This window comes from Miscanthus floridulus, chromosome 17 (assembly GCF_019320115.1).
Source record: "Miscanthus floridulus cultivar M001 chromosome 17, ASM1932011v1, whole genome shotgun sequence".
NCBI lineage: Eukaryota > Viridiplantae > Streptophyta > Magnoliopsida > Poales > Poaceae > Miscanthus > Miscanthus floridulus.
This window is the reverse complement of record NC_089596.1, coordinates 41,295,043-41,367,131: the sequence shown is the minus strand read 5'-3', so window position 1 is coordinate 41,367,131 and position 72,089 is coordinate 41,295,043. Positions and strand designations below refer to the sequence as shown.

Genomic DNA, 72,089 nt, shown 5'->3' with positions numbered 1-72,089 from the left:
GCTTGGTGTGTGGCTTCCACCAGAACTGCAAAGGCCCAAATGATAATTTTGGATCTTAATTTCTTATGCATTTGCTGCCAGCATATCATAATAATCTTCCTTGAGTTATTCTTAATATGACAAACTTTTGAAAATGAAGCATCAAACATGTTAGTTCCAAATTATAGTTCACTTTGGTTTTGTCCTAAGTCAAACTTTTCTAGCTTTGACCAGATGTTAGTTCTAAATTATAGTTCACTTTGGTTTTGTCCTAAGTCAAACTTTTCTATCTTTGACCAAATGTTTTGAAAATATATTAACATATATGCATTCAAATAATGCTCTATCCAAATGTATTTCATGAAGAATCTAAAGAAACTAATTTGATGTTCTAGATGTTGGTACATTTTTCTTTAAACTTGGTCAAACATAAACAATTTTGACTTGAACTATAATTTGGAACAAAGGGAGTACAACTAGAGTTAGCACAAACAAACAGTCAATCATATGGTTAGAAAAGGTGGGTCTTGGTCTGTCCTGCTGCAAATATGCCAAAACAGATGGTCAATCAATTAATTTTGCCATTTGCATTGGGCTCTCATCAGTTGATCATGAATCCAGCTCTCTGATTTGTGATATTAATATCTTTCTCTGGAGTTTCCTTTTGGTCACGTGAAACCTTTTACACCCTTTGGCCTTTGGGCGCTTTGTAACTAAGGGAATTTCATTGTGGTCTACCATTGTCCATGTAAACATTTTCATGGGTGTATATCCTTACGACACCCATTCTGTGCCTTTTTTTAATCAAAGTTCAATGAAAGAATTACCTTACTCAACAAGCTTGTTATGGTTTATAATCGTGTAATGATTTACAAGCTTTCATGGCTGTACTGTATGCTTAAACTCACATATGCAAGCAGTTATATGTTGATTCATCCATAAAATGATATTAATAGCATGCAGATATGAGTTTATCTTGCCTATTTTGGACATGTTTATCTTGATTTGCAATGAAATTTACATGAAAGTTGTTTTCATCACCTGCAGTCGGCAATTAGGTTCTGAAAATTCTGCTTTCATCTTGCGATGCCAGTCAACCAAACTGATGGTAAAGCCAAAACAATTTGTATTTATGGTGATAGGAGGGTGCATATAACTGTACAAATTCTATAACCGTAGTATAAACTATCACAACAACTCATGCTTTGTATAAACTATGATTTTGTTAAGTGCTACAGAAATTATGAACATGGCCGCTCACTGCCAATAATGGTATGGTGCGCCAGAACTCTGTACATGGCTCTTCAGCTAAACGTGACTACGTGAGCCAGCTTGCTTGTTACCAGTATTCTCTGCATGAGCATTCCCCATCCTTCATCCTGTGGAATCTGTTGCTATCTCTCAATATTATCTCCCTACCAGTAGCCTTAGAGACATACTTGAGTGCTGAATGACAATCAGCGCATACACGGAGGTTCTTAAAGATCCTTATTGGCTTTGTTGCTGATGTACAACTGATCAAACCGAATGCAACAGCAATCTTCTCGCTGTGCTGAAGCAGACACAGCTCCTTAAGCTCATCCGACATGTCATGGAGCACTATGCTGGTGTCTGGTACATAGCCCATGACTTTGATTTCTCTTATCAGTGTATCCAACTTCGTATAGATCTCTGCTTGTGGATGGTTGGTATCACCAGCTCGAAACTCGTGAATGGTGTTCTCAACATGCATCCAGCTCAACCCTTTTTCTTTCATCAGATTTTTATCCCTCATTAGACTCCTTACCCTAGCTACTTGATCCCACAAACCAGCATCTGCATACAAGTTGGAGAGCAAGACATAGGGGGCTGGATCTAGTGGTTCGAGCTGTATGACGTGGTTAGCAGCAATCGCACCGATATCCATGTTGTTGTGGGTCTTACAGGCACCAAGGAGTGTCTTCCAGGCCAATGCGTCTGCTTGACAAGGCATTTCGTTGATGAAATCTAGTGCTTCTTCAACAAGGCCTGATCGCCCAAGCAGATCAACCATGCAAGCATAATGTTCCATCCTTGGTATGAGTCCATGATCCTTCTGCATCATTGTAAAGCGTTCCTTCCCTTCTTTAACTAGACCGGCATGACTACATGCAGATAAAACAGCAATGTATGTGACATCATTTGGTTTCACCCCAGCTGCGATCATATCATGAAACAATTCCAGAGCTCTCGCTGCATACCCATGTTTCGCCAAACCACTAATCATTGAAGTCCATGAGATCACATTATGGTCATTCATTTCATCAAAGGCTTGGCAAGCATCTACTAGGTATCCACATCTAGAATACATAGACACAAGAGAGTTGCCTATGGCTCTATCTGACACAAATCCAGCCTTCAGTGAGAGGGCATGCAGCTGTTGACCTCTGGTTAGTAACCCTACACTAGCGGCGGCACTGATCAGACTAGCAAATGTGAAAGTGTTGTTTCCTAACTCCATTCTTTCAATCTGATAATCTTGATAAGTGTTGCTCCTCCCAACTCCGTCTAAATTGCAGCTGAAGGGTACCATGTTCTTTTCATACAGCTGGTCAAACGCATGTCTAGCTTCCTCCATGGAACCAGATTCAGCATACATGCTTACTAGAGCATTCCCAACAACGTTAAGTCAGCTAGGCTGGATTTGACGCAGTGGGTATGAATTTGCCTGCCTGAATCTTGATCACCAAGGTTAGCACACGCCTTAAGCATACTAGAATATGTGATATGGTTTGGTCTGATGCCTTCATTTAACATCTCGCAAAACAGTACCATCACCTGGTTGTCCTGCGATCCACGATGCACATACCCTGACAAAAGTGCTGTCCATGACATCACATTATGCTTTGGCATCCGATTGAAGACTTTCCTCGCATTGTGCAAGGACTGTCCATTGTGAGACTTTGCATACATGTCCACAAGTCCACAGCTCACGCAACTGTCTGATTCCAGTCCAAGCCTGAGCGCTAGAGAGTGCAGTTGCTGCCCCAACCTGAATGATCCCAACTCTGCACAAGCCGATAACATACTGCTCATGGTGTACTGATCCGGCTGAAATCCATTCTCCAACATGTCAGGAAACAATTCTGAAGCCTCGTCAGAATAGCCACTTTGCGCATACCGTGTAATCAGCAATGTCCAGACGACAACCGTCCTCTCGAACAATCCATCAAACACCCTGCGCGCCGCCACCAAATCCCCATTCTTCGCGAACATGTCAATCAGAGCGCAACCCACCGAGACGTCAGTGCCCCAGAAACCCAACTCGAACACCAAACCAAGAACCGCGCCACCAGCCGAGCGGAAGAGCTCGGTGACGAAGCAGGCCTGGGCCGCGGCGCACAGCGTGAACGCGTTCGGCAGGAGACCCTCCTCGAGCGTCTCGCCGAACAGGCGGAGCGCCTCCGCCTCCGCGCCGTTTCGCGAGAGGCAGGACGCCATGGCCGTCCAGGAGACGAGGTCCCGCAGGCCGACGGGCATTCCGTCGAACACGCTGCGCGCGGCGGCCACGGCGCCGCACTTGGAGTAGAGCGTGAGGAGCGAGTTGGCGACGACGGCGTCGGACTCGAGGAGTGACCCGGTGCGGAGGAGGCGGGCGTGGAGAGCGCGGCCCAGGCGGAAGTGGTTTCGAGATTGGACCTGCAGTTACAGGTGCAAGGGTGGTCGGTGCATAACAGATCTGCACCGGTTCGAGAAGCTCTCCAACTTCGTCGGCGTTGATGACCCACGTGATGGATCCGACCGTGAAGATCTGGCCGGGCTGCGGGAGGGACAAAGAGCCTACGGAAAAAACCATCTTGTTCGACAAGGAAACAGCACGCACACCTCTACCTAGCGCGTCAACTGTCGATAGAATATCGTCGGCAGTCCACCGAGGGGTATCCCGCGATGGTAGATTGATCGACAGAGGAGCGTGTGATCAAGAACAAGAAGGCAACAGAGACACACGAGTTATACAGGTTCAGGCCGTCAGTACGACGTAACACCTTACTCCTGTGGTCTGTTGGTTTGTATTAGCTATCGTATGATTTGCCGTGAATTTGTAGGGAGTCCATGCCCGCCTTATATAGTCTGGGGGGCTAGGTTACAAGTCGGTTAGATCTAAGAGATAACCGGAAAGTAATAACAGATTACAAGAAACATGGGATCGTACGTATCCTATCAGATCTCGTAACATCTTCAGGATATCCTCTCCGTGCCTTGCGGGGTTCGCCGAGCAGAACCGTGTCCCGCAAGGCTCCTTCTTGCGGGCTAGGCCGCCCCTGGAGGCATAGCCCATGTGTCCTGCCGTGGGTATCCGGGGTCGTACCCCCCACAGCTAGTCCCCGAGCGTCTTATACCCGTTGTGCAACGCCGTCTTGAGACTTTCCGAGCAGGTGCGAACCAAAACCGAGCTGTCCAAATCATGATCTGACCACCATAAGGAGTCGCCGAGCAGTTGTGAGCAGCTGCCGAGCAGCGTACAACATCGCCGAGCAGTGTGCTCTGAGCACGGCTTGTCATAAGGGTGTAAGGAGCTCAAGTCCAAAATTAAAAATTTCTGCATGGTAAAGGGAAGTGTGCCCACTTAGAATCCGAAAACGAAGGTAAAGATACCTGGTTTTATCTTTTAGAGGCTCGGAGTCTTTCAGAAAAACAAACACATTCACCGCAAGGTGAAGTGTGCCCTCTTAGTCCCCGAGCCTGATAGTAGGTGACGTAGTCACGTGATGCCAGGCTCAGAAATTAGCAAACCGTCCGAGCAGGCAGCCAGTCCCCGAGCGTAGCCTCCAGACAAAAAACAAACACATTCACCGCAAGGTGAAGTGTGCCCACTCAGTCCCCGAGCCTGACAGTAGATGATGTAGTCACGTGGTGCCAGGCTCAGAAATTAGCAAACCGTCCGAGCAGGCAGCCAGTCCCCGAGCGTAGCCTCTAGACAAAAAACAAACACATTCACCGCAAGGTGAAGTGTGTCCACTCAGTCCCCGAGCCTGACAGTAGGTGACGTAGTCACGTGGTGCCAGGCTCAGAAATTAGCAAACCGTTCGAGCAGGTAGCCAGTCCCCGTGTTTCTGGCGTAGATATCGGATAAATCAAACCGCGGTGAGAAATTCAGAGTAATGGGTGTACAGTATCAGTTACTAAGCCTCATTAAAATGCGGAGAATTCGGAGAATAAGTGGCGGCGATAAATGAGCGGCGTGGGCTACTGTGACACGATAGCCCAAGTTGCGGCCCATTAAACCCTTTTGGAGGAATCGAAGTAGCGCTGATCGCGGGAACTGTTTCCCAAAAACCCTCAGAGTCAAGGGAGAGTGGGGAAAGTGCTTTATAACCGCACCGCCACACACATCGCCTCCTACCTCTGTCAAGCCACCCTACTTTCTACCTTCGCAATCCCTGTGCTTCACATTCCACACCAATCGCGAGCATTCGCCTCCAACCCTAGGACCAATCCATAGGAAATGGTGCTGAAAAAAAGGAGCCGCAAAGCCAAAGAAAGTGGCCACCGGAGTCAGCCGCGACGAGGAGTGGGTGTCGTCGAAGACGTCGGCGGTGGATCTCGATAAGATGGTGGCGGCGGGCGTTCTCCCAGACCGTCTCACTGCTGGATGGAGGCCAGCTAGTGGTGAGCCCTTCCCGACACCACATACTGATGAGGCTGTAGTATTTGAGGATTATTTCTGGCGAGGATTAGGGTTTCCTGTCCACCCCTTTCTGAGGGATCTTATGGAGTTTTGGGCGATTAGCCTCTGTAATCTGCACCCCAACACTATTCTGCATGTTTCTATCTTTATCCATTTCTGCGAGGCATTTCTCGGTGTTCTTCCGCACTTCAACCTCTTCAGGCACCTATTTTGTCTGAAGAAGGGGGGTAGCGGTTCCAAGGTGGTCAGTGGCGTTTACCTACAACTCAGGATGGGATGGCCAGCGAATACATCAGCGTTCCCCTAAATACCTCCCTCAAAGGTTGGAATGCCAGATGGTTCTATATCAAACAAAGTGACCCAATGATTCGATGCGACATCCACCACATTCCGGTTAATCATATTAACTGGTCGGAGAAACCCAACAATGCTGAGATGGAGCAGGTAATGGAACTGCTGGACTTGATTAAGGGCGTTGAGCTTCGGGGTGAACTGGTGGTGGCTAGCTTTATAGTGCGGCGCCTTCAGCCCTGCAAAGAGAGGGCCCACCCGGCATTTGATTTTAAAGGTGACAATGACGGTACCCGGGAAAACACAGATCGTCTGACAAAGAAGGAAGTGATGGACCGTGCCATGGATCTATTTACTTCAAATGTCTCATTCAGCTGGCCAAAAGGAACGAAAGCTTTCAACTGTACCAATCCACCTCCTTAGGTAACCATTTCGCTTCGCGTCTATCAAGCATTAATTACCGAGCATAGGACTAACGTACTTATGAAAAGATCCATTCGCAGGATAGGGCAATATACTTTTCAAACATGCCGAGAGCCGATTGGCCGAAAGGAGTAGATCCTCAGCGTCCACTGCAGCCCGAAGAAGATGAGCCGAGCTCCCCGTCGGATAGTCCATCCCCAGTGTCAGACAAGGTCCGTGGGAAAAGACCGGCATCTCTCATGCAGACAAACTAGGCGGCATCTCTCTTGGAGAGGACCGAGCAGTTCGGCCACGACGAACGGCTATGCTGGAGTGGTTGGATGATGATGAGGACCAGTCAGCGCTTCCACCAAGCACGACGGAGGCACCGGCGGATGCTGACGCTCCCAAGCATCGATCACAGGAAAGTAATGATCAGGCAACGGCGGACGTCCCGGTGATACAAACTACCGAAGTCCCCGAACAACGCACAGAAGGGGGGGCCCTGGGCACCAAGAAGAGTGGTAGCCCGCTGCAGAGGCGCAGGAGTCCTCCCATAAAGCCGACCAAGAAGCCGTGCCTAGGGGGTCAGGCAGGCATCGCCGATTCAAGAAAATCAATCGGAAGACCAAACCGTAAGTATATTTGCCTTGGAGTAATAATTTTGTTCCTTGATTTCTCCTTGTTACTGAGAAGCCGATATTACGCAGTGCGACGCCAAGGCCCGTGACCTCAGAAGAAAAAACGACGACTGCTCCCGTCCGGGAGTCCCCTAGTGCTCGACGAACAGAAGACGGGCCAGTCGCCGCTCCCAGCATACCTGGCGATGGTGAATCATTGACGCACACAACCGGCGCGTCGGCGACCGCAACCTCGGCTACGACCAAAAAAGCCGTTACCTTGGAAGCAGAAACTGCGGCTGTTGTTGATGCGCCGGAGGCTACAGATGCAACTCCGTCAACGGCTGAGGAGCAAACGTCGTCACCCGCAGGGATGCCAGGAGTGGTCGGAGCGGCGGTCCGACCATGGAGCCCCCCGGTGGTGCCTCAATCGACTGCGGAGGAAGACGAGGTCGTGGAGATCGAGCGTGCCGTACCTGAGCCCCAGTCCGTCTGGATTCTCCGTAAACGCGGTGAAGAGGTGGTAGTCGTCGAGGAAGAAAACACCACCAGGGAGATAAAGAGGCTGAAATCCGCCGTCGCTGGAGTTATGACTCAAATCGAGGTGAGTGCCGCGCCAATAACACCGATATATGTTGTTTGAAGATCAAGCTTTATCCCTCTCATTGTTAATCCGCAGGGGATAGCTCGGATAGCCGATCAACGGCACCAACTGATAAAGAGGATGGAGCCCCTCGCCGAGGAAAATAAGATACTCCGGGAGGCTTTAATTCTTTCGGAAAAAAGTATTCAGAGGGCCCAGCGCGAGCGGGACCTTGCGGAGTCGAACTCGCGGGACCTTGAACATCAGAATGGGGTTCTGTCCGAGCGACTAACAGCTTCGTCTGAGCAGCTAAAGAAGACATCCGAGGAGCTGGCGATTGTATCCGAGGAACTTAAGAAAATGTCCGAGCAGTTGATGAAGAAAAACGGAGAACTCGATAGTAAAACTGAGCAGCTCGACCGGAAGTGCCAGCAGTTGGAGGATGTATCCAAGCTAAAATCCGGTATTCCTTTTCACATAATGTGCTTTGCAGTAAGTGGCCGTATATTTTCTCCGTTTCTTATCTTTTGTGCTTGCAGAGCAAGATGCAGAACTCAACCAGCTTCGCCAGAGCGTCGAACAAATCCAACAAGAGAAAACAAAGGAATCGGAGTGAGCCAACAAACTGGCCGAGGAATTGAAAGGTAAGTTTCCCCTGACCGGAAGTGACATCGTAATACTTTTTTGCCGTGATGAACCATTGTAATTCTTGCAGATTATCGACATAAAACCAAGGCACAGTTCGATGTGCTGGTGCAGGAAGCCAAAGTCCAGAAGGACAACTTCAACACTATAGTTGCCGTGATAAAACCAGTGCTCGACTGCGTCGACGTTGAACCGGCACCCGTCCTGATAGTAGGCAGCAAGGACCGGACACCATCGTTCAGAGATGCAAGGCAGCATGGGAGAACTTCAAAAACTTCAACCGCGATGCCGTTTTGACTGCCGCTACTCATGCCCTTGCAGTGGTTCGGTCCCATTATCCGTCCGTCGACATCCAGTTGATAGGCGGTGGGTTTGCCAATGGGCTGAGCGACGCGCAAACCCAGCAGCTGGAGGATGACGTTGAGGATGTGGCGAAGGTGCTTGTCGGCGATATAGACCTGTTTGGCGAAACAGAAACTATTGGCGATGCTTAACGAACTATCCGGATATGACCGCCTGTGATACTTGATTTATTTGATTCCTTAGTTAGGTCATGATCCGTAACGCATAACGTGGAGCCCATGCGTGTGTTGGAGAAACAGGCGTTGTCATAAGACCGTGGCCTACTGCCCAACACGCAGAGCACCAAGCTCATAGTACGTTTGGTGGGACGTTAGAGCCTTGGTGTCCTCCGGAGTTACTATTGCGAAAAACGTGCTGCCCAGCAGCCAACTTGGGTAACGTGGCGAGAGAAATGGCTAAAGCAGCATCCGAGTGTTTAGTTCACGCCTGAAATCTAGGCCTTGACTAGCCCATAGTCCATAACGTCGAGCGCAGAGGCGCTGACACGTGTAGGACGAATAGGCATGGCTAGGGAACCGCAGCCGACCAACCATAACGTAGAGGGCGGAGCCCCTAAGTGCGTGTAGGATGTAGTTAGAGACTGGGTCGTTTCCATGGAGAACAGAAGGAAAAAAGGTGTGCTGCTTGACGATCGGCGGGCTATGTTGCGAAAATTGGAACGCAAGACCATCGTTGGTTTTGTAGAAAACCTATGCGACCTGGAGGAAGCATAGTAGGCGATTTTTGGAAAAATCGTGTTTGGTGATTGGGAGTTAACGTGTTGGCGAGTTGGAGAAGTCATGCTCAGCGATTTGGAGATATCGTGCTCGGCGATTTGGAGGAATCGTGCTTGGCGATTTGGAGAAATCATGCTCGGCAATTTGGAGAAATCGTGCTCGGCGATTTGGAGGAATCGTGCTTGGCGATTTGGAGAAATCATGCTCGGCGATTTGGAGAAATTGTGCTCGGCAATTTGGAGGAATCGTGCTTGGCGATTTGGAGTTACCGTGCTCGGCGATTTGGAGTTACCGTGCTCGGCGATTTGGAGTTACCGTGCTCGGCGATTTGGAGAAATCGTGCTCGGCGATTTGGAGTTACCGTGCTCGGCGATTTGGAGAAATCGTGCTCGGTGATTTGGGCGTACTTGTCGAGCATATTGGAGGCCGTCGCGGAGTGGCTTATATCCCGCTAACGGTAAGTGAAGCTTATGATGAAGGAAAAAATGTAGAGAAATTATGGAGACCAGAACTTTATTAATATTAAAGTAAAGAATACATATCTATGTTGTTTCAAGGGTAGAAACGTATAAGGTGCTCTATGTGCCAAGAGTTGGGAACATCGAGTCCATCTAAGTCGCATAAGCGATAAGACCCTAGTCGAGTAACATCTTTTACGATGTAAGGACCCTCCCACGGTGAAGATATCTTGTGAAGCCCTTCGGTTTTTTGTTTCCGACGTAAGACGAGGTCCCCGATCGTGAACGAACGACCTTTGACGTTATGGTTGTAATACCTCCACAGACCTTCGAGATACTTGGATGCGCGGACGCAAGTAATCAGACGTTGTTCCTCAGCCCGATCAATGTCTTCTGTCCGAACAGCTGCAGCTTGGTCTTCATCATAGTTTTCTACTCTAGGTGCTCGGAATGCAATATCCGCTGGAAGTATGGCCTCTGAGCTGTAGACCATAAAATATGGAGATACGCCGGTACTGCGACTGGCTTGAGTGCGCAGTCCCCAGACCACAGCTGGTAGTTCTTTGAGCCATCTGCCCGGGTGCTTTTCTTGTCTTTGATAGAGTCTTTTCTTGAGGGCGTCGAGGATCATACCGTTAGCTCGCTCGACCTGACCGTTAGCTCTAGGATGAGCAACGGAAACATATTTAATAGAGATGCATCTGTCCTCGCAGAAGTCCCAAAAATGATGGCCGGTAAAAGTTGTCCCGAGGTCGGTGATGATGCTGTTCGGAAGACCGAATCTATGTACGATGTCTTCAAAGAGCTCGACTGCTTTCTTAGCAGTAGCTGCGACGAGTGGTTTGTACTCGATCCACTTGGAGAACTTATCGATGGTGACGTACACGTACCGAAAACCTCCTGGCGCAGGTTTGAAAGGCCCGATCATATCCAGTCCCCAGCATGCGAATGGCCAGGAGGCTGGAATGGTTTGTAATTCTTGTGCCGGCACATGTATTTGCTTGGCGAAAAATTGACATCCCTCACATCGTCGAACGAGATCTTCTACATCGGTAATGGCCGTGGGCCAGTAGAAACCTGCTCAGAAAGCTTTACCAACCAGTGTTCTCGAAGCCACATGATTGCCACAGGAGCCAGAGTGAATTTCAGATAGTAGCTTCACACCGTCGTCTTGGATGATGCATTTCTGCAGTATCCCTTCCTTGGCACTTTTCCTCATCAAGCTACCGTCCACCAACACGTAGTGCTTACTTCGGCAAATTAGTCGTTCGGTTTCAATTTTGTCGGCGGGTACTTCGCCGTTGGAGAGGTATTTGATGAATTGTTCCCTCCAATCGGCGACCTACGAAGGTATCGTGAGCACCAACTGCTCGGCAGGGGGTACTTCTACAACTTCCTTGTCTTCCTTAATGGATGGTGTCAAGAGGTCCTGAACGAAGATCCCCGCCGGAGCCATGGTGCGAGAAGATCCTATCTTCGATAGTTGGTCGGCTATTTGGTTTTGATCCCGTACCACGTGGTGGTACTCGATGCCGTAGAATTTCCCTTCAAGCTTCCTGATTTTGGCGCAGTAAGCGTCCATCTTATCTCTGGAACAGGACCAATCTTTATTGAGTTGATTGATAACCAGCGCGGAATCCCCGTATACCATAAGGCGTTTGACGCCGAGCTCGACGGCTATACGGAGGCCGTGGAGACATGCTTCGTATTCTGCGGCGTTGTTAGAGACCGGGAAATGTATGTGAAGAACGTATCAGAGTTTATCCTTCGTCGGTGTGATGAACAGAATGCCCGCACCGGCCCCATTAATATTAAGGGCACCGTCGAAGTACATCACCCAGTGCTCGGGGCAAGTGGCGGCAATGGGTTCTTGGATTTCGGTCCACTCAGCGATGAAATCGGCGAGCGCCTACGACTTTACGGTTGGCCTGCTTCTAAAGTCAATGGAGTAGGTGTCGAGCTCAACAGCCCACTTGATGATACGACCATTGGCCTCTTTATTGCGGAGAATGTCCCCCAGAGGGAACTCAGTGACCACGGCGATCTTGTAGTATTCGAAGTAATGTCGGAGCTTGTGTGAGGTTATTAGAATTGCATATAACAGCTTTTGCACCTGAGGATAATGAGTTTTGGGCTCATTAAGTACCTCGCTGATGAAATAGACCGGACGCTGTACCTTGTAGGCTGTCCAGTTTCCTCGCGCTCGACGACAATAGCTGTACTGACAACTCGAGAAGTGGCAGCGATGTAAACCAGCAGAGTTTCATCTGGTCGTGGCGCTGTCATGATTGGAGGTTTTGGTAAAAACAATTTGAGCTGCTCGAAAGCTGTGTCTGCCTCCTCCGACCAAGAAAAGAGCTCGGAGGCCTTGAGGAGCTTGAAGAAAGGTAGCCCTTTTTCACCGAGGCGCGAGATAAATCGGCTTAGCGCAGCCATGCAGCCTGTAAGCTTCTGTATATCCTTGACACATGTCGGCCGTTTCATGTTGGTGATGGCGGAGACTTTGTCAGGGTTTGGTTCGATGCCCCGAGTGCTGACGATGTAGCCAAGTAGGATACCGGATGGAACTCCAAAGATGCACTTTGAAGGGTTCAACTTCCATCGGTATTTGCTTAGGTTGGAGAAAGTTTCTTCAAGGTCGGTGATAAGATTGTCGGTGGTTCTAGTCTTTACGACCATGTCGTCGATGTAGGCTTCGACGTTGCGGCCGATCTGTTGGTCGAGGCACGTCTGGATAGCCCTTTGGTAAGTCGCGCCGGCGTTCTTTAGTCCGAAGGACATAGTGGTGTAGCAGTATGCACCAAAAGGTGTGATGAACGACGTTTTAACCTGGTCTTCCTCCTTGAGGGAGATCTAATGGTAGCCTGAGTAACAGTCGAGAAAGGAAAGCAACTCGCAGCCAACGGTGGAGTCTACAACCTTGTCTATCCGAGGCAGGCCGAAGGGGTCTTTAGGGCAGTGTTTGTTAAGATCAGTATAATCAACACACATTCTCCATTCTTTATTCTTTTTCTTAACAAGAACATGATTAGCTAGCCAATCTGGATGATACACTTCTTTTATAAATCCGGCAGCTAAGAGCCGTTTTATTTCTACCCTAATAGCTTCCTTTTTGTCCGGCGCGAATCGGCGAAGTTTCTGCTTGATCGGTTTAGCGATCGGCGAGACATTCAAGGAGTGCTCGATCTTCTCCCGTGGTACCCCCGGCATGTCTACAGGTTTCCAAGCAAACACATCGGCGTTGGCACGTAGGAAGGAGACGAGCGTGCTTTCCTATTTGGGGTCAAGGTGAGCCCCAATTTTCACCATCTTGGAAATGTCGTCGAGGCCGAGGCCGATCTCCTTGACTTCCTTGGACTTGGCGGAGGCCCGGGGAGGCTCTGGGATCTCCATGTTGTCGGCAGATGCGGTCTTGGCTTCGGCGACCATGCTAGCCATCTGGATGGAGAGGTCGGTGGCTTCGGCAAGAGCGAGACTTTCCATCTCGTAGGCGTAGGCGACGAAGAGGTTTGCCCGCAGAGATAGGACTCCTGTAGGCGAAGGCATCTTCAACACCAAATACGCATAGTGCGGAACGGCCATGAACTTGGTCAGAGCCGGACGCCCTAGTATGGCGTGGTAGGCGGTGTCGAAGTCGGCGACATAAAAGTTGATATGCTCCACTCTGTAGTTGGTTGCCGTGCCGAACTGTACTGGTAGGGTAATTTCCCCAAGTGGTCTGGATGCCCTGCCGGGCACCATGCCCCAAAAGGAGGAGTCTGAGGGCGTGAGGTCTGTTGTCTTGAGTCCGAGCTCCATTAGGGCCCCAACGAAGAGTAGATTCAAAGCGCTCCCACCGTCGACGAGGACTTTTCTGAAGAGCACCTTCTGAACAGTCGCGTCAAGGACAAGGGGAAAATGCCCTGTGTAGGGTATGTCTACCCACTGGTCGGCCCTGCTAAAGGTGATGGAGATTTCAGACCACGGGCGATAGCTGGGGTTGGCGGTAGTTTCTTCTGAAGCTACGGCGAGCACTCGTCGGGCGGCGAGCTTCCGTTCCCTTCTGCTTTTGTTGGAGGCGAGACCCCCGAAGATGGTGGCGACCACCTTGTCGTGGTCCTGGAAGGCATTATTATTATCTCCTGGTGGTCGGCGTCCTCCGTTCCCACCATTGTCGTCGTTGTACTTTTTCTCCTGGAACTCCTTAGCCAAACCAAGGCAATCTTTCATCTTGTGTTTGGCGTTCTTATGCAGGGGGCACGGACCGTCGAGGATCTTCTTGTACTGCTCATCGTAGTTACGCTTTGCGCGTGGCTCATTGACGTTGGCAACAAAGTGATCTGGTCGGCGGCGGCGATTCTGACTAGGTTTGAATCCATCTGGCCGATCATGTCCGCTGTCCTGGTGGAAACTACGATCGTCGTAGCGGCGATCGTTGTACTGTCGGTTGTCATTGTGGTCGTCATGGCGGCGAACGTTGTGCTGTCGGTCGTCGTTGCGGTCGTCGTGGCGGCGAGACGGACGATTAGTGCATGTGTCTTCGTTAAAACGCACCTCCGCTTCCTCGGCGTCGGCGTACTGGTTGGCGGTTGTGATCATCTCACCGATGCCGGTAGGTGGCTTTCTATTGAACTTAGAACGGAGTTCTCGGTGATGAAGTCCTCGGACGAAGGCGGTGATGACTTCGGCCTCCGTGATGTTGGGAATAGAATTCCTCATCTTGGAGAAGCGTCTGATGTAGCTGCGGAGTAGTTCGGACGGCTTTTGGTTGATGCGGTTGAGATCGTGCTTGGTGCCCGGCCGCCTACATGTGGCCATGTAGTTGTCGATGAAGACTCTCTTCAGATCTTCCCAAGAGCCGATGGAGTCCGGGGCGAGGCTTGTGAACCAGCTCATGGCGGCTGGCGTGAGCATGACAGGGAGATAGTTTGCCATGACGTTGGTGTCTCCTCCGGCGGCTCAGACGGCGGTGGCGTAAGCCTACAACCACTGAGTTGGGTTCATCCTTCCTTCATAGGGCTCAACTCCGGTGATTTTGAAACCACGGGGCCACTAGAGCGTTCGGAGTGCCCTAGTGAACGCAGGGGGCCCTTCCGGGCTATCGAGGCCGACATCGGCAGTATTGCCAGCGACGATCGGCTCTAGAGCTGAGTCCGGGTCACCATACTCTTGCTCGTACCCCCGGTGACATCGTACTTCATCTTCATGGCGCCCGAAACATCGTTGATCGATACGCCGTCGTGCATCCCGAAGGTTGCTGAGGTGCACTCGGGTGTCCTGTTCGACCTCTTGGTCGTGCTGGCGATGATGCTTGGCGTGGTGGCCTCCAACTCCCCCCTGGGGAGGTGGTGACTGGTCGGCGAAATGGCTTTGACTGGGGCGGCGATTAGATCTAGGATCAGCTGATCGGCGGATCACGCTTGTGGAGCATGAAGGTCTCTGAACTTCTCGGATCTCGTTAACTTGACAGTGTGCCGCTTTAAGCATAGCGGCGACCTTGGCGAGCTCGGGCGTCTGCGGGAGGTGAGCAAGTTCGTTAGCGGCCACAGCCAGATTAGCGCTCAGAGTCTTGAAAACGTTGTGGCCGTCAACGCGGAGGAATTCTTCATTGAGGTTGCGATGGATGGGCCTTCCTTGTGAATCGAACTGGTTATCACGAGCGGCCTCGGCCATCACAATGGTGCATTCGTTATCATGCCATTGTGCGCGTTTGGCGTTCCTATTTTCACGGGCGACGCGTTCCTCATTTGTTTCGCCGTTCCGAGGGGGGCTATCGATACTGACGTTGAAGATCGCGCCACCCCGGAAAGGTAGGAGAGGAGGTTGTTTGGTGAAGGTCTCGGCGAGGGGCTCGGTGGATCCTTGAGATTTGGAGTCCGGATTTTCCTCAAGGATAGTTTGGAGAGATGCTCCGAGACCCCGACCGGCGTGCAGCATGTTGACGGTTGGTGGAAACTGGTCGGCGAGCTAGTCGGTGAATTTGCCCCTCAGGGCGTCCTGATATGTAGCTGCGGTGTTGGCGAGCCCGAAGGGCAGGGCGGCGAGCCCTGGAGTCTGCCGAGCATTGAACATCGATAGATCGGGATCGGAGGGTGCTCGGTGCTGAACAAGGGTGTCTAGAGCCGACTCAGTAACGGAGAGGCAATCGGCGAGTTTCAGGCCGACCCGATCGATAGATTCGATCAGATCGTCATTGTTGACATGCCTCCTCTGGTAGCAAGGAAGCGAGCGGCGGGTGGCTAATGGAGTCAACCCCGGAAGTGGTTCCGAGATTGGATCTGTAGTCGCAGGTGCGAGGGTGGTCGGTGCATAACAGATCTGCACTGGCTCGAGAAGCTCTCCAACTCCGTCGGCATTGATGACCCACGTGATGGATTCGACCGTGAAGATCTGGCCGGGCTGTGGGAGGGGCGAAGAGCCTATGGAAAAAACCATCTTGTTCAACAAGGAAACAACACGCACACCCCTACCTGACGTGCCAACTGTCGATAGAATATCGTCGGCAGTCCACCGAGGGGTATCCCGTGACGGTAGATTGATCGGCAGAGGAGCATGTGATCAAGAACAAGAAGGCAACAGAGACACACGAGTTATACAGGTTCAGGCCGTTAGTACGACGTAACACCTTACTCCTGTGGCCTGTTGGTTTGTATTAGCTATCGTATGATTTGCCGTGAATTCGTAGGGAGTCCCTGCCCGCCTTATATAGTCCAGGGGGCTAGGTTACAAGTCGGTTAGATCTGAGAGATAACCGAAAAGTAATAACATATTACAAGAAACATGGGATCGTACGTATCCTATCAGATCTCGTAACATCTTCAGGATATCCTCTCCGTGCCTTGCGGGGGTCGCCGAGCAGAACCGTGCCCCGCAAGGCTCCTTCTTGCGGGCTAGGCCGCCCCTAGAGGCATAGCCCATGTGTCCTGCCGTGGGTATCCGGGGTCATACCCCCCACAGCTGGAGAGCCTCCTGCCCGGCTGCGGGCGTGGTAAGGGGCTTGCGGTGGCGGGGATAGGAGGCGACGGGGCTGTGGGCGGGAGGTGAAGATGGAGATGGCGGTGGGAGACTAGGGGAGAGGGTGGAACGGACGGTGGCCATGGCGGGGATAGGAGGCGATGGTGATGTCGTTGGATAACTCCCAGCATTCTAGACTATTGACTCTCGAGCGTGGTGCTAAGATTTTTGTTCTACATTTTTTCCTTTTTTTCGTTCAACTGTGCATCCAATTATGTCCCGCACGTACTTATCTTAATCTTAGCACCTTTTGCTACTAGTATAATGCTCGTGCTAACGTCACGGTTTTATTCGGCTTTATCTTGGGGACCCACATTAAACACCCAATAATTTTTTTTCATAGTTCAACTTTTACACAATTGTATTTGAGCATGTTTACAATCCGAGAAACACTTTTGCATGAGAAGGCATAGTAAAGTTATTTCTCATATTAACCATCTAAGTTACATTCTGCCTAAGCCCTTAATTAGATCTTTAGGGAAGCTATCAAAACATTCATTTGCACGGCTCTTCAAAATGTCTGCCAAGAATTCCATCCTCAGTGAAGTTGATAGTCGTACATGGCAGATAATAAGCTAAATTATTAATTTCCTCATCGTAAACAACTCCTGACACATGTCATTCATAAATCGTACCCATCAATAAAACTCACAAAGAGCAAGCAATGGCAGCGGCGATCCTGGTGCTGTAGGCCGGGCATCCAGCAGGCGCCCACCTCCACCATAAATCAAGTAGTGTAGTCCTAAAAATTATGGACCAGTCTAAAAATCGTTTTTAAGTAGTGTATAATGATTAGATTAGTATTAGCAATTGTTTATAGCTAAACTCTAAGACATGAAAGTCATTAGGGATCAGAAAACTCACATAACCATGAGAGATGGCAGCTGTGAAAAGACATCAGGAATTGAGCCCTCCAACTTATTGTGTGATAAATCCCTAAAAATATATTAGAATTCAGAAACACAAATTTATCTTCACTGACTAAAATTCACTGTAGAATTAACGTGACTGAAAACATGTAGTTACAAATACTCGAGTGCTTTGAGTTTGGCAAAGTAAAATGATACATCTTCGTTCAACCCGCTGAATGAAAGGTGTCTGTGTAAACATCCAAAAGTTCAGATGACATAATTCAGACGAAAATGTTGTTTATACTGAAAGCATACCTGCGATGTTGGTGATATCGCTTAGCGCATCGCGTGTATCTCCGGGCGTAGACATTGCGAAGTACCAGCGAGGATCTTCAGCCGACAGTAGCGACGGGCAGCAGGGTTTCCTCCAAGATAAGATAATTGGGTACAGATTTAAGTGAATATTTGGTTTGGCACAGAACTAATTTGACATTATGTGTCAAATATAAATTTAACAGATTTGTAAATTGGCATACCTTGCATCAAAATTAAGCCGAAAACATATGTTATCTGTGTTAGCTATAAGCTGTGCTAGTAACTGAATCTGTAACCAGAGTACCAGACAGAGCACATGACTGGAACTTCAAAGCATGAAAGTCATGGAGGACCACATAGTAGGATCTTAAAAAACATGCAAGGGAGGTATATCTTTTTCCTCTTTCCTTCTACTTATTTTTCTTTTATATAGACAAACTCCAAAAGTGAGTACAGATATGTAGCTCAAGCATTCATCATGAAATTTTACAAAAGGGAAGAACAACAATAAAAATTCATTGCACTTATAAAAAATAAAATATCTGTCCTCAAGTTCCAGCTACAACTCAGACTTAATTGCTATATAGCATACTACTATATAACATTGACATTTCGTCAAACAATTCAATGGCATAATAAGCTGTGGTAGATGTTGTAGGGCCTAGAAGCTATAGCAGTTAGAGCCATAGTCTTGGCAGCAAGACGTTTAAGGAAGAATGAAAACACAAATAGCATAGAGTCATCATCCTAGATTTTGAACCTAGGATCATTTTAATATAGGTGGATTCTGAAGGATAAGTACTAAATAGTGTTAATGTATTTGGCCGTGAAGCAAACCAATAATTCTTTCTGGGAAGAAGCAAACAAATAAACTGATGTTAGCATTAAGATTTCTAAATACGGATAGCTGCTTAGGCAACTTAATCATTTTTGCAATCATTAACTGAACAAAGCAAGCTAAAACTGAATCAGTCGCCACAGCAGATCATATAGCTTCCAAGATCAAACTCGAACAGCTAATTCCCAACTATACCACTAAAATAAGATGGCCGGACAATAAAAATTAGTCACGAGAGGATATTCTTTCTGTTTATTATCAATTAGGAATTAGAACAATAAAAAAAGAATTTGGAAAAGAAGGGAAGAAAGCGCTAGCCTCAGAAATAAACAAAATGGCATCATTTGATGTTTCGCAGTCGGGTAAGCAGAATATGAAATGGACAAAATGCCATCCGCTGTAAAAATCTAAGGTGTCAGCACATATAGAAAATTGTGCTAGGACTTCAACGACGCTCCATCCGACATAACTTAGGGAGGGGATGCTATATATGATAACCAAACAGATTAGTAGTACATATAGACTCATGAAGCATGATGGGGATAGGGAACGTCTAAGAATAGTTTTTTGCCAATGGGGAAGTTGAGGCACAGAAACTTACACTATCTTGAGAAAGCCTGTAGGAAAACAATGTCTCTGTTCGTGGTGCTAGTGGGGAGTAAAAAAACATGCTTCCTCATTTCTCTGATTTTGTACATGGAAGGCACCCAAAGAAGATTGAAAGGATCAAGATGCCTAAGAGGGGATGAATTGAGCTAACTCTAAAATTCTTTGCAATAATTAAACCCTATGGTTAGCCCATTTCACCCATTGTGCCTACAAAGTGTTTCTATTGTTCTACCGCACAAAAGTTTAGCAACCTATGTTCCAATCATACTCTATCATGGCAATTCTATGAATGTAAAGATAAGAATTGAATTGCTTAAAGTAAATGCTTAAAGTAAAGAGAGAAGGAGGAACATGACGATGTTTTGCCGAGGTATTAGAGAGTCATCACTCCCCACTAGTCCTCGTTGGAGCACCCGCGCAAAGGTGTAGCTCCCCCTTGATCTGTGCAAGGATCAAGTGCTCTCTACGGGTTGATTCTTCGACACTCCGTCGCGGTGAATCACCCACAACCGCTCACAACTTGAGTTGGGTCATCCACAAGCTCCGCCGGATGATCACCAAGCATCCAATCACCACCAAGCCATCTAGGTGATGGTGATCACCAAGAGTAACAAGCACGAACTCTCACTTGACCACGACAAGCCTAATGAGAAGGGTGGATGCACACTTTGCTACTCTTGCTTTCACTAATGAGGCCTCTCTCTTTGATTCTTAAATCTCAATCACCTCACTAGGACCTTACTCTTCTTGGTACTCTCAAGGGTGTTTCTCAGCTGTTGGAATAAGCAAAAATGATCCCTCACATGAATAGAGGAAGTATTTATACACCCTTATTCAAAACGAACCGTTATGTGCCTCTACGGGGTGACCGGACGCTCTGGTCAATTCACCCGCCACTGAGCAGTTTAAGTTGTGACTGGACAGACTGGCCAGCGTCCGGTCAGCACTGACCGAATGTGTCCGGTCATAAAAACTGCCCTCTGAAACCTTACTGATGTTGACCGGACTCTGGAACCCAGCATCCGGTCACATTTCACTCAGCGTCTAGTCGCATCCAGATGATTTCACCTTGATCAAATGAACTGACCGAACTCTACGCCAGCGTTCAGTCACACTAGAACCAGCGTCTGGTCAACATTTGACCCTCCATTCACTTCCAACTCGTAATCATATGCGAATGAAGTTTGCTCCAATTGATCTAAGGGCTATTTAGGAGCTATCTAGTGCTAGATTTGACAAGTGTGCACCACACCTAACCCACTAGACTCACCTAGGTCAAGCTACCCGTCCATACCCCCCTTAATAGTATGACCAAAGGAAAAACAAAGTCCTAAACTACTCTAAGTGCCTCTTCAACACCAAATGACACTTAGAACTAGTCCATCCTAAACCTTGTCGTCCATCCTTTGAAAATCGAAACGATTTCCATCGTAGGGGCATGATAACCATGATTGCCCAATCAATTTCCATTATCATGACCTAACTTAATTGTATATGCAAAACACACATTAGTCACAATAATCACGTATTGTCATTAATCACCGAAACCCAACTAGGGGTCTAGATGCTTTCAATCTCTCCCTTTTTGGTGATTGATGACAATACAACCTCGAGTATGTAAAAGAGATGAGGTTTTCAACATGCTTGGTTCATATAAGCTTTTGACAATGAGAACAAAAGAGTTAGGCAAGCTTATATGATCCAAGCCAACATGATGTACTCAATAGATATGAAATAAGCATGAGTACAAGTAATAAAGCTCATTTGCATCAGAGTAAAACGCAGAAGCAAAGCAAATGAGCATAATCCAAGTGATATGACATATATAAAGATCAAAGTAGAGAGCACACATGTCACATATCACATAAATATCACATATCACAATCACATTAATATCACGATTACGATCACACTTATGTAGTTCAATGCATGATAGTAAACATGAATGCATAATAAGTATCACACATAAAACTCCAAATGTAATAGATAAGCTCCCCCTAAATGTATCGCTCCTCCTAAGTCTACCATACTTGATCCCTCTCCCCCTTTGGCGTCAAACACCAAAACCTAAGGGTCGGTCGGCGGGGCTGCAATGGATGAGTTGGGCACTGAGGTGCGATGAGCAATCTAGAACTATGTGCCATCATCATCTGATCCTGAGCCCTAAGCAGTCTGACCCTCTGTGGCTGGAAGCGATGCTAAAGCGGTCTAGGTCAGATCAGGAACTGGTGCGGCCTATGACTCTACATGTATGACTATGGCAGGCGGCTCTGATGATGCAACTGATGAATGAAGCGTCTCTGTAGTCCCCATAATAGGAGCAACTGTGGAAGGACCAGGGACATATAGATATGGTGGAGTAGGCTGCCCTATCAACTCACTGAAGGTAGCACCAAGACTCTTAGAGACTGAGGTATCTAGCACAAGCAGCGAGGAAGTATGAGCCAGTGTGAAGCCCGTCTAAAGAGGTGTGAACTGTGAGGCTATCACTAGCGAGGCAAACCACTAGGACACCTACTCTATAGGTGAAGGAAACTGTGCTGCTGACTGTCCTTGACTCTAAAGCCCACTAGGCTGTAAAGCTGGAGTCATAGAAGTGGTGGCAGGCTGGCCTATCTGGGGTGAAGGCTATGGTGGTGGTGCCCCAATGGCAGTAACAACATGCTACATAAACCTAAGTAATTACTGCTGAATAAGAAGCTGCTACTGCATGGCCTCCTGCTACTGCTGAATAGCCTACTGCTGACTTTGGAACTCGTCCTGTCTAGCCTAAACATGTGCTAAAGCAGCTGCTGTCTCCTGGGCCTAGCGAGCCTGATCCTGCCTCATCCACTCAAGGATAGCAAGTAGAGCGGGGTCTGTCTATGGTGTAGGTGGAGCTAAACTGGAGCTACTGGCCTCATGGTCATGTCATCATGGAGGCATCTGAGGGATATCATGGTAGTCATCATCTGAGCTATCACTAGGGTCGCTCTCGACCATCCCCTCCTGCTGAGCATCTAACTGTTCCTCCTCTATAGCTGCAATGCCCCTGATAGTCTCATCCTGTTGAGCTGCAGTCTCTGGCACCTCTAGGCGAGGCGTGGCTAGCTAGGTGCACTTGGCCTGCTGTGACCAAGGATCTATGTCAAGTTATATGCAGGGAACTCGATAGTAGCACCAGAATACTCTGCCAATATCTCTGGAGGCCTCACTATAATTGCCCTATGAATCAGAAAGGTAATCCAGTGTGCATAAGGCAGCTGTCTGTGTCCTCTAAATCCCTCAGCAAGGGTATCCTCCATCTCAGAAAGTATGACATCCCAAACATCAAAGACAGTCTACTGCATCAGGGCATTCAGTAGCCACAACTGAATGCGAGTCAATCCCTTGCGATATCCAATCCTTGAAAGAAGCGTCCTCCTCATGATAGCATCTAGCAGTCTGGCTATAGTAGTAAGACCCCTAGGAGTCCTGCTCGACCCCTCGCCGAATGGCTCTATGAAGCACTAGCGGACCAGATCTGTAGGAGGCACAAGACCACTGTGAGGCGTCTAGAAGGCTCTGTATGTCCATAGCAAACCTCGTGAATGTGGATGGGTGACTCCTGTAGCCTAAGTATCTCTCTGACCCTGAAGCTGATTAACCTATAGTCTTGGCCTCTAAATACAAAGTGAATGAACCTGTGAGCTGAGTCAATCCAAAATGTAGCATAGAACTCTCAGACCCAAGATGGAACGTATCTGCTTATCCATCCAAGTAGATCTATCAGCCCTGGCAAGTAAGAGAGGTGTGGACATATCTGCTCTCCTGTAGCTGCTATAATGGCCTCAATAGAACAGACCCTCTGAGACCTAAATGCAACCCCACTATTAAGATATGCATTATAAAGTCCTCCTACAGTGGTGTGTAGAAACCCTCAGAAGCACGCTCATCCCTCCTAAGGCGGGAACCACTCCTCGAACTGCACAAATCTGAGCTACTGCACCTGCTTGGCCGTGGTAGCCCTCAAATCTAGATGAGTCACTGGAGGCGAACCCTATGGTCTAGGAGGCAGACGAGAACCCCTCTGCTATCTCTCTGCCCTCGGTGTCACCTGGGTACGGGTATGACTAGAGCGGTGAAGCTGTGGTGCCTGCTCTGTCTCCTCTGCCTGCTCTCCCTCCTAAGCTTGCTCTGTTTGCTGCTGTGGCTCCCCCTAAGGCTGTGTCTCCTCCAAAGCAACATGGCGTCCCTCAAACATGATAGTCCCAACTAGACTACCATGACGACACTCAACCTGCTCTATAGTTGCCCTCTGTGCTGGTGAAAGCTGATTTGCAATCTGAACTCCAGTCCTAGGACCTCCTCTCTCTGCACGCTCGGTGGCAGCTGGAACTACGGCTGCTCTCACTGTATCAGCATCTGCATACTTTTGCTTCTTTGATGTGATCTTCTTCGTCTCCTTGCCTTTCAAATTAGTAGGCAAGCAAGGCAGAGGCCTCAGATCATCATCACCTAGACCACCTCTGGCGTTCTTGACACGAGCCATCTAGAACAAACTGCTGCCTCAGACAAGAAACAACAGCCAACTGTCACTTCCGAGGCTTGGCCTTGATCCGTACTCGTGAGCTTGGCCCCGAGTTGACTGACAACTGCCAAAGTGACCTCAGAAACACCGACTCGCTGCATGTTAGAATAGATCGGGTATATGAATAAGAGATAAATGCACCGTAGGTCCATCAACTTTTTGCGCTGTGTCATTCACGTCCAATAACTCTGAAAGTGCAGATTTGAGTACATAAACTTTCTAAGTTATGCCATTTAGGTCCAAACCCCTCCGTTTGGGGAATAGATCCTACATGGCAATACATGTCAGCAGCCACCATGCGCCCGAGGTTGTGTGAGCAGCATGTGTGGGCCCTTTGCCAATGTTTTTTTTTTTGCCAATATCCCCCTATGCTTTCCATTCCCTCACTCTTCACCCCTTCCTCTCCCTTCCCTTCAAAGCCATCATCACTCCCTGCATTTTAGATGATGTTGGGGTGCTGGGTGGGACGACGGAGGTGGCGGGTGGTACCAACGACGACGTAGCTAGTGGAGGCGGTGAAGATTCTACGGGGTGCTGGTGCTGGTGCCGAGCACTGACTGCCGCGCCGATCGTGGGCGGTCGGCGTGATGGTGGCCTCTTTGCGAACACTAGGGGCAAAGGCGCCATAGTATGGTGAGTGCTTCTATGTCATGAACTCTAAAATTGGTTGGTTTAGGAGGTATTTCTTGCGTCGATTAGCTCGCTTATTGCAGAAAATATCTTCTTTTGTCAGCTAGGGTTTCATGTATTGGTTATTTATGCTGTAGATTTTGGTGTTTTCGTCTATAGGCACCGATGACAAAGAATTCTCAGTGGAAATGCATCACAGGGGGTGCTTTGTTTCTCAAGGGTTAAACAAAGCCTATCTACAAGAAAGAGTTAGTTGGTTTGACCATGTAGAAGTTGCTAAATGGTCTCATCTTTTCATAGAGCAACTTGTTTTTAAGTTACACTACCCAAAGAATCCAAACATGAAGGTGTTTTGGATGCTACCTGGGAAGAATCTTTCAAATGGGTTGAGATTAATTTGGTCTGACACAGACACAATGGTAATGTCCTCATTAGTTCACAAATTTAAGAATTTTGTGCTGTATTTGGACCATGATGACAACCTTTCTAGTTTATAATGGGATGACAATGTTGCAAAACCATTGAACTCACCTCCCAAGGTTTTCAGTCCAATGAAGACTATGCATATGGACAATGCAGATAGTGGGAGCTTTGGTGATGACAGAGATGATGACAGTGCTGGTGATGACAGTGAAGAGGACCCTGATTTTGTTGATTCTGACTACGAACTGGATGCACATGATGATGACCTTTTTTAGTATGTAGATGATGAAGAAGGAAGAAGAAAGATAAGGGCAAGAAAGCTTTCAGTGTTGTATCAAATGTTGAAGATGGCATGTCAACAGAAGATGATGAGCTGTAGTTGCCTGAATCAGATGATGAAGGTGGAGAAAGCCTAAGGTTTGAGACTTTTAGAGAGCAAGATATGCATAACCCAATATTTAAGTTGGGTCAATTGTTTGCAACCCCTGAGATTCTAAGGAAAACAATTACAGAATACAATTTGAAGCATAGGGTTGAAATTAAATTGCCAAGGAACGAGAAAAATAGGATTGAGGCACATTGTGTAGAAGGTTGTCCTTGGAAGTTGTATGCTTCAGTGGATAGCCGATCCCCTGGTATGGTTATCAAGCAATTCAATGGACAACACACATGCCAGAAAAAGTGGGTTTTGAAGAGGTGCACATCAAGATGGCTTGCTGACAAGTATCTAGAAACATTTAGGGCAGATCAAAAGATGAGCCTCACAAATTTTGCTAGGACAGTACAGAGGGACTGGAACATAACTCCATCAAGGTCCAAGCTTGCTAGAGCTAAAAGATTAGCTATGAAGAAAGTTATGGGAGATGAGGTGGATCAATACAAGTTACTTTGGGACTATGGTCATGAACTTAGAAGAAGTAACCCTGGCAGCAGCTTCTTTCTAAACCTGGATGGCAATGTATTTAGCACATTGTACAAGTCATTGGATGCATGTAAAAGAGGTTTCTTAACTACATGTAGGCCTATCATATGCTTGGATGGATGCCACATTAAGACTAAGTATGGTGGACAAATACTGACAGCTGTGGGCATTGATCCAAATGGATGTATCTTCCCAATTGCCATTGGAATAGTGGAAGTGGAATTACTAGTGACATGGAAGTGGTTTTTGGAGACACTAAAAAATGACCTTGGCATAGATAACACATATCCTTGGACCATCATGACAGATAAACAAAAGGTGAAACACAACACTATATCCTTTGTTGTAGTTGTTTGCTAGGTGAAAACACCATTTTCATATGTTTGTACTTTTGTTTTCAGGGTCTTATTCCAATAGTTCAACAGGTCTTCCCTGACTCTAAACATAGGTTCTATGTCAGACACCTATATTCCAACTTCCAACACCACTTCAAAGGTGAAAATCTCAAGAACCAGCTTTGGTGTTGTGCAAGGTCAAGTTCAATACCTCAGTTCAATAGGAACATGAAGAAAATGAAGACCCTGGATCATAAGGCCTATGAATGGTTGCATAAGATGCCTTTCAACACCTGGGTTAGAGCTTACTTCAACACTTTTCCAAAGTGTGACCTGTTGCTGAACAATAGCTGTGAAGTGTTCAACAGTTATATCTTGGAGGCAAGGGAGATGCCAATTCTTAGTATGCTAGAGCAGATCAAGGGACAACTAATGTCTAGGTTCTACAAAAAGCATAGGGAGGTGGGAGAAGAGTGGCAGGGACCCATCTGTCCTAAGATAAAAAAGATAATTAATAGGAACACAGAATGGGCCAATACATGTTATGCAATGCCTGCTGGACAGGGCATATTCCAGGTATAAGATAGGGACTATAGTTTCATAGTGGACATCAATATGAAGACTTGTGATTGCAGAAGGTGGGACCTCACTAGAATCCCATGTTCTCATGCAATTTCATGCTTGAGGCATGAAAGGATCACACCAGAGTCAGTTGTACCTAAGTGTTACTCTTCCAATAGCTATCTCAGTGCTTATGGCCACAATGTGTGGCCATGTAAAGACAAGAGCACATGGTAGAAAGTTGGAGGCAATGTAATTCTACCACCAGTATATGTGAAGAAAGTTGGAAGGCCTCCTAAATCAAGGAAGAAGCAGCCATATGAGGTACAAGGTATTCATGGGCCAAGGTTGACAAAGCATGGAATTCCAATGACATGTAGATACTATGGAGACAAAGGACATAATAGGGCTATATGTAGCATGAGAAAGGCTGGACTAAAAGCCAAGATACCTAAACAGAGGAGCCAAACTTCTATGCCAGTTGAAACTGAAGAGTTTTTTGAGGAAGCTGCAACTGAAGTTGCTAGTGACATGGCAATGATGCTAGTTCAAACTTCTATGCCAGTGATTAGTCAGGTATCTGCTCATGTGATTGGAGCATTGTACTAGTATGTCTTATCACATTGTACTGAAGATTTTATGTTACAGGTTTCCATGTTTGGAGAAACTGGCATGCCAATGATGTCCCAGTTATCAAGTACCATGATGTCCCAGATACAAGCAGAGGTTAGTGTCACTGTCATTTAATTCCTCCGGATCACCCAACATCTCATTCAAACTAATCATCTCCATTCTCAGTCATCACAGAGTAGATTACTGGAAAAAGAACCACTTCCATTTTCAAGCTTCGTATTGGCTAACCAACCAGCAGCCAGGCCAGTTCCACCCACTACTACAACAAAGGCTGGGAGATCAAGGTCCACTGTTGTGAAGAAAACAACTGCTACAAAGAAGACTACTGCTGGCAAGAAGAAAACATCCCATAAGAAGGCTTCTGCTGTAATGAACAATCCTGATGGTGCTGTTGGTTGAAGAGGACAAGCAATGATGTGTGTGAAACTGTAAATCATGCAAAAACTCTAAGTGCATGTTCATTTGTTTGCCTTTTGTACGACAGCAAGATGACCTTTTGGTTAGGTATAACTATGTGAATGTTTTAGCTCAAAACATTACAAACTGTGTAACACCCTAGGTGTTTGGCTTCCACAAAATTGCATTTCATTTCATAAACATGTGCATCATCTATATCATCATGCCATTGTACTGAAACATGTATATGCAACATTCTCAATTATGATTGTTTCATACTTGATTGTTTGTGAATGGTAGTAGTGCAACATGGGAATGCAACATGAGTTTCTCATACCTTGAAACATGGCAACATGGTAGTAATATGACAAGTTTAAAATTACAACAAAGTCATGAAACATGTGAAACATGGAATTGCAACATTAGAGTAAAATTTAGTGTTTTTGTTGCTTCATCACATGTGATACTTAGAAGTTGGAGTAGCACTTGTGTAGAGTGGTTAATTATGGTCTAATACACCTTAACTACACTTAGGGTAATTGATGGGACATTGTTCATGTGGACCAAAATGACTAAATTGCCCTCTAGGGGAGGTTTGACTTTGAATGACCCATAGAGTGACACTGTTTGACTGATTCAAAAGACCAACCTAGAGACCTTGCATGGCTGTGCACCCTTTACTAAAGTTGTAGCCAATTTATCAAGGAACAAAAGTCTCAATAGGACCATCTCATGAAAATGGCTAGAACATGTTCAAACAAGGCCCACAAGTCATATTTCCCTGCTGATTTCATACTTAGAAAAATTGCTAAGTCATAAATCCAGTTTCAGTTGGATCGAGCCAACTTTGGCTTGATGTAACTTCTGATTCATGGTGAATTAGACGATGATCCTTGAATAGAAGTTGGAGATGGAAGGTAGGCCTACAATTTTCATGTACACGGGTTTTGCGATGGATCGACGGTTTAGCCGTTTTAACGCGTTGAAGTCACGCTGTCAGTCGTGACATCGGGCGTCGATTCAGCCGTTTCAGAAAACCGTCAGAAGGACGCCATGGCCGACCGGTTCAGGAGTTGACCACCGCGTGGCGTGCATGCTCTGCCAGCATCTCCACGTCACGCGTCCGTGTTCCAGATGAAAACCAGCGCCTCGCTCACTTGCCTTTCATCTCGCCATTTCACCCCTACCATCCTCTTCCACGAGCACGGTGACCGGGAAGCCATGGCCGCCGCGAGCCAAACCCCCTCAACCGAGCGCCTTTGTCTGATTCCTCTGAGCCACAGCACCACCGTGAGCTCCTCCACGTCCGCGACCACACCGTCATCTCGTTTTTGCCTCAGGTAGAGCTCACCGTGAAGGTAGCTCCACCGGGTCGCCATGACCGCCGCCGGCCGAGCTCGCACGTGGCTGTGCCGCTCGAGCCTCTTACCGTCCCCTCTTTCCTGTGCTCTGGGTCCTATGAGTGATGCTGATGCTCGTAGGGTAGGCCACTAGGGTCGTGACGCCGTCACCTTATCGGAGCCGACCAACCCGTGGCCGTGCGCCGCCATGGCCGTCGCCATTTCCTCTAGCTGCTGTAATAGCTGAAATTGATGGTACCACTAGGTGCGCATGGATGAGGCGAACACGTTGGCACCAATGGCCTCGCCGGAGCTGCCACCGGCGACGAGCTACGCCGTCGTCCTTCCTTCCTCCCCTGTCTGTCTCACTGTCTTGCGGGACCCGCTTGTCAGCTGACGCGCGCAGGTGGGAGCGACGTGGGCCGTGCCGTGTTCTGGGCTGCGCTGGCGTATGCGGGCGCATGCGTCGTGGGCCGCCGAGTCTTTCCAGCCCGGCCCAGTAGCTCATTAGGGTTTCCATTTTTATTTTGTTTTATTCTTTTTCACATATTTGAGTACATATTCAAAAATGTGTATCTCTTAGTTGGTAGATCTAAATGATGTGGTTCCAATTTTGTTGAATCCCTGGTAATGTCTAGTTTATATTAAAAAATATAATTTATGCCATGTTCTGTTATGAAAAATGGAGTTGCTAATTATCTCTTTTAATCATGTGGGAAATAGGTGTAATTATATCTTTTTCTATGTAGCTCCAAATGGCATGAAAGTTTTATGGTGTACTGCTCATACCATGAATAGCTTGTAGTTAAATTTTCATACATTTTGGACACTGTATGTAGGAGTTAGGTAATTCTCTTATTTGCATGGATGGATCTTGTGTGAATTTTCATAATTTTTCTATAGATCCAGTAAAGGTAAAACTTGGTGAGTGCTATTCTTATGCTAGAATGATACTAGGAAAAATGAGAAATCTGTTGCTTGACACTTTTCATTAGGGTTTCCTAATTATGCTAGAAATAGCCCTGCCATCTGTTATTTTTGATACAACAAGTTTTGCTTGACCAATTGCTTTGAAATTTTTATGGTAGTCTATGTGAAGCATGAGGTAGCTACTGCAATTTTTGTAGATTTTTCTGTATAGTTTTACTATATGTTGCTTTAATCACCTAATTAACTAAATAAATTAGAAAAGGACATTAAATAATTTATTTAGAAGTTGGCACTATACTTTCTGATGTTCTTCTGATATGCACCACAAGTTGGTAAACTTGGTTTGGTCCAATTATGCTTTTGCATCATCACTAAATATTTAATTTAGTAAACCTGCCATTTCTGGACAGATTCTATGTTTACTTGAATTCGATTTGGTTAACGTAAGAATCATGCTTTGATGTTTACAAATGATTTGTAGAGAATTTCATAAGCTTTCCAGAATGTCCTCTTGCAAGTCATTTGAATTTATAGAACTCTTGTTGTGATTGAATTAAGGAACTGCTCGTTTGCATATGAAACTTTAACTGATGATTTAAGTATGCCTTTCCTATTCCTAAGCTTGTGGTAATGTTCCTAGGTGTTAGGCCTTTAACTGAAGATGAGCATCTTTATCTTAGGTTATGCAAGTTAGGTAAGTTGATCTTGTTCTTCAAGTTAAGTTAGATACATGTTTTAAAGTGATTTGAATAGAGCTATTCTTAATCGGTAAACGAGTGTCCAATGATGTTTTCGTTAAACACTTACTGTGATCCATTCATCATGAGCATCATGTCATTCCTTATGCATCCATAATATTTATCTTGTGCATCGGCATGCAATAGGTGTACCGAAAGGTGTGACACTGCTGGAATTCGAGGAACCGAGCGGGGAGCAGCAGCAGCCAACACTGGAGGTTCAGGAGGTGCAGCCCTCGGGAGAAGTGCCAGACGAGGTCGTCGTTGAGTGCCTGGATCACCGCCCGTGCAACTTTGTGAAAGGCAAGCCCCAGAGCATATTAAGCCTCCTAATTTCCAAAATGCAGTTAAAGTATTATTGTTACATATATATATTGTTGCATTAAGTCTAGGTGTTGGATGCAAACACTTGCTGCATTGGTTATCCAATCCTTATCCAGATAATGATACCCTAAATCCTATGTAGCTCAGGCTCGTGTAGTGCTTAGCCCTGCTTAAACGCGATAGAAGTCAGGTGATTTCCTATCACCTGCGAGATATAGGGACATACATATGGCATGGTTGGCTATATTTGCTATCATGGAAAAGAACATGTCTTAATTTGAATTGAAGACCGGGCGGAGGCTTGCCGGTTTGTAGTGACTCCGTCTATGTCGCTTAAGGACTGAATCTTGGAGCCTTTCCTGTTCATGTTGAACGCATGCCTCTCTCTTAGTTGGCCAGGTCTGGAGATCAACCACGAAGCTGAGTAGCTCACCTCAGGCCGAGAGTCGATAAGTATAAAGTACGCCTCAGAAGGGAGCCGTAGGCGTGAGTCTAAGGGCAGGTGATTTAAAAGTCCTGATCGTCCTGGCAGAAGGGTAATCCCTGAGAGTGCTGGCGCTGATCAAACCCGCGAATTTGGTTCCTGAGTTGTCCCAAAGGTGACCCACGGCTACCCTTGCAAAGTATGCCAGGGTGAGAGTTAGGAATACCCCCTCAGCTGAGTTGTAATTCGATTCGAGTCGCCATCTCTCCCGGTTAGTGAGAACTTGACGGGCTTATCTCCAAAGTAGATACACTAAATAACATAATGGTTCGGAAATGATGATATGATGATGACAGCCTTATTATACCTGCTATGGTTAATATTGTTTGCTCCTAATAAGTGAGTGCTCTAGTACAGGTGCAAATCTAGTGGACAGGTAAATGATGATAAACTTGATGCGAAGTTTAAATTGGTTACTATATTCATAAGCTCTTTTATGCAACTGTGTCTAGGTAGCCCACCTCATAAGCCTTGCATGACCCTTGGTGTCTTTTATTTCTGGTTTTGATGGGTAAGTCTAGCTGAGTACCTTCTCATACTCAGGGTTTATCTCCCACCTGTTGTAGATGACCAGTTCTACTTTGGTTGCTGCAAGTATTGCCTTCTCCCAGCTGGGGATGAAGACTAGACCGTTGGGCGTGGTCTCTCCTAGTTCTCGTACCTGAAGATGCTTTTGTGGGACATGACTAAGATCTAGCAATGTATTTGAAACTATGAAGTTATGTACTAAACTATGTTGCTTCCGCAAATTTGAACTTGTTTTGTATGTCGAGAGTTGTTTGAAATCCTTCGTGATTTCTGGACTACCAGGATTATAGGAGCTTAAGTACAGGAATTTGATCACTTCGGTGATTGTTTTTGTACTTATGTTCTTATAATTTGGTCGGTTCTGTTATAAACTATGTGAATGTTTCAGCTACAAACATTAGGAAATAAACTACAGATTTCCTATCTTTTGTATATGGCTTTTGGTATGCTATACCAGCAAAACTATATGTATGCTTTGGTTGCAAAACAATGCTCTAGTTCACTAGAATGATATCAAAGCATCTTTGGATTATTAGTTATTTTTCTGTGTACACTCTATGCTAGTTGAAATCAGTTTGGATTTCTTTCATTTTTCAAGATGAGAGAAAAATTGCAAACTCACATTCACATTTTAAACTATACACCTTCAAATTGCATAGAACTTCATAACTTAGTCATTCATCTATACACATTTAGACCTTAATGGTGATTACAACCAGGATCAAGAACAGCAACAAGGTAATACATAGAGCCATGAAACAAGTCAGTTGCATCAACCTAACTAAGTTGTCACCAGTTCTAACCAAGCTTTGCAAATTTTTCACAATATCAACATCAGCAGCAATGCCTCTTTCCTTGTTCACCCCTACGGCTGCTTCCTGCTCTTTGGATTCCACAACTTGCTCGACATTAGAGGCACTTGCTTGCTCCTATGGCATCAGATGCTGTGAAAATCCCATGCCCTCCTTCAAAGACTCAACATGTTGGATATACTCTTTCTCCCATTTGAAAAAGGGACAGCCCAAGCCTTTGCGCTACAAGCAAGAGGAAAGGATCAATCTTCACTGCAAACTGCAATGTAAACATCTAGTCGAATCAAAAATAGTTTGAATCTAACCTTGTGGGATGAGCAATAGTAGAAAACCTCACCATCGCTCTAGGGTTGCTTTGAAACACGCCAAACCACCTGCCACTTGTGGCATTCTGTGCATCTAATCAGTGGAACATCATCTGGTTTATCTAGATCTACAGCGGAGGAGCTAGAATCTTGAGGGAACATCGTGGATTTGAGGAAGACATAACCAATTTCAGAGTTCATGAAATAGAAGAACTCACCATCGGGGAACATCGGTGCGACAGTCAGGGCTCGGCACCACCACCACCCCATAGAGTCTTCATCGCCTCCACCGGCTACATCGTCATTGGTACCACCCACCGCCTCTGTTGTCCCACCCAGCGCCCCGGCGTTGTCTGAAATGCAGGGAGTGATGATGGCTTCCAAGGGAAGGGAGAGGAAGGGGTGAAGAGTGAGGGAATGGAAAGCATAGGGGGATATCGGCAAAAAAACCATTGGCAAAGGGCCCTCACATGCAGCTCATGGTGGCTGCTGACATGTATTGCCATGTAGGATCTATTCCCCAAATGGAGGGGTTTGGACCTAAATGGCACAACTTAAAAAGTTTATGTACTCAAATCTGCACTTTCAGAGTTATTGGACCTGAATGACACAATGCAAAAAGTTGATGGACCTATGGTGCATTTATCTCTATGAATAATTTCAATATACATCTAGAGATACGAAACCCTAAGAAGCAAGCAATAGATACGAAATTGGAAACAAGGGCTTACTACCTGACGAACCGGCGAACCAAAGAATAAGGAACGGATCACGGAGGATCACTGGGACGACAATTAGGGTTAGGGTTGGCACTGTGTGGTGAATCGGTTATGGAGATGCAGCTGTAGGTACTGGAGGCGCTGATGAAAGTGGCTTGGGCACCGATGGTGCTTTTGCTGGCATAGAGGCGGCACTGGCGCTAGGGCGCAGGCGTGCTGGCGGCAGCGCAGGTGTTGCGGGCGGCGCGGTGCGATGGCACGTATACGCCTGTGTGGGAGTGGCACTGAGCAGGTGGTGTGGTGGATGGTGTAGGAGCAGCGCGAGCATGGCGGCGTGGATGCAGGGTGCGGGCGCGTGGGCAATCGTCGGTGAATTCAGTGGATTAGGGCACGATGATGGCGATGTCGGCACGAGTGCGAGTGTTGGTGGGGATTAGGTCAGACCATGGTACGGTTATAAGGTGGCCCACCCGTGATCGAAAAGGAAACAGAGAAGGGTTAAAATCCTGCATGATTTCTACTGACCGGACGCTCCGGTGGCAATGACCGGACGCTACCACCCAGAGTTTGGTCAACTCCAGAGAGGTCCAAATCCCCTAGAGTCATGACCAGACACGTCCGATCACCACTGACCGGACGCAGCCAGAGTCCGGTCCAACCTGTCTTCTTCATCTTCGCTCGACCGAACGCAGGAACGCCATCTGACCGAACGCTGGACATCAGAGTCCGGTCACTCCTTCATAGCTTCAATTCACCACCTGTGAATTGATCGGACGCTAGACATTAGAGTCCGGTGTAGCGTTCGGTCACTCTTTTCCAGCAAATCTTCAAAGTTCCTTCATGCTTCCTGTTCCCCATCAAGTCCCAACTTTAATAAGACCCAAATAAACACCAATTGGGACTGATGTGAGTGACCTCTCTCAAAGCCTCATATTTTTTCAAAATATTTTGCCTTAGGCTATAATTCTTTTTAAGAAAATAGGCAATAAAAGGGTGATTGAAGAGAAATGACAAAACAACATTCATGCATATGCAATGCAATATTTGAAATTAATTCTAGTTGCTTGTCAAGTTTGATCCAAGGTTAAGCTTCTTCACACGCTTTTCGATGGTTATCTTAACCATGTTAGACAAGCCCTAAGTGCATTACCACAAAGTAAACATGTTGTATATTACAATGCAATGCAAGGGACAACATAAGCTCATTTTCTAGTGAAGTTGCTAAAATCAAGAACATTGAGCTCATTCCGCAATTGACAAAAAGTCGCCTCATCTAGCGGTTTAGTGAAGATATCCGCCAATTGATCCTCGGTCCTTACACCTTCTAGTGAAATATCATTCTTAGCAACATGATCTCTAAGAAAGTGATGGCGGGTATCTATGTGCTTGGTGTGAGAGTGTTGAACCAGGTTATTTGCAAGTTTTATGGCACTCTCATTGTCACACAAAAGTGGTACCCTTTCTAGAACTACACCATAGTCTAGCAAGGTTTGCTTCATGTAAAGTATTTGTGCACAACAAGCACCCGCAACAATATATTCCACTTTGGCGGTGGACAAAGCCACACTATTTTGCTTCTTAGAGGACCAAGACACAAGTGATCTACCAAGCAAATAGCACCCTCCGGATGTGCTTTTTCTATCAACTTTGCAACCGGCATAATCCGAATCGAAATAGTCAATTAATTCAAATCTAGCTCCTTTGGGATACCAAAGACCAATGCTTGGTGTGTGCTTAAGATAACTAAGGATTCTTTTAATGGCACTTAAATGAGCTTCCTTAGGATTAGCTTGAAATCTAGCACACATACACACACTAAACATGATGTCGGGCCTAGATGCGGTTAAATATAATAAGCTACCAATCATAGAGCGGTAGAGAGTTTGATCAACCGTTTTACCTCCCTCATCTAGGTCGAGGTGTCCATTAGATGGCATTGATGTCTTGATTGGCTTACATTTATCCATATTGAACCTCTTGAGAAGATCCTTGGTGTACTTTTTTTTGAGAGATGAAAATCTCTTCTTTCATTTGCTTGACTTGAAAACCAAGAAAGAATGTAAGCTCTCCAATCATTGACATCTCGAACTCCTTCGATATCAATTCGCCAAACTCTTTGCTAGAATCTTCATTTGATGATCCAAAGATGATATCATCAACATATACTTGATAAATGAAGATATATCTATTAAGCTTCTTAGTGAATAGTGTGGTGTCGACCTTTTCAATGGTGAAGCCCTTCTCAATGAGGAAATCCCAAAGGTGCTCATACCAAGCTCTTGGGGCTTGCTTAAGCCCATATAGCGCCTTGGACAACCTATAAACATGATTAGGATATCTAGGGTCTTCAAACCCGGGAGTTGATCAACATAGACTAGTTCATTAATAAAGCTATTTAAAAATGCACTTTTCACATCCATTTGATATAATTTCATTTCATGATGTGATGCATATGCAAGGAGGATACGAATGGCTTCTAGTCTTGCAACTGGTGTAAAGGTCTCTCCAAAATCCAACCCTTCAACTTGAGAGAACCCCTTTGCAACTAGTCTTGCCTTGTTCCTCACAACAATGCCTTGATCATCTTGCTTGTTGTGGAACACCCACTTTGTTCCAATGACTCTTGCATCTTGTGGTCGCTCTTCAAGAATCCAAACTTTATTGCGGGTGAAGTTGTTTAACTCTTCATGCATGGCATTTATACAATCCGGATCTTGAAGAGCTTCTTCTACCTTAGTAGGCTCAAAACAAGAGACAAAAGAGTGATGTTCAATAAATGAAGTAAGTTTTTGAGATCGAGTCATTACACCCTTTGATGGACTCTCTATGATGAGATCTTGTGGATGAGCTTGTAGTAGAGGTGAATTTCTTCTATCAACCACTTGAGGGGGAGGTTGTGGAGCATCAACATCATGTGCTTGTGTCACCATTTGCTCATGGGAGACATGAGTATCTTCATTTTCTACTCTCCCATCTTTATCACCATCTTGTGGCACATTTGATGAAGAAGGTGGATTAATCACTTGTACATCATCTTCATCATCTTGTGGCTTGATGTCTCTAACTAGAATATTCTTCATAGCCTCCCTCAATGGTTCATCACCTACATCATCAAGATTCTCATGTGCTCCTTGGGAGTCATTAGATTCATCAAATTCCACATCATATGTTTCTTTAACCAAGCCAGTGGCATGATTAAATACTCGATATGCTTTGGACTTTGATGAGTAACCAACAAGAAAACCAATATCACAACATCTTTAAAACTTCCCTAGGTGTTGCCGCTTCTTATAGATGTAGCATTTACAACCAAACACCCTAAAGAAGAAAACGTCGGGCTTCTTCCCATTGAGCAACTTATAAGGTGTCTTGCCAAGAAACTTTTGAAGGAATAGGCAGTTTGATGCATAACATGCGGTGTTGATTGCTTCTGCCCATAGAGCTTCGGGTGTATTGTACTCATCAAGCATTGTTCTTGCTAGTGTGATCAATGCCCAGTTCTTTCTCTCAACTACACCATTTTGTTGAGGAATATATGTTGCAGAGACCTCATGCTTGATCCCAACTTCATCACAATAGGCTTCAATATTTGTATAGTCAAATTCTTTCCCATTGTCGCTTCTAATCTTCTTGAGCTTCACTTCAAACTTATTTTGTGCTCTCTTGGCAAACTTCTTGAAGCATGATGCAACTTTGGATTTGTCATGAAGGAAGAACACCCATGTGTATCTTGAGTAGTCATCAACAATCACAAGACAATAAAGATTTCCTCCCAAACTCTTGTATGTTGTTGGTCCAAATAAGTCTATGTGAAGGAGCTCTAGCACTCTTGTGGTTGACATGAAAGTCTTTATAGGATGAGTGTTTGCAACTTGTTTGCCGGCTTGACATGCACTACAAAGCTTGTCCTTCTCAAACTTCACATCCTTCAACCCTCTCACCAAATCATTCTTCATTAGCTTCTTGAATGAGCTCATCCCAACATGAGCAAGTCTTCTATACCATAGCCACCCAAGTGTTGTTTTGGTGAATAAGCATGTCTTCAAATTAGCATTTTCAGAGGTGAAGTCTACTAAATATAGGTTGTTGTATCTAAATCCCCTAAATATCACTTGATCATCATCTTTCTTGGATACAACCACTTCCTTCTCGGTAAATAGGCATTGAAAGCCAAGATCACACAATTGTCCAATGGATAGCAAGTTGAAACTCAATGAAGCAACATATAGCACATTTGAGATAGAGTGATCATTTGATATTGTCACTTTGCCGAATCCCTTGACTTTGCCCTTTGAATTATCTCCAAATGTAATTCTTTCTTGGTCATCTACTTCTTCATCTAGTGAGGTGAACATACGAGGATCACCGGTCATATGTTGTGTGCAACCACTATTAATTACCCAATGATTTCCACCAGTCTTGTAGTTCACCTACACACAAGAGATCAAGCTTTAGGAACCCAAACTTGTTGAGGGCCCTTGACTTTCTCAACAAGTGACTTTACAACCCAAATTTTCTTAGACCTATTCTTGTTGGGAGGTCCTAAGAACATAACTTTCATCTTTCCACTAGAGTCCTTTCTAAGCATGTAATGAGCATTGAAAGCAAATAGTCTAGCATGCTTGGGCAAGGGTTGTGGTGGTGGAGTTTGACACTCATGGGCAAAGTGGTCTTCTTGTCCATACTCAAAACACCTCTTTGGCTTTGGCTTTGACTTTTGTTGTTGTTGTTGAGCTTGAGCTTTCTTCTCTTGGTTTGCCAAATACCCAATGCCACTTCTATCCATCTTTATGATAGTGTTCATTAGTAGCTCACTTTGAAGATGCTTGCCTCTTATGAACTTGCTCAATCCAATCTTGAGATGCTCTTTCTCCAACTTGAGCTTCTTGTTCTCTTCCTTGAGTGCATCATTATTTTTCTCTTCCTTGAGTTTCTTGTTCTCTTCTTTGAGCTTCTCATTCTCAAGAATCAAATCACCATCATGATCAAGAGTTTCTAGCACTATAGTGTTGGTGTTTTTGAGCTCTTCAAGATCTTTCTTGAGCTTTTATTATCATGCTTGAGCTTGACATACTCATCATAGTTGTTGGTTTCAACTACTTGCTTGCCTTTGCCACTAGATCCTTGCTCAATGCTCTCAACAATTAAATCATCACATGATGTAGCTATATCAATCTTAACAACATCATTAGTAGCATCATGTGGCTCATTGGATAAAAATTCCTGAGCAATAACAAGATTATCATGATTGATCTTGAGAGTTGTATATTCTTCTTTTAGCATATTGTGGCTAGTAATGAACTCATTATGTATCCTCTCAAGTTTATCATGTTTTTCTTTAAGCTCTTTCTTAAAAGATTTGAGCTCCTTGAGTTTGGATGACATAGCATCATTTGCTTCTCTAAGCTCAACACTAGCCTTTTTCGCTATGTCACATTTAGCTAAAAGAGAGTTATTCTTAATTTCAAGCTTTTCATTCTTAGCTCTAGTCTTTCTAATGATCTTAGTATATTGATTTAGCAATTTAACAAGATCATCATATGAAGATGATTCAAATTCATCATCATCACTATCACTATCACTATCATCATTATTAGGATGATCATCACCACTACTATCATTATCATTTGATACCTTTTGTTCACCCTTGGCCATAAGGTATAGGTGTGTAGAGGATGATGACGGTGGTGTCGGTGAAGATGATGAAGAGTTAATTACAATGGCGGCCACCTTCTCGTTGTCACTATCATCATCGGATGAGCAACTAGATGAATCAATGTCCATGAGCCAATCACCGACGATGTATGCCTTCCCATTTTTCTTCTTCTTGTGGAAGTCCTTCTTCTTGTCATCTTTCTTCTTACATGGCTTGTTTTTCTTCTTTTCATCTTCATCTTCATCACTTGAGTCATCTTTCTTCCCCTTATTCTTCTTCTTGTGCTTGTCTTTCTTGGGCTTGGTGCATTGATGTGCTAGATGACCAAGTTCTCTATAATTGTAGCAATCCATCTCGGAGATTAGCTTCCATCTAGTGCTAGTGAAGAACTTCTTTTTCTTGCCATCGAACTTGATGCCACTTTTGCTGAGCTTCTTTAGCATCTTGGCGGTTCTTCTCACTATGAGAGCAAGACTTGCATCATCAACTTCATCATCACTTGAGCTCTCATACTCAATTCTTGCTTTGCCCTTCTCTTGGCTAGCCTTGAATGTTAAGTCTTTGTCTTTCTTCTTGGTAGAGGATGAGCCATCTTGTGGTGTGATGTGCATGCACATCTCATGAGCATTGATCTTTCCCAAGATTTATATTGGTGTAGCAATGGAAAGATCACCTTGATGAAGCATGGTCACAATATGCCCATATTTATCAATGGGGAGGACACTCAAGATTTTTCTTATAATATCGAATGGTTGCATTTGAGTGAGTCCAAGCCCATTGATTTCCTCTACAAGAACATTCAAGCGTGAGTACATTTCATTAGCACTCTCTTTAGGAAGCATCTCAAAAGAATTAAGCTTTTTTATTACGAGATGATAGTGTTCCTCACGCTCGCTCTTGGTTCCCTCATGGAGCGCACAAATATCCGACCATAGTGCATGGGCGTCCTTGCGATTCCTCACCCGATTAAACACATCTTTGCAAATGCCTCTAAAGATGGTGTTTTGAGCCTTTGCATTCCATTTCTCATAGTTCACTTCATCGCCTTAAAGGTGTGTGGGATCCTAAGGTTTTGGGAATCCTTGTGAGGCGGCTCTAAGTATTCCAACATCTAGAGCTTCTAAATACGCCTCCATATGGATTTTCCAATAAGGAAAATCATCCCCCTCAAAGATAGGAGGAGGTCCATCTCTATGAGACATCTTTCTCTAGGCGGTTAAGCCTAAATACGTGAGCACGAGGCTCTGATACCAATTGAAAGGATCAAGATGCCTAAGAAGGGGGGTGAATTGAGCTAATTCTAAAATTCTTTGCAATAATTAAACCCTATGGTTAGCCTACTTTACCTGTTGTGCCTATAAAGTGTTTCTATTGTTCTACCGCACAAAAGTTTAGCAACCTATGTTCCAATCCTACTCTAGCATGGCAATTCTATGAATGTAAAGATAAGAATTGAATTGCTCAAAGTAAATGCTTAAAGTAAAGAGAGAAGGAGGAACGCGGCGATGTTTTGCCGGTGTATCGGAGAGTCGCCACTCTCCACTAGTCCTCGTTGGAGCACCCGCGCAAGGGTGTAGCTCCTCCTTGATCCGCGCAAGGATCAAGTGCTCTCTATGGGTTGATTCTTTGACACTCCGTCATGGTGAATCACCCACAACCGCTCACAACTTGAGTTGGGTCATCCACAAGCTCCGCTAGATGATCACCAAGCTCCCAATCACCACCAAGCCATCTAGGTGATGGCGATCACCAAGAATAACAAGCATGAACTCTCACTTGACCACGACAAGCCTAATAAGAAGGGTGGATGCACACTTTGCTACTCTTGCTTTCACTAATAAGGCCTCTCTCTTGGATTCTAAAATCTCAATCACCTCACTAGGACCTTGCTCTTTTTGGCACTCTCAAGGGTGTTTCTCAGCTGTTGGAATAAGCAAAAGTGATCCCTCATATGAATAGAGGAAGTATTTATACACCCTTGTTCAAAACAAATCGTTATGTGCCTCTATGGGGTGACCGAATGCTCCGGTCAGTTCACCCACCACTGAGCAGTTTAAGTTATGATCGGACACTAGCCAGCGTCCGGTCGCAAAAACTGCCCTCTGGAACCTTACTGATGTTGATCGGACTTTGGAACCCAGTGTCTGGTCACATTTAACTCAGTGTCCGGTCACATCCAGATGACTTCATCTTGATCAAATGAACTGACCGAACTTTGCGCCAGCGTTCGGTCACACCAGAACCAGCATCCGGTCAACATTTGACCCTCTATTCACTTCCAACTCGCAATCATATGTGAATAAAGTTTGCTCCAATTGATCTAAGGGCTATTTAGGAGCTACCTAGTGCTAGATTTGACAAGTGTGCGCCACACCTAACCCACTAGACTCATCTAGGTCAAGCTACCCGTCCATACCCCCCTTAATAGTATGGCTAAAGGAAAAACAAAGTCCTAAACTACTCTAAGTGTCTCTTCAACATCAAACAATACTTAGAACTAGTCCATCCTTAACCTTATCGTCCATCCTTTGAAAACCAAAACGATTTCCATCGTAGAGGCATGACAACCATGATTGCCCAATCAATTTCCATTATCATGACCTAACTTAATTGCATCTGCAAAACACACGTTAGTCACAATAATCACGTATTGTCATTAATCACCAAAACCCAACTAGGGGCCTAGATGCTTTCAAAGATAAATTGAGCAAAGCCAAAAACTAAACCAGATGTAGATCAGAAGGTACATTTTTTAAAACAAAGATCAGAAGGAACATGGAAACTAAAGGAGAAGAAATGCACAATTAAGTACCTGAGCTGTCACCTGGTGAGCCTAGTGTGGCGACAGGGGAGGTTGGTCGGGTTTGTCGATCCGCAGCTCCAATTCACTATGCTAGAGTTTGAGGAGAGATGCTGAGCACGGCGCGGCCACAACCCCGAGCACGTCTGCCCCTCTCGTCCATCTCTAACCGCACCTGAGTCTAGATCTGTGCCCTTTCCCGAGGTCCACCAATGGCAGCTCTCATGTCTAGATGTAAGAGGAGCAGGATGAGGAGGCGGTGCTGACAGCTACGGCGGATCAGCGGGGGCAAAGGCAGGAAAGGATGGAGGCCGCGCGCGCAGCCGCTGATAGGGCCGTGCGCTGCATTTGCCGCGACGTAGGTAGGGAAGGGGAGAAGGTGAGGAGGTAGAAGCGGAGGCACCGAGGTGCGGCTTTCTATCATGGAGGCGTCAAGGCTTTTTCCTCCCCTCCGCGAAGGGCATGGGCGCGTACGGGCACCGCGTCTTCCTCCTCCTCTCCACGAAGGGTGTGGGCGTGGGCGCGGGCGATCAGAATGTTTCAACATCGAACAGCGCGGCGGCGGCCTAGAAGGTTTTGAACGCATTTTTTATCGATGATGATTGGCTTCGAGCGTTAAATCGCAGTCGCAGCGGGTCACGACATGCGGCGTGCGAGGAGGGCGCGGGGGGTGAGAAGCCTGGCATCCCACATCTAATCGTGGTCATTGGATTTGGTTTAAGTGTTTTATTAGCCCTTGATTTTAATGCAGATGAATTACTGTGTGTATTTTCCTGGGTGCACAATAGTTGGAGGCTCTCAGCGAGGGACTTTTTCTTAGGGGGACCTAGTATAATTTTGATTGGTCCATTATAGTAGAGATGGACCGCTATACAGACCACTCCTACAATGTTTCAGCTAACCTGAAGTGAGTATTTTAATGGCTATGGACTAATTTATGACAACATTATGGTTTGCTCTTATTACTCTACGATAGCCAATTATATTAATCTACGGTAGTTAATCCATACTCCAAACACCAAACACCAAACTCCTCTCGCTGAAAACATGAGCTTAGCCGCGTGCGCATAGGGCGGAAAGTACGTGACACGAGTAAGGATGGCAACGGGTACACCCTCGATGGGTATTGCATGAACGTTCTCATCCCCGGCACAACAAAATTGTCCCGCTCCCCGTCCCCATGCCGCTCTCAGGGATAGATTTCGTCCCGTCCCCATCCCCGACCAGTGAAAATATACCCGCTGGGTACCCCGTACCCGGGACACACCCACGATTTCGAGGTGAACGCAGAGCTTCGCGTGTTCTCCGACGGCGGCGGCAGCAACTTGTTCTCTACCGGCGGCAGCTTAGAGCATCCTTGGTTGTCATGGAGCCGCAGGAGTAGGAGGGGGAGCCGCGGAGGTTGCCATGGAGGTCGCCGATGAAGCCTTTCATGTCTCTGGCGACGGTAGCTCTAGGAGAAGAGGTCAAGGCCAGAGAGAGGACGACCGGCGGGAGCGAGAGAAAGTGGGCGGCCGCGGCTGGGCGGGTGGCCAGCAGGAGCGAGAGAAAGAGGAGCGAGGGAACAATGTTGGCATGCGAGGCGAGAGTGCGAGGCGAGACTGCGAGCGCTGGATGCGTGCGGCGGTGCAAGGAGCAGTGCGGCGGCGACAAAAAGGGATAGGGATGGAGGAGTTTTGTGTAAATTAGGGTTAGCATTCCTTTTATATGAGCCTAACTGAGCTTGAGCCATCATATGTTAACTGGGCCTATTTCATACATCATATACATATGCACATATATAATAGCAATAGCGGGTTTCCCAGTGGGTAACGGTGACAGATATACAGGGGACGTCTCTATACCCGTCATCCCCAATAGAGATGGATTCTTGCCCATTTAAATTCTCACGGGTACAGATATTATCTCATCCCTATTTTCTAATGGATTAAATACCCGTCGAATATCAAGTATCATGTACCCGTTGGCACTTTTAGACTAGAGCAGTAAAAGGGGGTTTGGAACAGTAAAGCAGTGGTCAAAACAGTGCTGAACTGTATTTGAAACAGACGTGTGTGAACAGTGATGTGCGAGTGGACAGTGACTGTGCGTCGTCAATAGTTACTGCCGCGTGGGCACGCGGAGGAGGGAGCCTTTCATTAGGCGTTTAGGAGTAATCTTCGCCAGTTTGTTCGATTATATCAGTTATATTTATCAGTTATGATATATTATTTTTTTATAGTAAAATTGCATCCGTCGGTTTATAAGCCACAGAAATAATCAAACGAACATGGTGCTTATCTTATTTTCTAATAATGGTCAACTACTGTTCTGCTATTTTATTATGAAAATGAAATAAAGTACTGATATTCTTTGAGAGAAAAAAAATGAAATAAAGCACCTCGTGAACTTTTGCTTTCCGGTAGTAAGGATCTGTTTAGTTAGCGTCATAGTTTACCACATTTAACTTATGGCAAATTATTATCGTTATAGTTATAATTTGCCACATCTAACCTTTGACAAATTATTGTTGTCATAGATGGTGTGAAGAAAAAGTCAAAGCCGTATCTGTGATAAAGTTTAACACGATCTATTACAAGTATAATAGGGTGATATAAAAGTGTAGCATATTATAGTTTGTGACAGTGAACCAAACAATTTGCTAAAAAAACAAAAAAGTATAACATAACTAACCTATGACATAATAAGTTATGGTTAGGAATCAAACGAGTTTTAAATTTGTCAAACTCAACATCGTCGAAGCCAAGCCAACAGCACCCGACAGCAAGTGTAAACGGCACAACGGCACGCTTATGAAAATGTCTGTCGTTTTCTTTAAAAGGAACGGGAGAGGTTCCCTACTAACATGAATTTTTAGACAAAGTTTTATAGTATAAGTGAAGCTAAGACTTATCGTGCAACGGTGAGGTATGTGTTTTTCAACCCCTAATTTTTTTTTTATCCGCCGCTACCGACTGAATATTATAAATATAAATGTCAGTCACTTGGACCTAGTATACATACAAGAACAAAAGTTACTTGGACCGAGTATACAAGAACAAAAGTTCAGGAAGGAAGCTACTCTTATTTCAGGCACGACCGCTTCTGCATCGGCGGCGTGCTTCGCTTCTCAGCTTCTTCCTCCTCCCATCTCGGAGACTTCTTCCCTGCTTGCTGCAGAGCCTTTTTTTTTGTGCGAGGTCGAGAGGTTTGGGAAGGAGAACGCATCCAAAGATCGGAGCGGAGCAGGATAAGGGCTCTCTCCTGCAGTTCTGGCCCGGGGAGGGAGGAGATGTGCAAGGGGCAACTCTTGTTGCTGCTGCTTCTGTGCGCTGCCGGATCAACAACCGCCTCCGCCAACACCAACCAGCAAGATGGTAAGTTCTTTTTTGTTTGTTTTTGTGTAATTCATTGAATTTTGGGTGTGCGAACCAAAGATTAGAGATACTTTGATGGGGTCTTGCCTGTTCTTTTATGTAATTATATGTCCAAGTACTGTTTATTGGTAGCAAAAGCTTTCTCTAAATAATAGTTTTTTGGTTGTCTAGTTCGTACTTCGTCGGATTCGGAGTTGAGTTTTGGTTGTGCGACTTTATTAGTTTCCAGTTGAACTAAGTAATGGAAATTATAAATACCTCCGTTTTGCTGATTAAACTATTTGGGTGGATTTTGTAATTTGTTTGGATGGGACGCTTGTGGAAATGGCAACAAAACAATGCAAAATTGGTTTCTTCCCTGCTCCTTTCCTGAAAATGTTCTTGGTGTTATTTATTCAGTCAGTTAATACTTTCTCCTCTTAATTGTTTTGTGTTCTTTGCATTATGAAACTCTGCATCAATACATATGCTCACCCTTGTTTGATGTGATTCTTCCAGTTTCTGGATGATAGAAGATAAAACCATTTGATGGTTCAATCTTTTTTAATTCTTATTATTGAAATATATTAATGAGATCATTAAATCGAATGTCCAAAACTTCATTGACAAGTTGTTGTCACCCTTCTCTCTCTTGCAGAGGCTGCTCTCAGATCCTTGATGAAGAGATGGAAAAATGTGCCTGCTAGCTGGGGAAATTCCAACAGTCCTTGCGGCATGAAATGGGATGGTATTTTGTGTGATGAAAATGGAAGGGTCACATCACTGTGAGTAGAGCTGATCCTGCCGATGTCAGTGTCTGCTCAAGATCCTGAAATTTGTTCTTGCTAACACTTTTTGACATCAGGAATCTGTTTGGTATGAGCATGAGTGGCACTCTGAGCGATGATATAGGTAGTCTGACTGAGCTAAGGATCTTGTGAGTATTGCCATCATGTAACTTTGTCTTCTCAAAGATGCTGAAGATGCTTCTATGTTTCACGATTTACATTAGGACACCGAATCACTGACTTTCTGAGCAATGCTTTGCAGAGATCTGTCCTCAAACAGAGATCTTGGTGGTCCACTGCCAGCTGCCATTGGGAAGTTAGTTAAGCTTGAATATTTGTAAGTTGCAACAGTTTCTGTTATGAACAGAGGGACCAATGCTTATTCTCTCCTACACCTTGCTGATTACCGTCTTCACCTTTATCCATTCATTTTGTAGAGCATTGATTGGTTGCAGTTTCATTGGTCCTGTTCCGAGCGAACTAGGAAACTTGTCACAACTCAAATTCTTGTAAGACTATTGTTCTTCCTATTAACAGTTGCCAAGATATATCAATAGGATATTAATTGTTTCCCTATCTTTGTTGCTTTTGCACAGTGCTCTGAACTCAAACAAACTAACGGGTAGCATCCCACCCTCATTAGGCAAGCTCTCCAGTGTCACCTGGCTGGACCTTGCTGATAACCAGTTGACCGGACCTCTCCCAACCTCCAGAGATAATGGAACTGGATTGGACCAGCTTCTTACAGCAGAACACTTGTTAGTAGTGTCATAAAATGACATTAGTTTTCTCACTTATTCTTTATATGTGTCCATCACTCATAAATCTGTTTCTTCTGCTCGTTCTAGCCATTTTAATCAAAACATGCTGGAAGGTTCAATCCCAGACTCTCTCTTAAACTCCAACATGAAGAAGCTCAAGCATATGTCAGTGACTCAGATCAAAGATTTAACCTTTGTATTGTCATTTCCTAGGAATTTTCTAACCATGATTTCTTTTGTCCAGCCTTTTTGACAGAAACAGATTTACTGGACAGATTCCAGCATCTATTGGTGTAATTCCATCACTTGAAGTACTGTAAGTGTTCATAAAACTTGCTCTATGGTTTGCTGGCAGTTAGTATTAGTTTAGGAAGGTGCTTATATTGTTGTGCTCTCCGAATCAACTACAACAACAACAACAACATAGCCTTTCAGTCCCAAGCAAGTTGGGGTAGGCTAGAGTTGAAACCCACCAAGAGCCCCAAGTCACGGTTTAGGCACTTCAATAGCTGCTTTACATGTACTCCTATTCAAACATAGATCTCTAGGTATATCCCAAGCTTTCAAATCTTTTTTTATTGCCTCCCCTATGTTAATTTCGGTCTTCCTCTACCTCTCCTCATATTATTAGCTTGGCTTAGGACTCCACAATGCACTGGTGTCTTTGGAGGTCTCCTTTGGACATGACCAAACCACCTCAATTGATGTTGGACAAACTTTTCTTCAATTGGTGCTACCTCTAGGCGATTACGTATATTATCGTTCCGAACTCGGTCCATTCTTGTGTGACCGTAAATTCATCGCAACATACGCATTTCTGCAACACTCAGTTGTTGAATATGTTGAATCTTTGTAGGCTAACATTCTGCTCTATACAACATAGCCGGTCTAATCGCCGTTCTATAGAACTCGCCTTTTAGCTTTTGTGGTATCCTCTTGTTACAGAGAATGCCAGAAGCTTGTCGCCACTTGATCCACTCTGCTTTGATTCTATGGCCAACGTCCGTATCAATATCTCCATCCCTCTGTATCATCGATCCCAGATACCGAAAGGTATCCTTCTTAGGCACTACTTGACCTTCCAAACTCACATCTCCCTCCTCCTGTACAACTCCGTCAAAGTCGCATCTCATGTATTCGATTTTAGTTCTGCTCAATCTAAAACCTTTAGGCTCAAGGGTCTGCCGCCATAACTCTAGTTTTCTATTTACTCCCGCTTGGCTTTCGTCTATTAACACTACATCATCAACCAACAATATATATCAAGGGATATCCCCTTGTATGTTCGTGGTAACCTCATCCATTACCAAGGCAAAGAGATATGGGCTTAAGGCTGATCCTCGATGAAGTCCAATTTTAATCGGGAAGTAATCTGTGTTACCATCGTTTGTTCGAACACTAGTCACAACATTGTTGTACATGTCCTTGATGAGGGTCACGTACTTTGATGGGACTTTATATTTGTCCAAAGACCACCACATAACATTTCTTTGTATCTTGTCATAAGCCTTCTCCAAGTCAATGAAAACCAAGTGGATGTCTTTCTTCTGCTCTCTAAACCGCTCCATAACCTGTCTTATTAAGAAGATTGCTTCTGTGGTTGACCTTCTGGGCATGAAACCAAATTGGTTTGTTGATATCTGCGTCGTTCCTCGCAGGCGCTGCTCGATGACTCTCTCCCATAACTTCATAGTGTGGCTCATCAACTTAATTTCCCGATACCCCGATAATTAGTACAACTTTGGATATCTCCCTTGTTCTTGTAGATTGGTACCAATATGCTTCTTCTTCACTCCTCAGGCATCTTGTTCGATCGAAGGATATTGTTGAACATCTTGGTTAGCCATACTATAGCTATATCCCCGAGACATCTCCATACCTTGATTGGGATACCATCAGGGCCCATCGCTTTGCCCCCTTTCATCCTTTGCAAGGCTTCTCTGACCTCCGATTCTTGAATCCTCCGCACAAAGCGCCTGTTAGTGTCATCAAACGAGTCGTCCAGCTGAACGGTGGTGTTCTCGTTCTCATCATTGAACAATTTATCAAAATATTCTTGCCATCTATGTCTGATCTCATCCTCGTTCACCAAGAGCTGCTCCCTCTCATCCTTTATGCACTTGACTTGGTTGTGCTTTCTGAATACAGTCGTCTAAATGGCAATGGTTTCACGGGACCAGTTCCTGCTCTCAACAACCTGACTAATCTCCACGTTTTGTAAGTTGTCCAATTATAACATTTTACTTTATTAGGATAACCTCTGTGTTGTGTCACCTGTAACATTTTTTGTGGAAATAACAGAATGCTTTCAAATAACAAGCTAAGTGGACCGATTCCTAATTTGACCAGGATGGGCCAGCTGGAAAATGTGTAAGAATTTCCTTCAAGCTCAAGCCACATTTTGCTAGAAATTTACTCTCTTACTGCGATTGACATGCTTTATCATTTTCCATAGGGATATCAGTAATAACAGCTTTGATCCTTCTAACGTCCCAAGCTGGTTCTCAGATTTGGAGAGCATAATGACCCTGTAAGTCACAAACCTCATCTGAAATTAATGAGTAAAGTGGCAGTTTTTGGAGCAACACATGACCAAAGTCTCCTTTTTTCTTCAGTACAATGCAGTCAGTTGGGCTTTTTGGGCAACTGCCACAGAAGCTTTTCAGTTTTCCTCAACTGCAGCATCTGTAAGACATGTTAAAATGACTAGACCTCACTATCTCGTGTATTTAACAAAATACACTAACTTGTCGAGCATGCTGCAGAGTACTGAGTGATAATGAACTGAATGGCACGCTTGACATGGGAAACAATATAAGCACGCATCTCGATGTTGTCGATATTCAAAACAACAAAATCACCTCAGTTACAGTGTACAACGGCTTCAACAAAAACCTCAAGTGCGTATCACTGCTAATTTCAATACTTAGTTTTCTGACAGCATGTACATTCCTTTCTCACCAAATTCTTTAATTTTCTCAAAGGCTTGAAGGAAACCCACTCTGCAATGATTCTCTTCTGTCAGACACAAATCCATGCACGGGCCTGCAAACTGAAGCCCCACCTCAGCCTCTTCCCTTTGATGTTCAATGTGCATATCCTTTTATAGAAACTATCGTATTCAGAGCTCCTTCCTTTGCCAATGTACTCGAGTACCTTCCTGTTCTGGAGAAGAACCTCTCTGGGCAACTGAGCAGCTGTACCCCGAACCGGCTAGGCTTGATACCTTACTCCAACGAAGATGCATACCTAAATGTGGATATCAAGGCATGCCCAGTAAAACAGAAAAAGTTCAACTACTCTCAAGTGTTAAACTGCTTCAACCTTACCCTTCAGACTTACAAGCCACCGGAAGAGTTCGGGCCTTACTATGTGAAAGCACATCCTTACCCATTCCACGACAAAAGTAACAGCTCATTTCTTCTTTGTTGTTTCTGATACTACCATAGTTGCAAGTCTAAAATGTGACTGATGGTGTGCAGCTTCTCGAGCTGTGTTGATTGGCATTGTGACTGGGTCTGTTCTCCTGGTCGTGGGGCTCACTCTGGTTGCATTTTATGCTGTACGTCAAAAGAAACGGGCTCAGAGGCTTGTGTCCATCAACGATCCTTTTGGTGATGCACTCTACTAGAGAATTACAGTCAATACTTTATGCCTTCATCTAATGTTGCTTTTTTTCTGATGTCTTTACTAAATTTTCAGCGTCTTGGGGATCAATGGGAGAAGATATTGGTGAAGCACCAAAACTGAAGAGTGCTAAATTCTTCTCATTGGAAGAACTCAAGTTATGCACCAATGACTTTCGAAAAATTAATGCAATTGGAGCTGGCGGCTACGGAACGGTAAGCAAACAATGCATTTGAGTACTGAAAGCAGTGTTTATTCTTTTGTTCAGTACAGGTTTACAGTTTTTCTGATTCCAATGTAACAGGTCTACCGAGGAAAACTTCCAGATGGACAGTTAGTGGCAATCAAGAGATCCAAGGAAGGGTCTATGCAGGGTGGCCTTGAGTTCAAGACAGAAATAGAACTCCTTTCCAGGGTTCATCACAAGAACCTGGTTGGACTGGTTGGTTTCTGTTTTGAGAAGGGCGAAAAGATGTTAGTTTACGAGTTCATACCTAATGGAACACTAAGCGAGGCCTTATATGGTAAGTTTTTCATCTCATTTTATTAGTTACATTTTGTTATTGTTGTGCATCTTGTTGATTAACTGTAAAATCTTTTGATTTTGGGCTACAATTTCTGTGAATCCGCACTAGGTATGAAAGGAATACAATTAGACTGGAGCAGGAGACTCAAGATAGCTCTGGATTCAGCTAGAGGGCTAGCATATCTCCATGACCATGCCAATCCTCCAATCATTCACAGAGATGTGAAGTCCACTAACATTCTCCTAGATGAGAAGATGACTGCAAAGGTTTCAGACTTTGGCCTGTCGTTGCTGGTAACAGACAGTGAGGAAGGGCAACTATGCACAAACGTCAAGGGAACACTGGTGAGCTTTCACTTTGTATCACTGTATGAGACAAAATGTTTGTTATGGCATGCATGCTATGTCGTGCTGCTTCATCCTAACTTGACAATACACTCACTAATCAACACATCCAAATTATTTGAATCTACACAGGGCTACCTGGACCCGGAGTACTACATGACCCAGCAACTCACAGCAAAGAGCGATGTCTACAGCTTCGGTGTAGTGCTCCTAGAACTCATAGTGGGTAAGCCACCAATACACAACAAGAAGTACATTGTCCGTGAGGTGAAAATGGCACTAGACGAGGAGGATGGCACGCACTATGGGCTCAAGGATGTGATGGACCCGGTTCTTCAGAAAATGGGGGCCCTCCTCGGCTTCCCACGGTTCCTAAAACTAGCACTGCAATGCGTTGAGGAGGTGGGAACAGGCCGGCCCTCGATGAACAGCATTGTGAGGGAGATTGAGGCGATAATGCAGGACACTGGGCTCACACTGGGCTCAATGTCTATGAGCTCTTCATTCAGCATTGAGTCAAGAACGATGCAGGTTGGACCTAAGCACCCATACTCCAGTGCATCCACGTCAACCTCGACGTTTGATATAGATAGCAGGGCCTTTGAGTACAGTGGGGGGTTCCCTTCTTCTCATGGCAGCTTGAAGCCCTGAAGATCAGAACTCCTAGACGCCAATTTGTCCGAACTGTGAAATATTTGTGCGAATTATTAGTTATATAGGTTTCAGTAGGACTGTACAGAATTGATAAACTTGACGATTCTTTTTGCCTTGGGAGACAAAAGTACCTATTGGTTTTTCTTTTTAAAGAAGAGAGATGTATATAACACTTCAATCACTGTTTGGTTTTTCTTTTTAAAGAAGAGAGATGTATATAACACTTCAATCACTCTCTCATTGATAAACTATCGTTGTTTTCGTGTCTTCATGCAATTATTGGGGTAATAAGGTATGCGTTGAACGTACCCTTGCATTTCAAATTCTAGGTTACTTTAGCTTTGTTTTAAGTCAAACTTCTTGAACTTTTTTGAACTGGAACAGTACGGTAAAGCCCCCCGGTGCTATTATTAAAAACAAACAGACCAAACAAAACTCAAAGGTCAGTAGGGAGCTAACCCAAAACACTCCCAGAACACGCAAAGAAAGAAGAAGAAATAAGAGAGAACAAAACGGACACTCTAGACAAAACATAGATAAAGAAGAAAGGAAGAAACATAAAGGAGGGAGAACTTCTTTTTCTCATTTCTTCTTTCTCTATGTTTTCTGATTTCTTCTTTGTTTATCAAGCCAGGACAAAATAGGACCATGGAACTGCTTTTTGATCCTAAAAAGATGGAGAACTTCTTTTCTGAAGGAGGTCTTCCAATTGCTCAAGTTAGGCACCTTATTATCGAAGATGAAGTCCCTTTTTTTCATTCCAGATACACTAGGTAGCTAGCATGAACATTTCCAAGAAAAAAAAGGAAAAGCATGAGGTTGCTTTCCACCAATAATCTTGTGAAACAAATTTGCCGAGTCATGCCACTGAATCCCAATTGCAAATCGTCTAGTGATGGCCAGTCTCGATGTAGTGCTAGTTGATGAAAGCCAGGCAGGAGTAAATAGGAAACTGGAGTTGTGGCAGCAGACCCTTGAGTCCAAAAGTTTTAGAGTAAGTCGAACTAAAACAGAATACATGAGATCATTGTTTACAAGTCATTTGATTCGATTAATCACGATTAATCATCCTAATCAGTCCCTGGTGACCGATTTGGGCTACCGACGCGATTAGCTCGATCATAAAGCGGTCGTCTGATTAGTCGATGACTAATCACGATTAGTCATCCGACTAGGACAGGGACGACCAGTTTGGCTCCTCTTCTTCCTCTCCTTTCCTTCCTCTGTTCACAGTTCTGAACTATATTGCTTATGCGTGCTTGGATCTTGGACTTGGATATACTCCTTTGATGTGGTATGCTGCTTGTGCTTGGATAATTGGATAGGGTATAGACTGCTCTGGGTAGTGTGGGTGGTGGCTGCTTGCGCATAGGCTCTAAAATTGGCAGCAAAAAGGAGGGGACTACAGTGTCGACTAGGCTCGACTAATCTGCCTGGTCGACGACTAATCATGATTAATTGCTTGGTCGGTCCCATGACGACTAGGTTCGACGAGACGACTTGTAAACTGCAACTTTGGCAATGCTGCACATGAGGAGGGAGATCGAGGTGAGTTTGGAAGGTCAAGTGGTGCCTAAGAAGGATACCTTCTGTTATCTTGGATCGATGCTACAGAAGGATGGACACTACTACAATAAAACTTAACCGAGGCGTTTGGCAAAGGGGCTCGGAGGTGGTCACAAAATCCAACCGCCTCCTAAAATGTTGGGCTATTAATGGAGGTGGTCATTTTTATTTACCAAGGCAGTCACATTTTCCCGCCTCGTAAAATTGATTTACAGAGGCGGTCGTCTTAAAACAACCGCCTCCAAAAATAGTCTATTTTTGAGGCGGCTGTCTTAACGCAACCGCCTCTGTAGCTAGATTTACGGAGGCGGGCAACTATAAAGGCCCACCTCTGAAAAGGATGAGGCCCAACAGGCCCAGGCGAGGCCTAAGAGCCGTCTACGATATAAATACATGAAGTTAGGGTTTTCATTTACTCATTTCTCTTTGTCTCCCTCTCCCTCCTCAGCCGATCGAGCGGCATGCTCCCCCGCGCCCTTCCCTCTCTCCCCCGAGCCCCTCCTCCTCCCCCACGCGGTGGCGCACCCCTGGCGCGTCGCTCTCCCCTGCGCCCCTCCCTCTCTCCCCCGAGCCCTTCCCTCTCCCTTGTGCCGCTCCTCCTTCTCCCCCACACGGTGGTGCACCCCTCTCTTCCCCATGCGGCAGCGCACGGCGGGCGGCCTCCAGTGGCGGTGCAGGCGCGCACGGCAGGACGACTGTAAGGGACCGTGACGCCTAAGAGGGGGAGTGAATTAGGCAACTTAAAAATCCACTTCTAACTACGGCCTCTAATTCCACCTAGTCAAAACCTATGCAAGAAAGTAATCTATCTAAATGTGCAACTAAGGTTTTGCTAGGTGTGTTGCTATTCTACCGTGAAAGAGTTATGCACCCTAGTTTCCAATCCTATCAACTAGCCTATCAAACTAAGCTAGGAAAGTAGGCACACAACCAAGGTACATAATATGAATGTGGAAGGTAAATATGAGGTAGAGATACAAACGCCTGTCGACGACTCTGGTATTTTTACCGAGGTATCGAGAAGCGCTCAAGCTTCCCACTAGTCCCCGTTGAAGCCCCTCGCAAGGGCCAAGTTCCCGGTCGGGTAACTCCGTGGATAGCCCTCGGCCATCCCCATGCGCAAGTGGGTCTCCGGTGTGTCTTCCGGCAAGCTTCTCCCGAACCGCTCCCCGCCGTCTTCACTATCAAGCTTCCGACCGAAATGCCACGGGCCTTGTTCCCTTTGGTGCACGATGGCGGCCATACCACAAACGTGGTTGGTGTGGTCTCACAAGACTACAAGCCCCGCCGAGTACAAGCACGGCGCGTGCAAGCACCTTGGGTTAAGAGGTGTGCAAACCTCACTAAACGCTAGGCCTAAACTTAGAGCAAGTGCATAAGCGGTGGTCCAATCAACCTAAGCACTTCGCAAAGCACCTATGCTAATCACCTAATATTTCGCTAAGCACTATGCAAGTAGAGATCACTAAAATAGTGTATCAACACCCTAGGTTGTTTCCTCAGCTCTCCACACCTCAAATGGCCGATTGAGGGGTTATTTATAGCCCCACAAGTGAGAACTAGCCGTTGGACCCTAAGACCCAACATTCTGGTAGTGACCGAACGTTGGTCACGTCCACACCGGACGCGTCCAGTCCTGCTGACCGTTGGCGGTCTTTACCGATCAAATCCGACCGCCGATTAAGACACAAAAAGAGGAAAAATAAGCAATCTTAAACACATATGCATTTACTATTATCCAAGTTCCACATGTATTTGGAGAACATTATTTTTTAGGTCACAAACACAAATACATGGAATAATTCACCGAAAGGCATATTCCGACGTTGATTTGCGCAAAGGAATAAGGGAGACGCCTATCAAATCAATGCAACTAGGGCAAAACACCATGGGGAATCAATCCTGGTCTACCCCATGGCCTGCCACATGAAGGAGGTGGTGAGTGACCATGGTCAAGGGACGGCCGACCCCCTGTCGGCGCCACTTAGCCACCCCTTGCTGTGGCGGTGGCATGCTTCCATGCTATGGCGGTGGGAGCCGGGGAAGCGCCAAGAATAGCCTCCAAGCACTGCCTATCTCATGTATAAATAGAGGGGTACCCCCTCTCTCAACACATAACCTTGAGCATCGCCTCACACAACACATTAAGCAATACCTCACTCTCTCTAGTTCTCTTTACCTTTTAGTAGTTGTATTAGAGCAAGTCAAAGCTACCTTGGAGAGCTTGGCTCCTTGGAAGAAGTGACTCTTGGGTATGAATAGGATTATGAGTTCTTCCAAAGTTATGCTCTCACACTACATTTATAGTCATACTCATGAACTAGAGTATAGTTGTTATGTTATAATCTTGATATATGAACTAGTCCATAGTTTGTATGTCATGAGAGTAGCATACATGACTTTATGCTTAACAATTCATATAACTTATATAATCGAAATTAGAGCAAAGTTGAGGTGGTGGTTCATCATGCCGTTAGGTGTGCCCAAGTTCTTTACCTGTCGATCCGTAGGGTCAGGGACCTAGGGGGATTTGGATAGTTTCTATATACGCAAGCGTGGTGCTTGGGTATGAAGAAACAGGTGAATGCATTGTCCCTTTCCACGGTTGAGGGGTAGGCGGCAGGGGTGTCGAATCAAAGCTAGTGGGAGGAAAGCAAAACACAAAAATGAATGCATACCGTGAAGGAGACGGATATGCTTTCCGTAAAAATAGATTTATTGAAGAAAAGACTGGAGGAATGGGCCCAAGAGAAAGTTGCCATGATGGGCACTGTCTAGGCCATGGACTCACACATGACGCGTGAAGTCTGTGGGAACGTTGGCCATTCGGGGATGATTGCCTTAAAACCCGTGAAGAAGCTGTCTTCATCAACAACGAGTTTCACCAACCAGGTAATAATGGGCACTGTTCGCCTAAACGGTCGTTTAGCCCGTTTACACATCGTGTAAACGCTACGCAGTGGGGCGTCGTTTCCGTTTAATCACTCGTTTACCTCGTTTAATTGGCCGTTTAGCCCGTTTAATGGGACGTTTTGCCCGAATAATGGCTAAACGGTAGGTGACCGACTGTTTACCATTTAGCGTTTAGGAAAACATTGATAACGGGTGGACACAACCAATTCTGCCCGCAAGGTAATTCGAACTATAAGTCAAATTACAACTTGAATCAAACCTTCCTGCGAAGACTTGGTTTTAGGCCAAGTTAAAATTAATGAAAATATTACAAAGAAATTAATGTCAAATGATAAAATGCTCAAAATTATAAATTCTCAAATAGAAAGTTTATCCTCCATAGTAAAGAATCAATTAAGTTTTAACAAAATGATAGAAACTCAAATTTCTCAAATAGCTGCCGCCATTCCTAGAAATCAATCGCGGAAAATCCTGGGGCAACCGAAGAATTCCCTCGAAAATGTTAATGCAGCTGTAGATCAATGAAGGAGAAGAGGTCTTGTTCGATGGACCAAAAACGTCGAACCCTTGCCGAAAGTAAATTGGTAGTTATCTTTAAAATTAAAAATATTCAAAACAAATATTTCTAAGATTTAAAATTTTGAATTTTTATGTCAAAATAAAAATATTGAAAAATCCCATAAAAATCATTTTCTAAATAAGAATAATTTATTATTACTAATTATTATTTTTGCAATAATTATGAAAATTAAAAATTCAAAAAAAATGTTGAAAAATAAAAAATGAGCAAACCGTTGGGGATCTAGACGAAACCCAAATGGCTCCATGTTTGAAATAGCCATTGGGGGCTCTCTGCCAAAGGGCAGACCGAATGGGCCCACTAGGAGGGCGGGCGACCCCATGGGGTGGGCGACCCCTGTAGGTGGCCGTTGGCCCTGCCGTTTGGACAGCGCGCAGGTGGCCGTTGCCCCTTCTCCCTCCTGTCAGTTTTGGCCGCTATAAATACCAAGGCAGCCCGAGAGAGCTCCTCACCCCTCTCACAGTCTCTCATTTTCACTTCCCACTCACTCACTTGCTCTCAAGTTTCTTTCAAACATTTTCCAACAAATTTTAGTGCAAGAAAGCGCTGCAATAATTCCAAGCTCAAGCTAGTTCTCGGGTTCATCATTTTATTTTTGTGCTAACCCTTAACCCTTGCCTGAGTTTTCGCTTGTTGTGTTGTTTTTCGTCATGGGTAGGCTCGAGAAGGCCATTGCTGGTGCTGTCAAGAAGGTCACGGGGTCAAGCTCGAAGCGCTCCCGTGGAAGCTCAAGCTCGCGCTACACCGAGCATGAAGAAAGCCTGGTGCATGAAGATGAAGAAAACATGACGACAGAAGAGCAAGAACAAGAGCAAGGACAACCTATGGAGGAAGATGACGAGCCCCACCTCGACATGGAAAGAGGCCGGGAAATGGAAGCCTACCACCTCATCAAGGACCTTGAGTTCGAGCGCACGCCATTATACGACACCGCGCTTCTCAAAGCCATAGGTATGGATGTCAAGTTCGCCTCTATTTGGAAAGACGTTGGGTGGGAAGAAATTGATCCTGTTTGGGAAGAAGGTTCTTGTCTCTTAACCATCCAATTTTTATGCTCACTAAAAGAAGTCGACAATGGGATCACTTTTTGCTTGTTTGAAAGAGTATTTTTGCACTTGGAGAGATCTTGCCCAACACATAGGTTTCCATAAAAAATGCTTACTTGACATAGATCATGCTGTTAGAGGATTTGATCGCCATAAGTTTTGGAATGAAATTTTGGGTCAAGTCGTAATTGGAAAATTTGCACCCCGTAACATGGACATCCAACACCCCACTTTAAGGCTCATGCATTGTTGGATCGCCATGACTTTGTTTTCTAGGCATGACATTCGAGTTGTTCATAATGATGAAATGAAAATACTCTATGCCATGATCAAGAAGATTAAAACTGCTCCTGTCAAAGAAATATTCAACCATTGGTTAGAATTGTTGAAAACATTTTCTACTTCAATATCTTGCACATCTCTTGTTACTCGCATTGCCACTGGTGTCGGTGCAATGGAAAATCAAGAAGTAGAATATATTTCAACTCCATGCCTTATTATCGAAGAACATTACTTGTTACAAGGACATCATTTGAAACATAATGCAGCTAGACAACTTGTGTTCTTCTTTCAGTGGTGTACAAATGAGATCCCGTTACCTAAACTGGGTCTTCGTTTGTATAATTCCCCTGCACTAACCTTCCCTCTTGTCCCACAAGAGAAAGCTTGTAGAAATTCTGTGTCTGGCAAGGTGACAAGGAGCAGAACTAGAAAAGAAGCGGGTAATTCATAGGCGCAACCGCAGCCTTTTTCTGCTACACCCCAGGCATTCCACACGGAGCCATTCCTGACTGGGCAAATGCCGGGGTTCATACCCATGCACCACCCCGATTGGGAGCATATTCCGTAGACACATGAGGCCGGAGGATCTGGATGGGCAGAGGCTAACGCCGCAGCATGGACGTTGCACTCGTCCGACTCCGAGGGGCTCCCTCCACCTGTGCAACTATGAAAATCTGTCTCAGGATGGGAGGACGTCAACAACCACCTCGGAGGATTAGAAATCCGCACTGGTGAGATCCAAAACACACTTAATACTCACGTGCAGGATTTGGCCCAGTTGCATCAACAGCGGCAACAACAAATGACGCAAATGAACACTATGCTACAGCAACAGCGAGAATAGCAGGCGGCCTAGTGGCGATACATGGGATTCAATCCCAGACCATAGGCAACGAGCAAGCTTGTGGAAGGACCCCTGTAGAGGTAAGTAGTATCTTTTATTTTCTGCATTTTACTTTTCGCACTATTTGTTTTCTGCATTTATTTATTTGTTAGCATTTAAAAAATCAAAAATATAAAATCCAAAAAAAATTAAATATGATAAAAACAACAAAAATATTTATTCCACTCCCATATGTGATTTATGAATATTTAGTTTCGCCTATGTTGAAATGATGAATAGTTGCTCTATCTATAATTCATCTGTGCCTAGGCTGTAACTTAGTATTCCCCAAGATTTAAGTTTGTTGGCTAAAATGTCGTATTCTAAAACTTGAAATTTGTGGGTTGTAAAAGCATGATCCTTTTCTAAGTTGTTGCAAGTTATGATATGGTAAATAGAATATGCTATGACTTTATTCTAAGATAAACTTAACATCTGGAGTTTTCATTTAAAAAAAATGCTAAAATCAAAAGTTCCTCAATGGTTATAAATTCCTATCATGGCCATATGACAAGATTCAATTTAAAACCTTAGTCATATTCTACTTATATTTACATTGAGTTTTGTCAAATTGGTGTGACTCTTATTGAGATTCTCGTCATGCACCCATGATCAAAATTCACGTACACCCACATATAAAAATGCTAACTCTTACACTGAGAGTTACGCAAAAACATGCTTTTTCTACCAAATAAAAACTCCATTCATTTGTCATGAGTAGTTCTCTCTAAAGTTTTCATATACCAAAAAGAAGTATGGGGCTCTACTTAAAAAAGAGAGAGACACATGAAGCTCTCAAAATAGCAAAAGAAAAAAAATGGAACACATGAAGGTTCCAAAGTATTGAAAAAAATTGAGATAGCCCATACTTCCGGGGCAATAATCAAAAGAGAGAAAGTCATGATCAAAGGAGTACCAAAAATATTAGGATTACGAAAAATATTCCACACACTTGAACATCTTGATCAAAGTGTATGACTTGCATCTCCTTGTATCCGGTTTTTGACTTAGCAATATATGTGATGTAAGTATGCCTCTCATTCATACCTACCTAAAACCCCACTCAAAGCTTTTTAGAGATAGGATGAAAAGAAGGCAAAACAATGCCATGGTGAGGAACATACACATTGAGCGATCGAGTGAATCATTTGAGGAACTTACATTTTATTTTGCAAAACTCATGAAACTTCCAGATAGAAGGTTGATCAAAGAATGAATGATTGGTAATTCTATTAAAACCGTTCTATCTTGCAACCACCTAAGACTTGGAAAAGCAATAAGCCCCACAGGGATTAAGTTAAAAGGATGGATAGAATGCCAACTTATTTAAATTGAGGAAGAATACTTTGTTATAGGCATGGCACTTGTGAATTATATTCGGCATAGTAGCAACTCCTGACCAACAACCAATAACTTAGCTATTTGCTCGGGACGAGCAAAGGTTAAGCTTGGGGGAGCTTGTTGGCGGTCTTTACTGATCAAATCCGACCGCCAATTAAGACACAAAAAGAGGAGAAATAAGCAATCTTAAACACATATGCATTTACTATTAACCAAGTTCCACATGTATTTGGAGAACATTATTTGCAGGTCACAAACACAAATACATGGAATAATTCACCGAAAGGCGCTTTTCCGACGCTGATTTGCGCAAAGGAACAAGGAAGATGCATATCAAATCAATGCAATTGGGGCAAAGCACCACGGGGAAGCAATCCTAGTCTAGCCCAGGGCCTGACACGCGAAGGTGGTGGAGAGTGGCCATGGTCAAGGGGCGGCCGACCCCTAGGGATGGCCGACCCCCTATCGGCGCTGCTCAGCCACCCCTTGCTGTGGCAGTGGCATGCTTCCATGCTATGTCGTTGGGAGCTAGGGAAGCACCAAGAATAGCCTCCAACCACCGTCTATATCCTGTATAAATAGAGGGGTACCCCCCTCTCTCAACACAACCTTGAGCATCACCTCACACAACACATTGAGCAATACCTCAGTCTCTCTAGTTCTCTTTACCTTTTAGTAGTTGTATTAGAGCAAGTCAAAGCTACCTTGGAGAGCTTGGCTCCTTGGAAGAAGTGACTCTTGGGTATGAATAGAATTATGAGTTATTCCAAAGTTATGCTCTCACACTACATTTATAGTCATACTCATGAACTAGAGTATAGTTGTTATGTTATAATCTTGATATATGAACTAGTCTATAGTTTGTATGTCATGAGAGTAGCATACATGACTTTATGCTTAACAATTCATATAACTTATATAATCCGAATTAGAGCAAAGTTGAGGTGGCGGTTCATCGTGCCGTTAGGTGTGCCCAAGTTCTTTACCTATCGATCCGTAGGGTCGAGGACCCAGGGGGATTTGGGTAGTTTTTGTATACGCAAGCGTGGTGCTTGGGTATGGAGAAACAGGTGAATGCATTGTCCCTTTCCACGGTTGAGGGGTAGGCGGCAGGTGGTGACAACCCTGTTCGTCCTTTGTATTCCCCCACGTTTGACTGGTATGTAGGAGTCTAAATCATCACATGAGGTTGCTGGTAGACCAGTACTCGGTAGCCTCCCAACATGCTTCACACTTAGCCCTAAGACTAATTATGTAACTTGTATGATCATTAACTAATCTTTGTATGACTATACTAGACCAATGCCTGCTCGACCTAGGATTATTCTTTTATTCTTTCTTTTCTATTTTTTCCTTTGAGGAATGCCAAGTGTGTGTCCACTATCTTGAAATCACTGTTCTTAGCCCTGTTATAAACATTGGTGTACTTGCAAGCATTATTATTCAAGTTCATATCCATACTAGACTCTTAATCAAATGCCTTCCTTTGGGAAAATATAAATAATGCTACCCTAAATACTTTCGGGTGAAAGGCTACAATGATAGCTTCGTGCACTTGCGGATAAATATCCAAAATTATTAAGGAACTATCAAGACTATGACTTAGTGGCATTGCTAATTATTAGTGATGACGCTAAGAAATACCAACAAACACTTCTAGCACCTTTGCTAGGGGTACAAACCTAGTAGCTACGCTAAGAAGCGCCAACATTGACCAATGAAGCGTGAGTGTTGATCGAACTCAGGGTCGAGTCCTATCTCAATTGATCAAACGTGTCTGGTCACGCTGGCGCCGCTCTAGAACCTTTCTAGACGTGATCAGACGATGCTGCTAGCGTGTCCGGTCGTCCACCTACCTGCGTTCGGTGCACACTAGATGAAGGCGACACTGATGAATGGTTTCATCGATGCGTCCGGTCAATTCTTCATCCTGTGTCCAGTCGCTTGCTGACGCTCACTGCTGCCTAGATAGCCCATCGGACGTGTCCGGTCCTTGCAAGGGCCATGTCTGATCATCACTGCTTTGCTTGTTTCTTTGTGATCTTGCGTCTGGCTTGGTGTATACTTCTTAATGACTATTGGAGGATTCTAGAAGCGCACAGAACTATCGCATAGCACTTCGCTCAGTGAGTACTGAGTGTTGAATTTATATTTTTTCCCATAGGAATGCGAAAGGCTAGAATTTATATAGGACTATGATTTGTCAAAGGCAGGTTTTAAATTGATCCTAGGTAGGTGAACGATAGTGAAGGATGGTTGTGAACTACCTAAACTAACTACTAAATACAAGCTAACCAGGGATAGATAGGTGGGAGAGCGAGCGGTATATCTTTCTAATAACCAAGGGTAAACAAATAACTAGGAGAAATGTGGTAGTACTTCGAGGCACAGCCCGCCTACCAACTAGGAGAGTTAAATAGACAAGGTCTGCCATGAGCCCTACGATTTAATAACTAGACCTATCATGGTAGAATACAGAGGATGGACAAGGCTGTCACCACATGCCACCTACCACAATCTATCGAGAGACCTAGCCATATCCATCGGTAATCTATAGCCTAAGCACCACGCTTAATCTATAAACTTACTACTTCGATCTGAGCTCCGATGAAATGAGATCAAAGCACTCTAACCAGACGGTGGAACCGGTACTAACGAAAGACTACTAATGATAACATGACCTATGCTACTAATGCCAAACAATAAGCACATAAGCTCACTAATGGCGACCACTAATGATTAGGTACTTAAAGTAAAGCGAACAATACTAGAATAAAGTGCTAAAATAAATACTAAAGTAATGCACAAATGAAAGAATTAGAAAGGAGCTATACCAGACCCAAAAGACTATTTTGGACTCTGAGAAGCTCCGCTCTGGCTCCACTCCACTACTAGACTACTACTCTATAGCAAATGCTAAGTTAGAAAGCTAAGAGAAGCTTGGAGAACTTGGAAATGAATGGGGTGTCCTGCCACCGAGCTCCACACCCACTATTTATAGTGTAGAGTGAGGGGAGGGGTACTTGTAGGTAGCAAGAAGGTTGGTGGCTATAGGGGGAGCTGGGTGGTGGCTAGGCAGCATCGCCCGCCCTTGGATGCACCGCCTTTGCATCCAAGGGTGGTGGTTGCTCCTCCAAGGCAGTTGTGAAGACAGCACGTGGTGAAACTTGGCCGGTAAGTCGGTTGGTGAAGCTCCAAGTCTATGATAATGGGCCCATGGATCCATGGCCTCTCCATCATGACCATCGGTTGAAACCAACTTAGATCAACGCTTCCTATTGGCTATGGAAGAGCTCCCACAGATTGGTGACGTGGCAACATGCCAAGTTGGCACCAGGTGGGGCTGGGCGTTGCCTAGGTGGCACCAGGCGACGCTGGCCTATGGGCCCAGTGGCCCTGCCACATCCACTTTCTTCCTTGGTCTATGTTTGTCACCATTTTGACCAAAATTTCCCATATTTCCTGCATACAAATAATTCTACAAGCACAAGTGGAACTAGGTGAAGTTTAAACATAATTCTTCACATGTGATGAGGATTTATCTCACTTTACCATGCTTTTGGGTGGAATGTTGATGGTCAAAACAGGTGTTAGTGACCGTCAACACTTGGTTCCTATCTTTGTGCTTGGACTTGGCTTGAATTCTTATATCTTCCATTGTGCTTCAAATGCCTTGCTTGAGGTGTTGATCATCGAATCACATCGTCGCCTTTGTCCAAGTTACGTTTGCATCCTATTGGACTACAAAACAAAACACACGCAAACACATTAGTTCAATTTGGTCTTATTGATCATCAAACATCAAAATCCAAAGTAAACGGGCCAAGATCCATTTTCCTTACAAAGGCCTGCGGTGACGATGTAGGTCCGCAATGGTGGCGTGGGACCACAACAGCGGCATGGGCCCACAGCGGCTGTGCACCCTCCAGTGGATTCGGATGCGCCCCCTCCAGATGCGGCTAGATCTGGCGGCAGGAGGCTAGATCCAATGGTGGGAGGCCTGATCTCGGCCGATGCGTGGTCTAGGTACCGACGAGCGGCTGCGGTGGTGGCGGCCTATGGATGGGCTCGGCGGGCCCATGGATGGGCTCAATGGGCTCATCCATGGGTTTTCTCCTTTTTTTATTTTTTATTTGATTTACCAGGTGGGCAATTGAATCGCCTTGGTAAACACTACTATAAATTGACTTATCACTATCGCCACTTTCACTGCCATGGCAATAGAAGTGATTGTGTTTTACTTCCACCACCGGTTGGACTGGTAGCGAGGCCTCCTGAGAAAGGAAACCAACAGTTGAAACTTCTACCACTGATGGGTTAACAATAGATGAGGCAGTGGTATTTTTCAGTCGTATGAAAAGCTGAGCTGACTGGGATACGTGTTATGACCGTCGACCCTCCACGACTGTTTGGTCTTTCGGCGGTAAAGTCAGCGTGAGTTATTTTCCAAGTACCCACAGCACAGTTGCATCACCATTACTTGTACTTCTTCATCTTCAAGGTTGGCCTATTTAACTAGGGTCTAGATGCACCTCTTGGGCTCAATCCACACACGTGAGCTACTATATCTTCCTCATCGTGAAGAATTGCTTTGTCTTCATCCTTGCACCTCATAGGGATGCTAGTGTTTGGAGAAAGCCTTCAAGATTAGGTGCCTTAGATTCCATAATCTTGTTGCCTTTTAGGATCGAGATGTAGATGTTCATCCCTTGATCCTCAAAGGTAGCAAGATTATGGAATATAAAGCACCTCACTGAGATGCTGGTGCAAGTTTTGCGAGGTGCTCCTTCTCCATCCTTTGTGAGGTGCTACCATTGAACAGGAGCTTGACCTTGATGATTGTAGATCTTCTTGCAGATCTTGTTAATAGAAGATCTGTAATCATCTGGCTCTCTCCTATTCGGGGGCTCCATACTCGATTGGGGGTGCTTCAAGTTTGCGAGGTGCTCGTTCTACAAGGTTGGGTGCTTTATATTCCATCTTGTAGCTCTCACGGTTAAGAAGCAGATCACATCCCTTGACTATGAGGGTTGTAAGATGAAAGGTAGAGAACTGTTGGGGACCTAATACCAGGGTACCCAATGAGGTAGGACTAATAACCATCGAACATTGACGCTTTCAATCAGACAGGAGCACTGCTACTCTTCTTGCCTGGGCGATAGAAGGTTGGTTCCGCCTCGCCCGATGGCTAAGGACTGGCTCCGCCTCACCCGACGTCCGAGGGAGGGCTCTGCCTTGCCCGACCCTCAAGGGTAGGCTTTGCCTTGCCCGACCCTTGAGGGCTGGCCTTCGCCTCGCCTGATGGCTAGGGGCTGGCTCTGCCTCACCCGACGTCCGAGGGCGGGCTCTACCGTGCCCGAGCCCCAAGGGCTGGCTCCGCCTCACCCAACGTCCTAGGACGGGCTCCGCCTCGCCCAACGATTGTAATCCCGGTGCATCAACATCTCGGCCACAACCACGACACACGCAACACCCTCGACGCCTGTGGATGTGCCTACAGCGACCCAAGGGAAGGAGCCCACCGCGGCTATCATCCTTGATGTGATGGACGCTACGACAGTGGCGAGGACCAGAGCCTGAGCCCCGACCTCCCAGGGCCTCAGGCCTTCAGCCGGCACATCCTCAACGCTGCATTCCCGCCAAGGTATCGACCACCTACTAATATCCCCAAATACTCTAGGGAGACAAACCCCGGGCTTTGGCTTGAAGACTATCAGCTTGCCTGTCAAGCCTATGGTGCGGATAATGATGACTTCATTATCCATAACCTTCCACTGTTCTTGGCCGATTCGGCTCGAGCATGGTTGGAACACCTACCGTCCAACACAATCCAGAGTTGGGCGGATCTAAAGGAGATCTTCGTGGGAAACTTCCAGGGCATGTACAAACACCCTGGGAACCCATGGGACCTCAAGAACTATCACCAGAAGGCCGGTGAGACCCTTTGTGGGTACATCCGATGCTTCTCTCGGTAGTGCAATGAGCTTCACAACGTCGCTGACGCTGACATGATAGGAGCCTTCCTATCCGGAATGACCTATGAGTCCTTGGTTTATAAGCTAGGACGCAAGGGCCCACGGACCACCAAGGAGCTCCTAGGCATTGCCACCAGCCATGTCTTAGGAGAAGAGGCGGTCGGAGCGATCTTCGATCGTCTCGAGGGCAAGGCAAGGTGGGACGAGGGTGCTGGCGAAGGCACCTCCAATCATTCCGCCAAAAGGAAAAACAAGAAGCAACGGCGCGAGGACCCACTCGTGGCTGCTGCTGACCGCAAGGATGGTCGGAAGCCCATAGAGGGCGCTCCGAACCACTTCGAGAAAATGCTCGAGGGGCCATGTCTGAACCACGCCTTCCTCGTAAAGCATCTGCTCAAGGACTGTAGCCTCATGCATAAGTTCCTGACCACAGGCTCCAACAAAGGGGAATAGGGGAAGGAACCTACCCCCGCTATGAATGACGCCGAGGAGAAGGATGATGGCTTTCCAACGCCAGATGGCTACCTCATGATCTTCGAAGGATCAACGGCCGATGACTCCAAACATCGTTAGACAGTTGCATGCCTCCAAGTCTACACGGCCCAGTTGGCCACACCTTTTTTTCTCCGGTGGTTGGAGTCTGCCATAACCTTCGATCAGACCGACCATCTGGACGCCATCCCACACCCGGGAAGGTATCCGCTTGTCATCGACCCGATCATTGGCCCAAAGTGCCTCCCCAAAGTTTTGCTGGACAGAGGCAGCGGCCTCAACATCATGTACACAAAGACGCTCGACATAATGGGCGTTGACCGAACGCACCTCCACCCAATCTGAGCGCCTTTCCTTGGCATCATCCTCGAAAAGCAGGCCATGCCACTCGGACAGATCGATCTACCCATTACCTTGGGGATCAGTTCAATTACAGGACTGAGACCCTCACCTTCAAGGTAGTAGGGTTCCCCGAAACCTTCCACGCCATCCTAGGACATCCATGCTACACGAAGTTCATGGCCATCCCCAACTACACATACCTCAAGCTGAAGATGCTAGGCCCCCGCGGGGTCATCACTATCGGCACCTCCTTCCAGCGCGCCTACGAGTGCGAGGTCGAGTGCTGTGGCCACGCCACGGCAATCGTCGCCTCCGAGGAGCTCACTGCCCTCAAGGAGGAGGTCGCCGAAGGAGCGCTCGACGCAAAGAGGTCGACCGGGTCGTTCAAATCGGCCAAGGGCTCCAAGGAGGTCCTCATAGATCCTAGCAGTTCCGAGGGTAAAATGGTACGCATTGGTACCATGCTCTCCTCTGAATAGGAAAGCGCGCTCGTCGACTTCCTCCGCGACAACAAAGACATCTTTGCGTGGAAACCCTCGGATATGCCAGGCATTTCGAGGGAGGTTGCCACGCATACCTTGAAAATCCATCCAGGCTCCAAGCCGATGAAGCAACGCCTGCGCTACTTGGACGAGGAAAAGTGTAGGGCCATTAGTGAGGAGATAGCGAAACTGTTGGCCGCCAGATTCATCAGGGAAGTACACCACCTAGAGTGGTTAGCCAATCCTGTCCTTGTACGAAAGAAGAACTGGAAATGGAGGATGTGTGTTGACTATACGGGCCTCAACAAGGCATGCCCAAAGGACCCATTTCCTTTGCCATGCATAGACCAAATAGTTGACTCTACCTTAGGGTGCAAAACCCTCTGCTTCCTTGATGCGTACTCCAGCTACCACCAAATCATGATGAGAGAGTCCGACCAGCTCACGACGTCCTTTATCACACCCTTCGGATCATTCTGCTACATCTCAATGATGTTCGGTCTGAAAAACGCTAGGGCCACTTACCAGCGCTGTATGCTCAACTGCTTCAGGGACCTCATCGGGTGGACCGTTGAGGCCTACGTCGACGACATCGTAGTTAAGTCCAAACGGGCTAGCCACCTTGTCGCCAATCTTGAGCAAACCTTTGCAAAACTCTGGGCAAATTGCATCAAACTCAATCCCGAGAAATATGTTTTTGGGGTCTCAAGGGGTATGCTGCTCGGCTTCATCGTCTCCGAGCGTGGCATCGAAGCCAACCCGAAGAAAATCTCAGCCATCACAAGGATGGGCCCGATCCAGAACATAAAGGGGGTTCAGCGGGTGCCTTGCCTCCCTCAGCCGATTCATCTTGTGCCTTGGTGAACGAGGACTCCCTCTTTATCGACTCCTAAAGAAAGCCGACCACTTTGAGTGGACAGCCAAGGCCCAGGAGGCGCTTGACATGGTCACACTACTTCTGACAAAACCCTCGGTCCTAGTTCCTCCAAGCGACGGAGAATCCCTCCTGCTATACATAGCGGCCACCACACAAGTGGTCAGCGCCGCCCTGGTAGTAGAGCAGGAAGAAGAGGGGTACGCCCTCAAGGTGCAGCGCCCTATGTACTTCATCAGCGAGGTACTGTCCGACTCCAAAACCCGCTACTCCCAAATCCAAAAGCTCCTATACGCCATCCTCATCACCAAGAGGAAGCTACGCCATTATTTCGAGTCACACCCTATGACAGTAGTGACATCGTTCCCCCTCAGCGAGGTCGTCCATAGCCAGGACGCCATAAGAAGAACCGCAAAGTGGGCACTCGAGCTAATGGATCAAGGCATCACGTATGCTCCCTGAACGGCGATCAAGTCCTAGGTTTTGGCTGACTTCATCGTGGAGTGGACCGAGGTCCAGACACCACCGGTCGTCATCGATTAAGAGTACTGGACGATGTACTTTGATGGATCGCTGATAAAGAAGGGCATCGGCACGGGGCTGGTCTTCATATCACCTCTCGAGGTCCGCATGAGGTACATGGTTTGGCTCCATTTCCCCTGATCAAATAATGTGGCCGAATACAAAGCACTCATCAACGGCCTGCACATCGCCATCGAGTTGGGCATCCGACGCCTCGACATTTGGGGCGATTCTTTGCTGATCGTTAACCAAGTCATGAAGGAGTCAAGCTACCACGACGCCAGGATGGTTGCGTACTGCCAAGAAGTCCGACGGCTGGAGGACAAGTTCGACGGCCTCAAACTCAATCACATCCCGAGGTGCCTCAACGAGGCGGCCGACGCACTCGTAAAGGCGGCATCCGGTCGAGAGCCGATGCCAATAGGCGTCTTCACCAGTGACCAACATAAACCCTTGGTGCGCTACGATGGGTCAGAACGGACCGATGATGGCCCATCTGATCCAGCCCTGAGGGCTGAGCAACCGACCGCTCTGCCCGGCCCTAGTGTCATGGAGCTTGAAGAAGATCTAGCGACGGAGCTCGACCCTCTAGGCGACTGGAGAACACTCTACCTCGACAACTTCCTCCGCGATGCACTGCCAATAGACAAGACGGAGGCCCAACGGCTCGCATGACGCGCCAAATCCTTCGTTCTTGTAGAAGGTGAACTCTACAAGAGGAGCCACACCGGGATCCTACAACTTTGTATTCCTATCGAATAGGGGAAGCTTCTGCTGAGTGATATCCACGGTGGGGTCTACGGTCACCATGCCATTCCTAGAACCTTAGTTGGGAATGCATTCCGACAGTGCTTCTACTGGCCCACTACAATAGCTGACGTCGAGCAAATCGTACGCACCTGCGAAGGGTGCCAGTACTATGCTCGGCAAACTCACCTCCCGGCCTAGTCACTCTAGATGATCCCCATCATGTGGCCCTTCGTAGTTTGGGGGCTTGATCGGGTTGGGCCTCTCAAAAAGGTGCCTAGGGGCTACACCCACTTGCTTGTCACTATAGACAATTCACAAAATGGATCGAAGCTCGACCGATCTCCGCAATCAAGTTCGAGTAAGCGGAGCTATTCTTCCTCGACATCATCCATCGCTTTGGAGTACCGAACTCCATCATCACAGATAACGGCATGCAGTTCACCGGAAAGAAATTCATTCGATTCTGTGATGAACAACACATCCAAGTCAATTGGGCTGCCATTGCGCACCCCCAAACGAACGGGCAGGTCGAGCGCACAAACGGCATGCTCCTACAGGGCCTCAAACCTAGGATCTTCAACCGGTTAAACAAGTTCGGCGCACGCTGGGTCACCGAGCTCCCTACGGTACTCTGGAGCCTGAGGACAACTCCCAGTTGGGCCACCGGCTACACACCTTTCTTCATGGTCTATGGTTCCAAGGCTGTCCTCCCGATGGACCTCGACTATGGAGCACCATGGATCAGAGCATACGACGAGCGAGGAGCCAAGGCGTCCCACAAAGACACCATGGACCAACTAGACGAAGCTCATGACATTGCCCTCCTCTGTTCAGCCAAGTACCAACAGGCGTTGTGATGGTACCACGGTCGATGGGTGCGGAACCGAGCCTTCAGCATTGGGGACCTTGTCCTCCACCTCGTACAGAGCAACAAAGATCGCCACAAGCTCTCCCCACCCTAGGAGGGGTCATACGTCGTCGCGGAAGAACTCTGGCCAGGCACATACAAGTTGAAAACCATCGACAATAAGGTCTTCACCAACACCTGGAACATTGAACATCTACGTCGTTTTTACCCTTGAATAAACGCATACTTCCCCTTATCAAGTTTTTATCTTCAGAGTCCCCGACCTTTAGTGACATCCAATCCCTGCAAATTGCGAGGGGTCAGACCTCACTCGGGGCTGATATAAGTAATACAAGTACGTTTATCTTACAAACACTGCCTGTGTTACCTTCGCAAACATTCTCTAAAAAGTTTTCCATTCTTCTCGTAACAAGTCCTAAGGGCTAGGATTTCGGGAATCAATTATGAGTACAACTGGTAGGACTGTGGGAAACCCACACCCCGGCTACGACCTCCTTGCTCACCAGCGTGATCAGAATTGATTCACCCGCACTCCTAATTTTTGCGACCTGGACTATGGGATGAGCCAGAAGGCACAAAAACCTCTTATACAAAAGAAAAGAGGAAGCTGAAAAGCTGTTTGCCATAGCGAAAGTCAAAAACTTATGCATTTTTCCTTACAAAATTAATTGCCAACAAAGTGATCCCATCACAAAAAGGACTAATTTATTCACAAATACAAAAGACTGTTCACTCGAGGACTC

General features: G+C 45.8%; 3 protein-coding genes and 1 long non-coding RNA gene across 4 annotated transcripts in view; 2 read left to right on the top strand and 2 right to left on the bottom strand.

Moving 5' to 3' along the window:
* The window catches only part of LOC136516305 (putative receptor-like protein kinase At3g47110), a 4,559-nt gene extending 3,757 nt beyond the window's left edge, over positions 1–802 (top strand). The window contains exon 6 of the mRNA XM_066509666.1: positions 1–802. This exon is cut by the window's left edge and continues 70 nt beyond it. Within this exon, the coding sequence (XP_066365763.1) occupies positions 1–43 (43 nt within the window). The 3' untranslated portion in view covers positions 44–802.
* The window catches only part of LOC136515575 (pentatricopeptide repeat-containing protein At3g49170, chloroplastic-like), a 4,348-nt gene extending 72 nt beyond the window's left edge, over positions 1–4,276 (bottom strand). The window contains 3 exon segments of the mRNA XM_066509125.1: positions 1–2,625; positions 2,628–3,636; positions 4,151–4,276. The exon segment at positions 1–2,625 is cut by the window's left edge and continues 72 nt beyond it. Coding sequence (XP_066365222.1) covers positions 1,319–2,625; positions 2,628–3,636; positions 4,151–4,276 — 2,442 coding nt within the window. The 3' untranslated portion in view covers positions 1–1,318.
* A 13,130-nt stretch (positions 4,277–17,406) lies between these two features.
* LOC136516758 (uncharacterized) lies at positions 17,407–17,989 on the bottom strand. The gene is made up of 3 exons (XR_010774121.1): positions 17,864–17,989; positions 17,730–17,795; positions 17,407–17,633 (listed from the first exon to the last, which is right to left on the bottom strand). It is a non-coding gene; the product is annotated as an uncharacterized lncRNA (long non-coding RNA).
* A 27,437-nt stretch (positions 17,990–45,426) lies between these two features.
* Positions 45,427–52,672, top strand: LOC136516679 (leucine-rich repeat receptor protein kinase HPCA1-like). Its single transcript, XM_066510147.1, has 19 exons — positions 45,427–45,750; positions 46,388–46,514; positions 46,595–46,666; positions 46,780–46,854; positions 46,955–47,026; positions 47,114–47,275; positions 47,366–47,443; positions 47,523–47,594; positions 49,427–49,495; positions 49,580–49,648; positions 49,734–49,808; positions 49,894–49,965; positions 50,044–50,178; positions 50,263–50,684; positions 50,761–50,892; positions 50,981–51,120; positions 51,210–51,429; positions 51,541–51,776; positions 51,909–52,672. The coding sequence occupies exons 1-19, from the start codon at positions 45,666–45,668 to the stop codon at positions 52,425–52,427; spliced, it is 2,832 nt and encodes a 943-aa protein (XP_066366244.1). The 5' UTR covers positions 45,427–45,665; the 3' UTR covers positions 52,428–52,672.
* Positions 52,673–72,089: the final 19,417 nt, after the last annotated feature.

Excerpts from the sequence above, each read along its gene's own strand:
- LOC136516679 (XM_066510147.1), top strand. The coding sequence starts at position 45,666 with ATGTGCAAGGGGCAACTCTTGTTGCTGCTGCTTCTGTGCGCTGCCGGA. Across the intron at positions 45,751-46,387 it reads CAACACCAACCAGCAAGATG|AGGCTGCTCTCAGATCCTTG; the intron begins GTAAGTTCTTTT and ends TCTCTCTTGCAG. Across the intron at positions 49,809-49,893 it reads TTGGAGAGCATAATGACCCT|TACAATGCAGTCAGTTGGGC; the intron begins GTAAGTCACAAA and ends TTTTTTCTTCAG.